At 37.9% G+C, this 72,089-nt stretch overlaps 1 long non-coding RNA gene across 1 annotated transcript; it reads left to right on the top strand.

Moving 5' to 3' along the window:
* The first annotated feature begins 22,981 nt into the window (after nt 1-22,981).
* On the top strand, nt 22,982-46,125 carry LOC113925041. Its single transcript, XR_003520896.1, has 3 exons — nt 22,982-23,053; nt 26,468-26,597; nt 45,991-46,125. It is a non-coding gene; the product is annotated as an uncharacterized LOC113925041 (long non-coding RNA).
* Nucleotides 46,126-72,089: the final 25,964 nt, after the last annotated feature.

Here is a 72,089-nt window from a genome sequence, read left to right on the forward strand (position 1 = left end):
ATTTTGTAAGATCCTACAATGGGTCCGTTACTATATTAGGTGTATTATATATGTTAATTCATTTAATCACCAAAACAACCCTGTGAGATAGATATTATTATTCTTTTTCTTAAGATTTATTTATTTATTTATTTTAGAAAAGAGAGAAAGTGTGAGTGGGGGGAGGGGCAAAAGGAGAGGGAGATAAGCAGACCCCCTGCTGAGCAGGGAACCTGATGCAGGGCCTGATCCCAGGACCCTGAGATCACGACCTGAGCCAAAATCAAAAGTCTGACGCATAACCGACTGAGCACCCAGGCACCACAGATATTATTATTCTTATGTTAAAAATGCAGAAATTTTATTAGTAAGTGCCAGGGGCTAGAGCCAAGTAAAACCTTTAAGGTTAAGCTTTTTTCATTCTACTATACTGTCTATCAAATTCATTTTTATAGTCACTTAACCAAAGATATTACCACTGATAAGGAATCATTTCAACAACCAAATCTATATCAAACCCATCAGACTCCCATTCATTCATTTGACAATATTGATATGTACTAATTGAGCACCTACCATGTGCCAAGTACTACTTCAGGCACTGTTACAGGCTCAGTGAACAAACCAAGCAAAAATCCTTGCCTTTGTGATGCTAAATTCTATTGTTATACTAAATAAAAAACATGATAAATAAGTAAATAGTCGGAGGGTGAAAATGTTTTGCCAAAATAAAACAGTGTGGAGGAAGGAAATTTCAAATATCAATAGGGTAGTAAGAGTAGACCATATTAAGAAGGTCATTTTGAGCAAAGACTTGAAGGAAGTAAGCATTCAGCTCTCAGGAGGAAGAGCATTCTAGGCAAGGAGAACAACCAGGACAAAGGCTCTAAGATGCAAGCAAGCCCGAAGTAATGGAGCAGAAGCCAGGAGGCCAGTGCGCCAAGAATGGAGTGGGGGGTTCATGGGGGAAGCAAGAGAGAAATTCAGAGACACAATGGGAACCAGATCATGGAAAGTCTTCTGAGGCCATTATAAGGACGTTAGCTTTTACTCTGAGTGGACTGGGGAGTTCTAATAGTTTTCATCGGGTAAATTAACCAAATTTTTAAAATGCTGTCTTAAGAATAGACTTAAGAAAAGTGAGGGAGGAAGCTGAGAGATCAGTTAGGAGGCTACTTCATTAAATCGTGTAAGAACTAAGTGTACCTAAGGGTACCTGATTGGCTCAGTCAGTAGAGCATGTGACTCTTGACCTCAGGGTCATGTATTCAAGCCCCACATTAGGCAGTACTTTAAAACAAAAAAAGTACCTTAAATCATAGTGGTTGAAATCAAAGTGGTGAGATTCCACATGTATTTTGAAGGTAAAGTCAAAAGTCCTTGATGGAAGAGGATGTGGGGTGTGAAAGAGAAGAGTCGAGGATGACTTCAAAGGTTTTGTCCTGAGCAACCAGAAGGGTGATGGAGTTGCTGTCAAATGAGAAGGGAAGAGTATGAATGCAAAGGTCAGGGGGTGAGATAAAGCAGGAACATGTTAAGTTTGAGAAATGGTACAAAAAAATCCAAGGACACGTGAGAGCATTGTCTAATGAAATCTTTTGAGTTCCTTGTAGCATAGAAATATTGTTTACATATTTTCTCAAAACAATTGCCCAGCTCTAAGTTTTTATTGCTGTGCTAAGCCCAAAGGTTAAAGTTTCTTGAGTTTGTTTCTATGCTTCACATAATTCTCTTATCTTTATTATCAAGTCATCATTATTATCACAAAAAATAGTTATAAACTGGTCTTGAAACTTAGGGCTTATCTTGTAATTTTACAGAGGTAAAAACAGACACAATTTCTGCCCTTTAGATCTAGCAATCTAGTAATCACAGCACTGACAAACAGTAAAAGAAGCCATGATCAATTACTCATTCCTAACACAGAATCTGTAGTTGCCAAGAGTTAGGTCGGTAAGATTGTGCTGTCCAGCAACCCCATGGCCCACCATCACAGTTATGCCTGAGATGTGACAGGTAACCTCCAACATGGACAGCAGACTCAATTTAATGAAGTATCTGATGCTTTGTCTCGGCTCCCACTTCCAGGGCTCTGGCCAGCTCAGCATGTCCAGAGAAGAACATGCAAGAGAGCCACCTCAATCCATCCAGACTCCACCACGCCCAACAATCACACAACACACACTCTGCAAGGCCAAGGAGTACCAAATAGGAAACTCTCTTTAATTTTAAATAGAAACTTTGGAATGTAAATGCAATGTAAATGTAGAAACTGTGCAATGTAAAACTTTGCAACGTGTGATTCACAGGTGACATAAATATGTCTGCCTTAAAATGGCAACAAGTATGGGCAAAACAAACTAGGATAGCTCCTGCCAAGTTTTAGGGAGCCCAAAGACTGGAGATATACCAGACATCACCTGGAATTCAAGATGCTGGAATTATGGTTATCATGTACTAAATGTCTTTCTTCTATTTTAACAAATATCTATCGTGACCAAAATGATAAAATATCTAATTCAACCAAAATGATAGAAAATACTCAGCAGCATCTAAACAGAGCCAACAATATTGCCATAAAATAAGATACAAAACATTTGCTTATATGTTACGCAAAATTCATCTAAACTCTCTCAGGTTGAAAAGCATTGGAGTTACTCAGTTGTGGGTGGATTTATGTGATTCCACACTGCCTAGAAGAGTGAAACACTTTGAGGAACAAGCAAAGATGAAAATCTAAAGATACCTGCATTCATGCTCTCCTGGGGTGAAAATAGACTTCAAATGGCCCTGAATTAAAAAGACTTTAGAGATCTATTATTTTTCAATCACAAAAGGATTCTGTTTTTGATTAAAGGATGAATATCTAACTAAAGAAAAAAGAATAAAGAAAAAATGGAAGTTAATATTCTTAGCATGAACTTGAGTTAAAGACAGCATACACACACACACACACACACACACACACGCACGCACACATATACTTAGAAGGCAGAAGGGGGAAAAAAAAAACCCTTAGGAAATCTACACCTTAGAGAATGCAAATTTGGTGATGCTCCTTTCAGCAATAAAAAGCCACTGCCTAAAAAATTCTCTGAGAATAGCAAAATGAAAACACAGACCCTTCCATGATTTTTTTCCTATTTTACTTTGTTTTTCAAAATTCCCCAACAAATATAATATTTATAGTCACTAAAAAATCAATAAATGTTATTTTTAAATCACCCTTTAGAAACCTAAGATATGATATTAAAGAAACTAAAAACCAATATATATATCAAGAGGGATGAGAATAGTCTCTTTAAAATAAGTATGTAGCTGGGATGCCTGGATGGCTCAGTCAGTTAAGAGGCTGCCTTTGGCTCAGGTCATGATCCCAGGGTCCTGGGATTGAGTCCCACATTGGGCTCCTTACTCAGCAGGGAGCCTGCTTCTCCCTCTGCCTGCCACTCCCACTGCTTGTGTTCTCTCTCTCTCTCTGACAAATAAATAAAATCTTTTTTAAAAAATTAAAATAAGTATGTAGCTAAAACCTGAGAATTTCTGAAGATGGACCAAATAGAGACACAGATTAAAATGAAGGGATTTATTTTTTACAAAGAACAGATCTGCAGAGTCAAATTAAACTTAGAAATTCAGGAAGGGTGTTGGGGCACCTGGGTGGCTCAATCAGTTAAGTGGCTTACTCTTGATCTCAGCTCAGGTCATGATCTCAGGGTCATAGAATCAAGCCCCATGTGGGGGTCCTTGCTCAGTGTGGTGTCTACTTGAGGATTCTTTCTCACTCTCTGCCCCGCCTTCCACCCTCCCCACCCTGTGCTCACTTTCCCATGCACATGCGTGCATGCTCTCTCGCTCTCTCTCAAATAAATAAATCTTTGAAAAGAAATTTTTCAAGAAGGGGGATAAACTTCAATGACTAATTTACTGAACACCCACCAAAGGTAAGGCACTGCTCAAGGTACTTTATCTTATATGATTCCTCCTAAAACTCCAAAACAATGGTCTCTCTAAACATTTAGATTAAGCAAATCCAATAACCACAGTATATTTGACTTGTTCTCATTGATCAGATAACCTTGTTCTCAGCAGTGTTTTCACCAAAGATTTAATGACTGGCATGGAAGACCCACTCACTGGCATAGGGGCATAAAGCTAAAAGAATTCACAAAGATGTGGGATGATAAGAGAGGGATCCAAAAAAGGTCTTAGGCAGGTGAGATAGATGGGCTAAATCTAATAATATGAAATCTAGTGGGTAAAAATATTAGGGACCAAACAACCAACTATAAAAGAATTCAATATAAGAACTATGATTTGACTATTCAGTAATACAGAGAAAAAAAGACATAGGGGATTTAGTCTGTCTGTAAGTATAATATTTTTTAAAATCAGGCCTGATTTGCAACCAGATCATCGGTGAAGGAGAACAGGTAAAAGGCAGTGCGCACAGCTACTGCTCTACGGGACCCTAAGCAACCTAATCAAAAGGATTGTCTTCAGCTTGGATACTTAACTTGAAAAGATTTGGAAACCAGGGAGAGAAATCACAAGGGAAAAGAGATGCAGAACTATGTCAGATGAGGAATGGTTTTTTTTTTAGAGAAAAGAAAGGACGTGCAAGTGACATGTTATAAATTCATTGTCTTCAAATATTTGAATAACCCTCACATGAAAGAGGAACCTACTAGTTCTGCATTTAAGAACTGAATTGTAATGGCTATGAGGAGAAAAATCAGCTCATCTAAAGAAAGAGTTTTCTAATGAGCAGAGAGCTAGCCAGAGGTTAAATGAGTTGCTTCCAAAGGTAGTGAGTGCCTGGTCACTAGAGGAATTCAGGCTTAGGCTGGGATCTCTTCTGCCAAAATAGTTTAGGGAGAATTCAGTCATTGTGTAGTATATAGGCAAGGTGATCTTTAATTTTCTTCCCAAACCTGAAATTTTATTTAAGGGAAAGTTCTCAAGAAGAAGATGGCTTTTTAGTCAAAATTTGAAGAGAAGATGACTTGAAATATGGGGTCCAAGAGAGGAGAGGTCAATATGGCAGGGAATCCAAAATAAAGACTGAGAAAATCAATCGAGGAGACATTTAGCAGGGTGAAATATGAAGTAGATACAACAGTATGGGAGCTGGGAACACATCTGTCCTTCAGCAAGTGCAACCAAGTGTATGAGTATCTTAGTCCGTTTGTACTGTGATAATAAAAATACCACGGACTAGGTGCCTTACACAACAAACACTTACTACTTTACAGTTCTAGAGGCTAGTAAGTCCAAGATCAAGACACCGGCAGATCCCATGTCCAGTGAGGTCCTGCTTCCTGGTTCATAGGCAACTGTCTCCTCACTGCGTCCTCACATGGCAGAAATGGGGAGGGAGTGCTCTGGGGTCTCCTTTTTAAGGTCACTAATCCCATTCATGAGGGCTCCACCCTCATGACCTAATCACGTCTCAAAGATTCCACCTCCAGATAATATCCCATGGGGGGTTAGGATTTCAACATTCGGATTCTGAGGGGACACAGACATTCAGCCCATAACAATGAGCCAATGGGGGCACGGGGGTGGCTCAGTCGTTAATCGTCTGCCTTCAGCTCAGGTCATGGTCCCAGGGTCCTGGGACCGAGCCCCGCATCGGGTTCCCTGCTCAGTGGGGAGCCTGCTTCTCCCTCTCCCTCTGCCCCTGCTTGTGTTCCCTCTCTCACTGTGTCTCTCTCTGCCAAGTAAATGAATAAAATCTTTAAAAAAAAAAAGTTAAAAAAAAAAAAACAACAATGAGCCCACAAAGTAAAGAGATAATTCAGTAGCATATACTACAGAGACAGGTATGGTGGTGTTTCAGAAATGGGAAAGATTACAGTTGACGGCCTTGTTTCAAGGCCATGACAGAAACTTATATATAAACATCTTCACTCCTACAAACAGAACAAAAAGAGGTGCAAGTAGTTTCAGACCATTTAAATAAGGTAATTGTTCCATGCAGCAGCTGAGTGTTGTCCAGACTTTTTAAAAGCGACGGAGATACTTTGTCTCAAAAACAGAAAGGACAGACAACTCCAGCAGGCAAGGGGAATGGCCTGGGTGTTGGGTTAGTGGCCAGAGCCCATGCTTTAAAGGGAGACTGTGTGAATATCTGTAACTAGTACAGCTTTCAGACTTTTCCCCCAGGGCCTCTGAAAACAAGAGGAGGAACGACAGAACATCGTAGAATTTTGTTCAGCCTATAGCTTTCTGATAGTGTGGCTTTAAGAATTCAAAATACTGGGATGCCTGGGTGGCTCCCAGGGTCCTGGGATCAAGCCCCGCATTGGGTTCCCTGCTCAGCCAGGAGCCTGCTTCTGCCTCTGCCGGCCGCTCCCCCTGCTTGCGCTCTCTCTCTCTTTGACAAATAAATAAGTAAAATTAAAAAAAAAAAAGAATTCAAAATACTAGGGGCGCCTGAGTGGCTCAGTCCATTAAGCAGCCGACTCTTGGTTTCAGCTCAGGTCATGATCTCATGGGTCCTGGGATGGAGCCCTGTGTCCAGTGTTGGGCTCCATGCTCAGCGGGGAGTCTGCTTGAGAGTCTCTCTCCCTCTGCCCCTTCCCCTCCTTGCGTGCACACTCTCTCTCTCAAATAAACAACTAAATCTTAAAAAAAAAAATACTAAAAAAGTCCTTCGTACCTAGAAAAGTATATTTAGTTACTGTGAATGAGCCTTTATGTTGACTCTGGCCGGCTTTTCTTCAGATGAAGGCAGTCATTTTACCCATTCCCTTCGGCTCTCGGAGCAAACATGTGGCGTTCACGTGAGGAAGGTGATTGAACAAAAGGAGCATGTCCTACACGGTCCCCAAGCAATCAGAACAGCACTCCAGGGTTTATTCCAACATCCCTGGAATAAATGGGTGGAGCACCAAAAGAGCAGTGTGCACAGCAAGCCACTGCCAGAGAGAAAATAAAACAACAAAGCACCAGAAACATCCCCGTCTCACCAGCAATAATGGCAGCAAGAAAAACCATCCATCCCAACCTGGCTGCCCATTTTATGGAAGCCTTAAGACCATTTTCAAAGCACACTTCTTGTCCTCTGGGTGGGATCTGCTCAAGTAATAGAGCACTTACAATCACCCAGATTTCCGAATGTATCTATAACCCAGATTTTCCCACAGCTATGGAATGTGGATCTCTGCATCAACTTGTTGGTTGATGTGCTTGGTTTGTCCACTCGTTTATACATGTACATGCATTCCATGAATATTTCTAGAAATATTTATGGTATACCAGCCATTTTTTCGGAGCTCTACGGGTACAGACATAAACAATTAGAGGGGCCTGCTTGCATAGGGCTTTATTTCATGGAGACAGACAAATAAACGAAAAATGCAATGGGTAAGAAGAACTACAATGAAAATAAAACAGGACAATGAACAGTGCTCAGAGCCTGCTTTAGATGGGAGGCAAGAAAGTCGGGGAGGGAGGGAGTGCTTGAACTGAAGAGGGAACGATGCCCAAGAACCAGATCCAGGGAAATGTGGAGGAACATTCCGGGCAGGGGAAGAGCTGTGTGGGCTCCGCTGGGTGCACCCAGTATGACCAGGAACACAAACAAGGTCAGCGTGCTGGTGCATGGAAAGTACCAGAGGCACCACCATCACAGAGGATGTGGGCCGGTGACCCAGGGCCTGGCAGGGAAGGGCTGGGAATTAAGATTCTATTCCGAGGGGAGCTGTTTGCAAGTTAAGCAAAAGAGCAGCACCGTCTGATTTGGTCTAATTTACGTTTACAAAGATCATTCTAGTTGCTGAAGCACAGCAGGTGTGTAGGATGGTGGGATAAGTTTAGTCTAATGACCCGGTTCCCTCCCCATATACAGAAGATAATGTGTGAGTTTAATTGGTTTCTGGAGAGCGGGCACCTGGGTGGCTCAGTGTTAAGCGTCTGTCTGCCTTCGGCTCAGGTCATGGTCCCAGGGTCCTGGGATCGAGCCCTGCATCAGGCTCCCTGCTCAGCGGGAAGCCTGCTTCTCCCTCTCCCACTCCCCCTGCTTGTGTTCCCTCTCTCGCTGTGTCTCTTTCTCTGTCAAATAAATAAATAAAATCTTTAATTTGTTTCTGGGGATCCTCTAAATAGTAATGACAGATCGAGGGGACCATGCTTTATCAGTAAATGATTGTCACTTAAGCTTCAATAAGCTTAGATGTGATGTGATACTTGGTATGATGAAAGGAGTAAGATTTATTTTTTTCTTATGTAAAAATGAATATGATTTATCTACAGTCTGCTACTAAATACTAAGTGCAGTTAGTCCTACACTGTGAGAAGCTACAGGGGAAAGTGATTTGTCTATACATCAGGGAAACTGGGATGGACAAAAGTGTCCAGAGATCAAACTATCGGCGCACAACCCCGGGAAGAAATTCAGGTTGTAAAATCAATTGGTTTTTAGATGCCCCCACAATAATACTCCAGAGTGGGGAGAGCAGAGATAACTTCATCCTCTAAAGCCATCATTTTTGCAATAAACTTTTGACTGGTTTTGAGACCCAGAAGATGGCCATGAATAAACTTTTTTTTTTAAGATTTTATGTATTTGACAGAGAGAGACATAGCGAGAGAGGGAACACAAGCAGGGGGAGTGGGAGAGGGAGAAGCAGGCTTCCCACCAAGCAGGGAGCCCGATGTGGGGCTGGATACCAGGACCCCGAGATCATGACCTGAGCCGAAGGAAGATGCTTAACCTTCGGAGCCACCCAGGCACCCTGGCCATGAATAAACTTTTGACTGGTTTTGAGACCCAGAAGATGGCCGTGAAACGAACTTTTTCTGGAATTAAGGGCACTGTGGGAGAGAGTTTCTGATTAAGGGCTCTCTGTTCTTAGCACTCAACAAGGAGATGATCAGGTTCCATTTTATCTTTTTTTTTTATTTTATTTATGTAGAGAGAGAGAGAGAGAGCACAAAGCAGGGGGAGGGGCAGAGGCCGAGGGAGAAAATCTTAAGCAGGTTCCATGCTCAGCATGGAGCCCCACGCAGGGCTGGATCTCAAGACCCTGAGATTGTGACCTGAGCCGAAATCAAGAGTTCGATGCTTAACCAACTGAACCACCCAGGTGTCCCAGTTTCCATTTTCGATAGCCATAAATTGCTATCTGACAATATTCATTATCCCATGACGTCATTTGACGACATTATCCCAGTACATTTGGCAATAAATGTTATCCCACTACATTTTTTCACCCCAGCTTTCAATTTCTACTGACAATCCTTAGGTCATTACTTTGTGGTTTTTATGCCTAAAATAACAACATGCAGTATGTTGAGCTAGAAATAACTTGTTGCCTGTGACCTATATGTACAGGAAACATTAATGGATTCTTCCTACTAGTCACAGATACCTGAAAAGCAGTGAATGTTCTGAACATGAGACAAAACTGAAGAATATAGGAAATTGTTTTGCATAGGTGTGTGATACCATACCAATATGAAATATCTATCACAGAGAGCTTGGGCTATTCCTCCTCATTTCAACCTGTAGCACTTACTCACCACAAGATGGCACCATTTCTTTTTCTTTTCTGTTTTTACTTTGCTTTCTTCTACTTTTCCAAGAGGAAACAGTCCTCATAAAGATGTTGGCAATAAAAATGATTTTTTGTTCACTGAGCTGCTTTAACAAACTTAACAGTCTTCATATTCTCTGAAAAGGCACAGCATGATCGATCTAATTTCCAAATATTGAAGGACTGCAGAATGTACAACAACATATTCTACATCTCTACTGACCATGAGGAACTTTGAAGAATTCATATTCTCTACTGCTGAATGCATACATGAGTCTGTGGATTTTTTTTTCCCCCAGTGATCTTCATCTCCCCTCTTCCTCCTTGTACTGCATTTTAACTGGCATTGGAGCACCCTCTTCACCCCATATAACCAGCCAACTTCCAAGATCCTTCTGCCCTGCCTTTGTAGTTCTCAGCTTCATTCCTTCTCTATTCCTATTGTCAGAACCTAATACAGAGCTAAAAATCTCACTCCAAGTTTATTGCAGTTAGAGTTTTTTTCCCTCAATCCGTTCCTCACTTGGAGATGCAATTAATATTCTCAAAACACTACTTCATCATGACATTGTACGATTTTTTTAAGTAATCCCTTATGCCTAACATGGGACTCAAACTCACAACTCCAGGATCAAGAGTTGCATGATCTACCGACTAAGCCAGTCAGGCACCCCATGACACTGTACTATTAATGACATTATATTTATCCTCCAACAGCATTTAGGTCTAAGCTGTCACCATGACATTAAATTCTTTCAGTTGTCCTTTGCCTAATCAATATTATCTTCTCCCACTACCTAACATAAAAACTTTCCAGTTGGGGCGCCTGGGGGTGGCTCAGTCATTAAGCGTCTGCCTTCGGCTCGGGTCATAATCCCAGGGTCCTGGGATCGAGCCCCGCATCGGGCTCCCTGCTCCGCAGGAAACCTGCTTCTCCCTCTCCCACTCCCCCTGCTGTGTTCTCTCTCTCGTTATCTCTCTCTGTCAAATAAACAAATAAAATCTTAAAAAAAAAAAAAAACTTTCCAGTTAATCCACATAATGCTTTGCAAAACACGATTCTAACTATGAGGATAGGTTTTGGTTTGTTTGCTTGCCTGCTTGCTTAGTGGTTGGCTCATGGCCAATATAGTATATTGATTAGGAGTGAGGATTTCTGGAACCAGGCTACCAGAGTTGATATTCTAGCTTTGTCATATACTAGTTTTACTTTTTTCTATTTTTTAAAGTGCTCTCTATCCCCAATGTTGGGCTCAAACTTCATGACCCCAAGATTAAGAGCTGCATGCACTACCTACCAACTGAGCCAGCCAGGAGCCCCCCACACACTAGTTTTATAGTTTAAGGTAAGTTAGCTCATGTCTCAGTGCTTCCGTGGCCTTGTTTATGAAATGGAGATTAAAAACAGTATCTACTGGGACACCTGGATGGCTCAGTCGGTTAAGCATCTGGCTTCAGCTCAGGTCATGATCCCAGGGTCTTGGGATCCAGCCTTGAGTCATCCCCCCTGCTCAGCAGGGAGTCTTGTTTCTCCCTCTCCCTCTGCCCCTCCCCTTGCTTGTTCTCTTTCTCTCTCTAAAATAAATAAAATCTTAAAAAAAAAAAAAACTAGAGATAGTAAGGAGTTTAGTGGTTGCCAGGGAGTGGGAAAGAGAGAGGACAGGGATGAATAAGTGAAGCATAAGAAAAACTATTCTGTATGATACTGTAATGGGGTTGACATGAGTTTGCCAAAGCCAACATAGCTGTACAATACAAAGAGTGAACCTTAATGTAAATTATGGATTTCAGGTCATAACATATCAGTATTGGTTCATTAATTATAACAAACGAACCATGCTGATACAAGATGCTAATAATAGGAGAAATGGCAGGGAAGGAGGGAGAATATATGGAATTCTCTGTACTGTCTGCCCAATATTTCTGTAAATCTAAAACTGTAGTAAAAAAAAAAAAACCCTAAGACTATTTCTTATTTTAAGAAATTAAAATTATGTAGAGAGAAGAAAGCATATGTGACTTTGGAAACAGCCAATAATGTGTTGACTTACTACAAAGATCACACAACATTCCTTTACTTATTACAAAGAATCATGCCTTTGAATAAATCATTAAATTCTGCTTATTTATGCAAGGTGACTTACTATCAGCCAGTTCCTATAATATTGCCCAGATTGTTAATGTCAACATGATTTAGCAGATTCTGTCTGTACTCACAGACACACACCTTGGGTTTTGGAAACACAACAGTGGCAAAACAAAACAAAACAAAAAACTATAATACATTCTTAGAGAAACAAACAGAATTCAGCCACTGGACATACCATAAAATAATATATTCACTTTTCCCTACATTCTGATTTCCCCAAACCATCCAGAACACCCACTTCTGTTTTCCTTAATTACTGTGTTGGACAGCTCCTTCCTGTGCCTTCTCAATCTGAGAATGGAACTGTGAGTCTGGGTTTCAGTGTGGCAGGGATGACAGGAAGCAATGGGGAGGCAGTATGGATGGTTTTGCTAATTCTTTAACAATGCAGTGGTGGTCACAGGCAATAACTAACTTCAAATCCCTACCCCAGAGATGGCAAGACCCCAGAGAGAACTAGGAATGGAACCAGAGGTGGGCAAGGGCTTTTCAGTCAAGGTGGATTTCACTTCATAAAAATAAATTTATTAAAAATAATCTGAATAACAAAAGATAACCAGAAACAAAGACAAAAGATAGATTGAAGATAACAGAATATAAATATCCAAAATACATAATGAGTGTCTACAAATCAGTGAGAAAATTACCAATGCCCAGTTTAAAACTGGACAAAGGTAGGAACATGGCTTTCACAGAGCAAACTATATAAATAATCAACATATGAAAAAATATTCAACTTCACTTAAAATTAGGGAAAAGCCAATTTAAACAGAGATAATATTTTCAACTTCACACTGGTGGAAAAAAACACTAGAGAGCGTTGGGAAAGGATTGGGGAAACAGTCCTTTACATATGGTATAGGTTGGTTGCAAATTCCAGGGAAATTTACGAAGAAATAATATTTCAAAGTTTTATAGTTTCAGTAATTCTACCTCTATAAATCTTTCCTAGAGAAATCCGAACCTGTCTGCAAAGTGACATTTACAAAAAATTATTTTTCTGCCACATTGTTGGTAATGATAAAAAAAATTAGAAAGAGCCCAAATTTCCATCAATTCAAGAGTCATACTCTGGAAAGCTGGGCTCCCATTAACCAGAATAAACTAGATCAACATGCACTGGTAATAAAAGGTTTTAAGATACATTTTAACCTCCACTGGCAGTATCCTTTATATTTTATATTTTAAAACATGCATTCCAAAGCACCTGGGTGGCTCAGTCGGTTAAGCATCCGAATCTTATTTTCAGCTCAGGTCATGATCTCAGAGTCTTGAGATCAAGCCCCAAGTTGGGCTCTGTGCTGGGCATGGATTAAGATTCTCTCTTTCCTTCAGCCCCTCCCCCACCTCCACCTCCACGGGAGTTCAAGCACTGTCTCTCTCGCTAAAAAAAAACAAAAACAAAAACCATGCAGACATTCTGTCCTACAAGATTCTGTCCTAAAAAAACACAAAAAGCACAGACTTCTGATCGATAGTTCCCAAACTACTTTCAAATATAAAAAAATATGTCCAAAAGAAAAGAAATCTGTCAAAACCAGCAGATTTTTAAGAACTCATGATTCCCTCACCCACCTCTGTTCTGCAGAGGACAAACCTAACTTTGGCCTCAAATGTTGTCTCTCAACTACAGTGTCTGATGAGGTCATTTTAAAAATACATTCAAAGGAAACTGAACCCTTAGGTGAAAGACCTCAGTAAGTCACTTCCACAAAATAGACATTAATGAAGAACTTGGGATGAGTTACAGTGGACAGATGTGAAATCTCATTCTCTGGGTGTTCTTAAAATTATAACATTCCTACATATATCTGGAGTCATTTAAATATTTGGCATTTGTGTAGTAAACACTGAAAGACAGAAAGACAAAAAGAGGGAGGTTACTTCCAACTAGATAATGCTATAATTTTCCCACAAAGGAGCTACTATTTCCTTTCTAAATACAAGCTCTTCTTGTTTGAGTCTGAAACTGGAAGTTCCCTGGTTGAATTGTTAACACATTTGTCTTTAGTTAGGCTAGGTTTGATCCAGCTACTCTGAGGTCTATGGTTTGTTTTTTTTTTTTTTCACTAAAATTGGCTTCAAATTGTATATTTATCACCTGGCTAGCAGATGCCAGGTAATTTCAGGCACATGAACCAAAGAGATTTTACTCTGAAGCTGGATATAGTTGTGTCAGATAGATATCCACATTACTACTTATTCCTTCATGAAATGAAATACACCTTATTTTTACTCCCGGAGTGGTATCCAAAAACTCACAAATGTATATAAGCATAAACTGGCTCTGCCATTCATTCTTGTTCTCTTCTAATCTGCACGGTAAAAGCATAAATTCAGTTATACCAATAGTTATGCCAAATTTCAAAAAATCAGAGCACACTTGCCAAATGTATTCCAGGTGCACAAAAGTATCTTAACAATTTTCAGTAAATCTCACAAGGTTTAACTCTAAAATAAATAATTGTCGAACAAGCTGTCTCTGGATTAGAGTATTAAGCCAATGTTTGGTCTCTGTTACAGGTGAAGAAGTTTGTGGAGGCTCATGGAGCTTCCATTCACCAGGCTGGAAATGGCATTCATTTTATTGGCTTTTGTTATCTTTTCCTTATTTACTCTGGCTTCCATCTACACTAACCCAGACGAGAGGAATGAAGGTAAGAAGAGAAAGCTCTTTGAGGCTAGTCTCTATTTCTTTTGCTTTCCAATCACCTTTTTGTATGGTTTGATTGGTTTGGTTTCTATTCTGTGTGTGAGGATGAGTTTGTTTTGGGGTGTGGTGTGTGCATGTGAGAAAAAAAGAGAGAGAGAGAATTTCTTATTAAGTAGCATAAAAAAACCTGTGGTACTTTACCACTATTAAAAGAGTTAAATGGAAAATGGAAATGGAAAAAATCATCACATGACTTCTGATCCCAGAATTTGGCAGATCTTATGCTTTGAACCTAATATACATATAATGTAAAACTAATATATATACTATAAAATTAGATATTTATATATTTATCTAATTTTAACTTTGGCCATCCTCCCATCCCTGCCCCAAATCAGAAATCTAAAATGCACAAAAAGCTCAATGTTTTAAAAAGTTTTTAAAGGTAATTTTTTTACAAGGCAAACATAAATGAGTTTATGAGAAACAAATTCCAGTATAATATAGTATGGAGTGTGTGCACACATGTGCGTGTGCGTGTGTGGGTGTGTATTCAACTATCCGTGAGAAGGAAAAGGATTCGAGTTTTTTCTAATGATTTCTTGTCAAAGCCCAAACATTTGAAAAATAGAAGTATTTTAAAAATTCAACACCGCATGTTTACCTATTGCCAATAATAACAATTGTTAGCAACAGAGTATATAATTTAAATGGTTGTGCTTAGTATTTCACTGTAGTTCAAGTCTCAATACAAAATTGATGGTAAATGGCCATTTTTAAGGCCAAAAATTTTACATATATATATATATATATATATATATATATATATATATAATATGCCAAGGAAATTTACACATTTGTAGAGATTAAGATAAAACTCATAAAAAGAAAATGGTGTTTCCTACAATTGTGATACCTCTCCCTCAATTTTTGATTCTAAAAGAAGTTCTCTCAGTGAAACAAAATATTATTCTTTGTCTTGACATACAACACTGATAGAAGGAGAAAACAAAAGTCACAGTGAATAGACCGTCCAATTCATACTGACATGCAGATTAGGAAACAAAACTAGAGTCCATAAGTCTTTTCCTGCTCCACCCTTAAACCTAAGAGATGGAGCCCTCTGTTTTCAACCTCCTACTTGAGAGTGAAGTTTTCAACCTCTAATTTGCATCCAAATCACCTAGAGATTTTATGAAAAAGTATACTTTTATTCAGTAGGTCCGGGTGGGGGCCAGGTAATGACAACACTCCAGAAGATAAGTCAAGCCACTAAGGTACACATTCCTAGACCCTGGTTGTCTAGGTCATCTATGTGCAGCAGGTGAGGAGAGAGCTTGGGTATGTGGCTGGGCTGCCCACGTGCCTGCAAACAAGGCCCTCCATAGTACAGGACAGGGAGAGAAGAGACCACAGACTGCACTCTACTCTTGCCTCAGATCCTACAAATGTCAGGAATGGGTGGGCTTATATTCAAGAAAATATTTTTATATTTATATTTAGAAGATTCATTAGTCATTCCTTAAAAATCAAAGTATTTTAGTGTTACAAGATTCCTGCAACTCTTAATAGTTTATGAATCCACTATCTCATTTGTAATTTGCATTCTCAATTCTCTTTCTCTATGCCTTTTTTTTTAATTTTTTTATTGTTATGTTAATCACCATATATTACATCATTAGTTTTTGGTGCAGTGTTCCATGATTCATTGTTTGTTCATAACACCCAGTGCTCCATGCAGAATGTGCCCTCCTCAATACCCATCACCAGGCTAACCCATCCCCCTACCCCCCTCCCCTCTAGAACCCTCAGTTTGTTTTTCAGAGTCCATCATCTCTCATGGTTCGTCTCCCCCTCTGACATACTCCCCTTTTCTTCCTCTCTCTATGCCTTTTTATAAGGAAACAGTTAAGACAACTTGCTTTGTTAAAAGAAGGTGTAAAGTATGACAAAGCCCTTAGATATTTCAGGAAAATTTATTTGTTGAGAAACTGACCAATAACCCACGTTTCTGTTCTTGTTACCATAAGGAGTCTTCATGTAAAACTTTTCAAACACTGTCAGTTCAACAATCTTCCCACTGGAAGGAAAGGTCTGGCTATTTTGGTCTCTAACTGAATTTACATAGATTATCTACCTTTGACTGCTTAGAGGTATTTAGGAATGTTGCTTTCATTCTGGACCATAACGTATGTTTTAAATTGTAAACTGAAAACTTAAAATAGCTCTTACTTGTACATTGAATACAAAAAAGAACAGAATTTAATCACTGTAGAAAATCATGAAGCCCCAAAGAAATATTCTTGCTTGTTCAAGGAAGCTTCACCTAACGCCACCATGATCAAAAGTCCCCTGTGGACTTCAAAACCACACTAACATATTCTAGCATCATACACACATCAAAATTCGTCATCCCAAGACCATTACTGTTTTCCTTTGAGATTCATAAGTACCTACTTCACTGCTATATTGTCTTTAAAATAATAAAATAAAATATGTGTAGCTTCATGATTATAGAATTAATTTACAAGGTGCATTTCCAAAGATATTTTAAGAATCCACTCAACCTGAAAAAAAAATTGTTCTCATTTTGATGACTTAAAAATTGAGAAAAATAAAAGTTACATCATAAGATTGGAATTTAGAATGAGTTAGAGCTGTTTTTTCCCAGTCCAGGACACTGTTTACCAGACTATCGGGTCTCAATGTCAGCATAAAAAACAATGATGATGGGGCGCCTGGGTGGCTCAGTCATTAAGCGTCTGCCTTCGGCTCAGGTGATGATCCCAGAGTCCTGGGATGGAGCCCCGCATCGGGCTCCCTGCTCTGCGGGAAGCCTGCTTCTCCCTTTCCCACACCCCCTGTTTGTGTTCCCTCTCTCCCTGTCTCCCTCTGTCAAATAAATAAATAAAATCGTTAAAAAAAAAACTTAAAAGTAAAAAACAATGATGATGACAATGTTTACTAGGCGCTTTCCATGTAAAAGGCAGGATGCTAAGCGCTTTAGGTGTATTATTTCCCTTAATCTTAAAACACTCTATGAGATAGGTAATAATAACCTCACTATTTTACAAGTGAGGACACTGACGTTTAAACGTTAATCTTAGATCACTCAGCTAATAAGCGACAGAGCCAAAGTGGAACTCTGTTTATAGGACTTGAAAACCTGTATCTGTAACCAGCATACTTCCTTTCCAGATTACCTTGAAAAAGATACTTGCTTTAAAAAAAAAAAAGAAGAAGAGGGGTGCCTGGGTGGCTCGGTCGGTTAAGCAGCTGCCTTCGGCTCAGGTCATGATCCTGGGATCCTGGGATTGAGCCCCACGTCCGGCTCCCTGCTCAGTGGAGAGCCTGCTTCTCCCTCTCCCTCTGCCTGCCACTCTGCCTACTTGTGCTCTCTCTTTTGCTCTCTGTCAAATAAATAAATAAAACCTTTAAAAAAAAAAAGAAAGAAAGAAAAAAAATATAAGTATACCTCCCCTTATTTCTCCAAAGGAGTTTAATTGGCTAAAAATATGTAACAAGATAAAACTACATTTCCAATAAGTAAAGAAGGGAACCTAGACAAAGAGAAAAGTAAGGGTGGGAAGCAGAAATGGGTGAGGTGGTGAGAAGAAGCCTGGCATACCATTTCAGCAGAGAGTACAAACTGCGTTCTTAAACATTCCTTCATGGCTCTGCCATTTGGTGACTCTGTGACTGAGGGCAAATGACACAAATTCTCAAAGCCCCCATTTTGTCATCTGGGTACTGGGGATGGTAATAACCGGCCTCGTAGAGTTGGAGTGAGAACTTCATAAAATAAAGCATATAAAACACAGAGGGGTGCCTGTTATTGGAGTTTTCTCATTTGATGTCTTCATAATTAGGAATTTAGATACAGCAATGGGGATCTTTATAAAGCAAATGAAAATATTTACTACAGAACCCAAACAATGTTTTTTTTTAAAGATTTTATTTGCTTATTTGACAGAGAGAGAGAGAGACAGCGAGAGAGAGAGCACAAGCAGGGAGAGTGGGAGAGGGAGAAGCAGACTTCCCACCCAGCAGGGAGCCCGATGCGGGGCTCAATCCCAGGACCCCGGGATCATGACCTGAGCTGAAGTCAGTAGCTTAATGACTAAGCTACCCATGCGCCCCAACAATTTGTATTCATATAAACCATCCACCTCCTGGGTAAATATCTTTCTTTTAAATATCTGACCATACAATATATCCAATATAAATCAACTACCTACCAAAGATACAAACCTGATGTAAGGGAAGGGTAAGCGCCACTGGAATTGCTCAGGCAAAGTCATTGACAAATGAACATTTGAATTAGATCTAGCAAATGAAAAAGGGGAGGGTACACAGGCATTTCAAAAAAGAATAAAAGGAATATGAAAGAACCAAAAGACATTTCAGAAAATTGATGAAGCCTTGAATATTTTTTCACAAATGATACCCTCTATAAAATTGTCCTATGAAAATGGCAGAGAAGAGTATTGTATGGAGCGATGGTGCCAGGGTGTCAGAAAAGTAATGCCCCCAAATCAACATCTCATCCATTCTTTGTTCTAAAATTAGCTGGAATACAAATTGCATTCTATTAAATGAGACAATAAATTTATTTTTAAATAATTTTAAGTTTTATTTTACAAGGTAGAGGTCCATTCAAACTTTTTTTAAAGTTTATCTTCTATTAAATTTTGTCCTGAGGAATTCCTGGGTGGCTCAGACGGTTAAGCATCTGCCTTTGGCTCAGGTCATGATCCCAGGGTCCTGGGATCGAGCCCCGCGTCTGGCTCCCCGCTCAGAGGGAAGCCTGCTTCTCCCTCTCCCTCTGCCCCTCCCCCACCATATTCCGTTTCTGGCTCTGCTCTCTCTCTCTCTCAAACAAATAAATAAAAATCATTTTAAAAATATTTTTGCCCTGAAAGTAGATTCACTTTAAATGAACTTTTCCAGTACCCATTATTCTCCAATTAAAAAGAAGTTTCCTGTTACAGTGGTATATGCTCAATGATGTTAGCCACCATCGGTTACCATCCAAGAAATTAGCTGGATACATGCTGTCAAGTTACCCACTTATAGGGAGTGGGTCGGACTTTGGGTCCTATGCTTTCTCTAAAGCCAACCCAAAAGAGAAAATTGACAATGTCAATGTTTACCTGAGCTCTGTGTTTCTGGAAAACAGCTCTAGTTAAGAAATCTCCCCAACTTTTGTTTTCCAATCCCCCGACTCTTGTGTTCTGGGAAATGGCTTACCACAAAGAATGACCTTTCCCTATATGACATAGATAAGACTGTCCACTCTTTCTCATGACTTCCATAAGACTCTCCATGACTCCTTTGTTTACCTGTGACAGAGCCAAACATAGACCTTTCCCCTTTTGCCTGAATCTGCTGACAAGGACAGACACAGACCCTCCAACTCCCTATTCTTTGTCTTACGAATGATTTAGCTGAGATTAGAACTGTTTGTCTTCCTGAAGCTAGCTAGGCATAGAGATCAACATTTCCTGCACAGCTAACTGACAGACTCTCTTTGATTACAAAACAATTCCAACTGTAAAGCACTCACTTGTGACTTTTCTACTCCTCCCTCTAGTTGTCTAAGGTAAAACCATCTTGCTAAGACTGTCAACTTCAGATCTGGGGTGTTCTCTTTACTTCCATAGCCTGAATAACATCTATATCTTTATTTTTTTTGAGTTTTGTCTTTGAGAAAACACAATTTAGGCCCTATATATGATAATCCAATATGTATGTGATAAAAATAAATTATACAGTGGCTAGCAGAAATACAACTATTTCTGGGGTGGAGAAAGAAACAAAAAGTCATGCTCACTAGTAAGAATCTCATTGGGGTCTCTAACTCAATGGTTTTGAACTTTTTTTTTAAGATTTTATTTATTTATTTGACAGAGATAGACAGAGACAGAGAGAGAAAACACAAGCAGGGGGAGTGGGAGAGGGAGAAGCAGGCTTCCCGCTGAGCAGGGAGCCCGATGCTGGGCTCGATCCCAGGACCCTGAGATCATGACCTGAGCAGAAGGCAGATGCTGAACTAACGTTCAGGAGCCCTGAATTGTTTTGACTGAAATCCACTTCCAGATCCGTTCCTACCCAGACACACACACTCGTCCACATGCTTACAACTGAAATGAGAGTTTCATAAGATAATACTTCCCCTCACCCCAGGTGACAAATTTTAATGCTTTGTGTTATTTCTCTTTGTCTTCTTTTCTTTTTAATACTGATGGCAGTCCACCTTTGTGGGTTTTTTTTTAAGATTTTTATTTATTTATTCGACAGAGAGAGAGTGAGAGCAGGAACACAAGCAGGGGGGAGTGGGAGAGGGAGAAGCAGGCTCCCGGCTGAGCAAGTAGACTGATGTGGGGCTCCATCCCAGGACCCTGGGATCATGACCTGAGCCGAAGGCAGATGGTTAACAACTGAGCCACCCAGGTGCCCCAACTGATGGCAGTCCTCCTAATAGACTACATGACCCATTAAATTTCATTAGGTTCTAGTCATTTCTAAATTCTAAATTCAGGCAATAGCCTCAAATAGAGCTGGGAAGACAATTTTCACAAACTACACGTTAATCCCCCAGGCAAAAACCTTCACTAATTTACCACTGTCTAGAAAAAGTAAAAATTCCCAAAGCTCCTGGATTCTTCCGAGTGGGATATTTCCACTTACCTACTAATAATGCACTCCTCTTCTACCTGAATCTTATTTATTCTTTAAGGCCAAATTCATTTCCTCTCTTCTATAATCACTCTAACCCAAAATGAGTGCCTTTAGCACCTCTGTTATAGATCACTAATTTAGCATTTGTCTCTATCACCTTGTATTATTAATTATCTTTGCTGTGTAGGAAGTGCAACTACAACGTAATGAGACAGAGCTCCATAATTTGTTACTGGAATCGACTAGTCATTCAACACATATACTTTTATTTCATACTGTTTACAAGAAGACACTTTGCTAGGCACAGGGTGAGAACGACAAATTACCCAATCACCAGTTTTGCCCTTAAACTCCAGAGTTTTATAGGAGAGATGAAGTAGGTAGATAAAAGTACAAAATAATTTTGTTCACATCAAAATAAAATTCTTCATCTCTATATGAAGGCTTTCCTAAAAAAGTCAAAAAAAAAAAAAATAAGACAGTAAACCACCAAAAGAAGTGTTTTAAAGAAAATAAGAGAGGCCACTTTGCGTGTCCCCTGGAATATAAATTCCGTAACACAGAGATTTGGTCTGTCTTAGTCATTGCTTCATCCCAGCTCTTACAACACTGCCTGGGACAGAAGAGGCTCTCAGTAACTCATTGCTGAATGAGTTAATAAATAATACCTGCATCTTGGGGCACCTGGGTGGCTCAGTCGGTTAAGCGTCTGCCTTCGGCTTAGGTCACCATCTCAAGGTCCTGGGATCAAGTCCCGCAACAGGCTCCCTGCTCAGCGGGGAGTCTGCTTATCTCTCTGCCCCACACCCCCACTCATGTTCTTTCTCTCTCTCAAAAAAATAAATAAATGTTTAAATAACAACAACAATAATAATAATGCCTGCAGCTTATTTACATAAGCTCAACATGAGTTCCAAATATTATTAGCAGAGGACATTGTTTTTCTTGCTCATTCTATAACTCCTTCTATTGCTGCTACCACTACTAATAGCTCAGACTGTTGCATGTATATTCATGATTTAATCCTCACATTCAATTTATGAGGCAGATCCTTCTACTATATTGTATCTAAAAATCCTCAAAGACTGGGCGCCTGGGTGGCTCAGTTGGTTAAGCGACTGCCTTTGGCTCAGGTCATGATCCTGGAGTCCCGGGATTGAGTCCCGCATCAGGCTCCCTGCTCAGCGGGGAGTCTGTTTCTCCCTCTGACCCTCCCCCCCTCATGTGCTCTCTCTCTCATTCTCTCTCTCAAGTAAATAAATAAAATCTTTTAAATAAATTAAATAAATAAATAAATAAATAAATAAAAATAAAAATCCTCAAAGACTGCCCACTGGAATCCAGTCTATAAAATCCAATGGATTTGTAAATGGGCAGAATGGCCATGACGTGTGCAAAGTTAATACCCACACTATTTATAAACCTCCTTCTGGAAACCCAGTGACAGGCAGCACAAACGACTTCAGAATAACACAACTCACTATAGAGAGGCTTTTCATGACAGTACTCAAGGTACATTTGATCACTGTTTGTAATAGTCAGGCTTGATAGCCATGAATTGAAACCAAATTTTAACCTCAGTCAAATAAAACCTGGCAAGGATCAGTATAACACCTGGACAGAAGAAACCGTGTGATGCGTACCACAGCCAGATAGAAATGCTTTTGTGGATTTCCCTTTTTTGTATCATCCAGACCACTGCTTCCTTTTAGTTCCTTGAATTATGAAGAATTGTTTTCCATCCAAGTCATTGTTCTTCACTTTTTAAGCTGGAAACCATGAAGCTACAGTATCAGTTTAGAAGAGGCTAGTGTCCTGGCCTCTTTGTATCCTTAGAGACTTTGTATCTTTAGAGACTTTATATCTTTAGAGACTTTGTATCTTTAGAGGAGACTAGCACATTGTGACGCAGCCAGGCTGTTTCCTGCCTGAATGACATTGTTGCCCACCTGCTCACCAGGCCCTGTCTTTGAAAGCTCTCAGGTCTAATGACCCTTAGGAAGTGATAAAATGTAAGTGACCCATCAGGGAATTATAACGATATGCTGGGTAAGTAATGATCCTTCATCAAAGGTGTGTTCAGCCTCCTGACAAACAGGAGACTTTCCGACATCCCCATGCCAGACATTGCCTTCCAGAACGGCCGTGGGACTGCCGTGGAGCAGCCCTGGTGACTCTGTGCATGGTGCACCAAGCTTGAGGGAGAGAAATGAGGCTCCAGGTTGATGAACCCCCACTCTGATGAAGATAAATTTCAAATTATCTTGGAATTCCTTAGCTTCCGGAACTTGTTTTCTGTTGAGTTTGATAATGTTAGCCAATTGTGCTGATGTGATTAAAAAAAAAAAAAAACCTGCACTCTTTTCCACCCTTCCTACCTGAAGAGACCCAGTAGAGAATAATGGTTAGAATATTTTTTAGCATCAGCTAGAAATGGCTCAGATCCTGTCCTTACTACTTGCAGTGTGACTCGAGCAAGTGGTATAAATGCTCCGAGGCTCACTTCATTTATATAATACTAATTACCCACGCAAGTCTGTTGTGAAAATTAAAACATGGTAATATATTTAAAACAAAACTTATTGTAAGAATTAAATCATAGATGCTGCCTTCATTATTTTACTGTTTTTTGTTGGGGTAGTCCAGGCTGTTCTTTGGTTTGTGTGTATAACCTGCTATTCACAGGATCATATTGTTTGTGACTGTAACACTAACAGCCTGCTGTAGTCAGAGTGTCTTCTAGGTTGATCCATTTGCTATTGTGAATAGAATACTTTTGGCATTTCTCTTATGCATACTGTTTATTCGCTCCAAATCAGCAGAGTTATATAGAAGTAAGTCTCACTTCTATAGTGGTTTACAAGCTAGTTCTAATTTTGTTTTCGCTTGTGGTTTGTTGTTTGGTTTTTGGTTTGGGCTTTCATTTTCTTGGTAACACTGGGTGCCAATTGATAGTAAAAAGTATTTGTTGGGGTGCCTGGCTGGCTCAGTTGGAAGACCATATGGCTCTTGATCTCGGGGTCATGAGTTCGAGCCCCACATTCAGCGTGAAGATTACTTAAATAAAAAATTATTTAAAAACTTAAAAAAAAGAAGTATTTGTTAAGTACCTGATCCTCAGCTCTGTAGCAGACATTACAACCCTTTAAAAGAAGAAAGATACCGCCTTTGTTCTGGAAAGCCCTTCTGACTGGCAAAAAAAAAAAAAATTGTTGCGGGCACCAGTTTGAATCCGGGAATTTGGGTGGCTGTGTCCTTAAAGGAACATTGAACAAATATAAAACAGTGTCAACAAATAAAAACTGTTAAAACACAGCCAGGGCTTTAGCCTAATCATCTCTTAGGAGGCCTATAAATGCCTCCATAGTTACTTGGCTCAACAGCTCGTCTCCATGTAGGTAACTGTTGACTCTTAACTGCTTCACGGCTGTGACCACAGTCGTTGAAATATTCATAAGGCAAAATTCTGGCCCATTCCAGTAAACACACAATATTTCGATACTGATCTGATGTTAAGGAATTCCTCTTAATTCTTACAAAGAAAGGTTTTATCCCACTTTAACCATATCATACCACCTCGAATACAGCACTGTGGGTACTCAGCAGTAGCAAAAGCAATGTTTTATATAGTGAGCAAAATTTGGCAGTGGAGCTCTGAAGGGTAGGCTAGGGCACACCTGTTAGCCGTTGTTAACTTAGATTGTGACACGGATGCCTGGGCGGCTCAGTCAGTTAAGCGTCTGCCTTTGGCTCAGGTCATGATCCCAGGGTCCTGGGATGGAGCCCTGTGTCAGGCTTCCTGCTCAGCAGGGAGTCTCCTTCCTCTCACTCTGCCTGCCACTCCCCCTGCTTGTGCTCTCTCTCTCTCTGTCAAATAAATAAATAAAATCTTTAAAAAAAAAACTTACACTGTGACAACTCATAAACAAGGAATAACTAAAGAAATCTTACAAAGTACTTATATCCACATTTGTTTCTAGTGTAGTGAGATGGACACCGTAACAATTCAGTAAATGCTTGCTTTAAAAAAAAATAACTAGAATATTGATGGCATCAAAAAATTGTTGGTGAATTAGCCTATGCAGACTCTTTTAGGAAGAGATGGATTTTTAGAAATTTATAAAAAGAGAGAGTTAAAGGAACATGTTTAACCACTGGATTTGTAAAGGTGAAAAGATAAAATGAAAAAGTCCCATGTGGAGAACAAGCCTCCTTTGCCAGAGCAGGGAAGCTACACTAGAAACAATTTTGAAACTTCCCTGAAGCCAGAAGTTATATGATAAAGACAACTTCAGTTTCAGTGCTACTCGGTGAGCACCGGACTTGGGCCACGTGGCATGAGACGCTAAGTGCAGAGGGTAAAGATAGGAAGCTATTGAAGGATTTTAATCAGGGAAGAGAATTCAACTTATCTGTTCCCTGAAGCACTGCTTACAGTAGTAAAAAATGGAAACAAGCTCTATAGCCATCAATATGGAAATCAGATAAACCACAGCAGATGCACACAATAGAAAACTATGCAGTAGCTAAAAGAACTCTATATGTGCTGTCATTAAAATATCCAAGACACGGTAAGTAGAAAAATATATTGCTGAACTGTATTACGATCTGATTTGTGGTTTTGTGTTTGCTTATATATTTGTGTTTGTGTGTTTATAAACATACATATACACATTATACACACACACACATACATCAACCAATCTACTGATCATATCTAGAAGGACAATAACACAGAGAAACTGGCAAAAGTGAGTAACTCTGGAGAGAAGCGCTGGGAGAGGGGACTTCATGCCCTTCCGAACTGATCAACTATTTTACCAGCAACCTATTAAATAGGTTAAATAATCATACATCTGTAACTGTTTACAGCTTACAAAGTACTTTCCATTTTTCGTGGGACTCTCATAAACCTGTGATGTTGGTTGGGGAGGTAGGAAGATTCCCCATGTCCTTCCTGATCTGGGAGATACGTGACCCTCTGAAGGTACACAGCCAACCAGTGACAGAACCATATATCCTGACACAAGTGCAATGCCCTCCAAACCCCTTAAGTAAGAAAACTGGAGGAACCCTAGACAAAAAACTCTAGTGAGCTGATAATCATCCAAACAGTCCATTACATTTTCTCCCTGGGTTTGCATCATCCTCAGAGGGTCTTCTCACTGTGATTCACTACAACCCACTCCCCGCTGCTGTAGCACGCCTTTTCTTTCTGAATAGATAACATTTTCATTTAGTCATCAAGCAAATACTACTGAGCATCTGCTATATTTGAGACATTGACAACATAGTAATGAACATGTCATTCAATCATGTATTTGACAAATATCAGTCAAAAGCTTAGCATGCATTCACTGTGGTAGCTATTGACTATTTCGATAAATAAAATTTCCCTCATAAAGCTTACATACATAATGTTGGGGAAATTGAATATCTAATCACATAACTATCTTCTTACAGCGGTGATAAGTGTTAGGAAGAAATACAGAGTGCCAAGAGATATACAATATGAGAATCAGACCCCACGTAAGAGACCAAGAAAAACGACTCTGAGAAATGACTTTTAAGCTGAGCATTGAAGCAGATGAGGGTAAGGCAATGGGGGAAGGGGAAGAAAGATGGAAGACCAAATGGGCAGGCCATTCAGTGGAAAGGGGCAGAAAAAACTAACATGATGCCACATAAGGTTTGGTCACAAAGGGTCAAGCAGAGTGGCTGCAATGAGGTAGGTCAGTGGGCTGGAAGCCAAGGTCTGGATTTCTGATTTTATCCCATGAGCAAAGGGACAACAAGTAATGATTTTAAGCAGGCAGTGACACCATTAGATACATATTTTTAAAAGATCATTCAGATTAGATTGGAAAGATAATGCTGAACAGGGCAGGAAGATAAGCAAGAAGATGGCAGGGAGGCCACCCAGGCAAGAAGTAGCCTCAATGAGGGAGAGACCATGAATGTGTCTCCACTCAGCACCATAGAAATTTTGAAAGACATTTCATTAAAAAATAAAAATTAAAGAAAAGATTTCAAAAACCATGAAATCAGATGGGCATAAAGTGAATACAATTCTGACCTTAAAACAAATTTCTCTGCTTTGTACGTTTTATGGGTCTGCCAATCATGAAAGTTTGATTTAAAGGTATCTGTTCATAAAAGAAATCACCACTGCAGTGATTCCATGTTAATCAGACAGCACCAAACACATTTGTCATTTAAGGAAATTCCTATTTTTTCTAGATCAGTCTCACAAATTAGAGTCAACAAGTAACCATAAGACATAAACCATGCTGCAGTCAGGAGTAGTGATGTAAAACCAAAGGAAGGAGGATGTAGATTTTATGCATGTAAATGAGGGGAAGGATTCTTTTCTGCAGTACCAATACACCTTTTTCCAAACAACAATAACAACAGATAAGCCCCAAGCAAAAAAATAAATAAACGCCTCTAATAACACTAAATTAATTCAATAGTACCAGCACACACTGAGGGGGTTATAGTTGATGACTTGATATAAGATTATTTTCTTTTGTACACAATTTGAGTTGTCTACAAAACAACGTATTTTCAAGAGTTGATGCTATCCATAGAGCAAATAATAATCATATTTTGAGTTTTTACTGCATGCCAAGCATTTACTCCTCATTTGATCCTTATGACCACATTATAAAGTAGGGATGTATTATTATCTCTACTTGAGAGATGAGGAAAAGGAAGCTCCCAGCAGCAATGTGCCCAAGGTCCTAGCTAGGAAGACGTAGGTCTAGATCTGAGTGCATGATCATGATTCATGTTTTTAATCAGCACAACTGAGTCAGATGCAAGCATGGAAAGCAGAATTGATTCAGAAGTAGCTGTGTGACTGAGTGGCCAAATTAACCCTCACATCTAAATTCAAGTGTCCTTGAGCAAAAATAATCCACCATTGTTTACTACGGCAGTGAACTTTTTGTGAAGAAAAAAAAAAAGTGACCTCCTACCCTGAGGAAAATGTAAAATAATATTGAGAAAGGAAGGAACAAATGTAAATCCAGAGCCTTGACTATATCATTTTCAAATGAGGGCGTCATTAACTCCCTTAAAGTGGTGTTTGCAATTACCCGAGTTTGAACATAAATTAGCTAAAATGAAACAGAAATTAAATGTCTTTTGATCCCAGAGAAGTTCACATTGGGATATGTATAACTGAAACAGTGTGGTCTTATAAAGCACGCGGATGAAGACTGTGTGTGTTCATTTCCAATTCTCAAATAATTAGGGTTGGGTTTGGATTTTGGTCACCCCAGGCTATTTCTGTACTGTGTGGGTGAACTACCCAGCATGCTGAATTAATACTCCACAACGTAGTGCTCTGGGTGCTAAAGGCTGCAGGCACCAAGGTTTCCAGTTAAATTGTTGGGAATCAAATGCCAAAATGTCTGGATCCCAAATTGTGAGGAAAGCCCGTCAGCAAAAAGACCAAATTGAGATAGCTGCCCAGTCTGTAAATGTATCTCATTACACATAGTTTTAAGATTAATTTTCTGCAATCTTTCTGTTCTCACTGGGTGCCATGAGCCTTCTGGCCTTACAAATCAAATTGTCGAATCAAAGTAAGGAAGCCACGGCCATTAGTGGGACCGAGGTCCTCCGATCTATCCTCTCTCCTGGAAGCCTTCAACATGACTGGAATGATAGAGGGCCACAGTTAGTTCTTTCTGATGGCAAGTTTCAAGTTTGCTGTAAATGAAATCATAACATCCTCTCAGCATCAATACTCCTGACACACCTAATCTAGGGAAATAGGGGGATCAATAAAGTTATATTTAAAAAGAAGGAAAAGATGCAAGAAACCATTTAATAAGGGTTTCTAGAGGTGGGAATACAGCAAATTGTGAGAGTAAGTAACTAGTTCCTTATATGAATCTCAGAAGTAATTTCAGCAGCCAGCCAGTAAAGGAAAACGTTTTACAAACACTTGAATCTAAGAAAAAATAATTTTACTCTGTTGTGCTCAAGAGCTGCTGCTGTGGGATTCACTTCATGCCAAGGACCGTGCTAGACAATGAGAACATCAAGGTTTTGTCCCTTTCCCCAGTGAACTATGAGAAGTGCATGCAACTCTTACAAATAATCCTTTAATTATATTTAAAATGGGGATGGCTTCTCCTCCTCCACCTTTTCTCAAAGTCCATGTAGCCTGGGCCAGGCATGTGCAGAAGATCTTTGTAGATCAGTGAATCCTAACACTGGTAAACTGGGTTCTCTTAAGATAGAAACTGTAAAAGGATCAGTAGTTCCTATACTGAGGAAGAACAGAATGAAAGTCTACAAAGACATTCATAACTTTGTGCCAGTTATTACATACTTTATTTATGTAATACTATTTTTTTGAAATCTCAGAAAATGTACATTAAATTCTAAAATTCTAAAAATTAACCCAAATGGACAAACTTAAAACCACAATGAGATATTACCACATACACATTAGAATGACTAAATTACAAAAAAAAAAGCAATACCCAATACTCAGTGCTGCCAAAGACACAGAGTAACTGGAACCATATATGTCGCTGGTGGGAATGCAAAATAAAATATTATAGCCCCTCTGAGAAACAGTTCGGATTTTTTATGAAGTTAAACATACACTTACCATATGATCAGGCAATCCTCCTCCCAGTACTGTGTTCACTCAAAAACTTTCAGAAGTGCCCAAAACTAGGAACAACCCAAATGTCCTTTAGTGGGTATGTGGATAAAGACTATGATACATCCATACAATGGAGCACTACTCAGCAATAAAAAGAATGAACTACTGATTGATCTATGCAACAATATGAACAAATCTCAAATGCATTATGCTAAGTTAGTGTTTCTCCACCTTTGCACCATTGACATTTTAAGCCAGAGAATTCTTTGATGTGGGAGGCTGTCCTGTGCATCACAGGATATTTAATTGCATCCCTGGCCTCTTCCCACTAGATCCACGTAGCACTCTCCCAGTGCTCCCAGTTCTGACAACCAAATATGTCTCCAAATATGCCAGATGTCCTCTGTGGAGGCCAAGAATGCTCTCAATTGAGAACCACTGTGCTAAGTGAAAGAAGCCAAACCCAAAATGTTGTATACAGTAGGATTCCATTTGTTTGACATTCTGGACAGAAAACAATAGTGATTGTCGGCTGGTAAGGATAGGAGAAGATTTGACTACAAGAAATAGCACAAGGGAAATTGAATAAAGGGTCTTGTTCTATTTCCTGATTATGGTGAAGCTTTCGTCTTGGCAAAATTCAGGTAACCCTCCACCAAAAAAAGTGAGTTGTCCTTTATGTAAATTAAAAAATAAAATTTAAAAACCACATGAAACACTACTTTATCTCCAAAGCAATATAAATACTTTAGTTGAAATATGTAAATTTAAAAAGAATAATATTTAATGCAGCATTAAATGACAGAGTTCTGTATTTTCGTGTCAAATATCAAAGAATGTAATATACAAATGACAATAAAGCATATAAATAGTACTGTGAAGTTTAAAGGTCTTTATCTATGAATAAGTGTGTATATCTGTACCTAAAGGATAATTTTAAAAGACATTATAAGAGTTTCTTTACAGCAGTCATTTCAATAAAATGAAGGTATTGGATATCTTAAATTCATTTCTGAATGCAAAGTTGTCCGCCAATATAGAAAAGTATATTCTTCAGATTTTTATATAAAAAGTTATAACACATCTTGCTGAAATAAAATAATTTTTTCACCTATACAGACATTTTTACTTCACTTATATACACTTCTCTGTAGTTACTTGTACAGAAAAACCTCAGAAAATGTAAAATACAGGAGCCATTTGTTTTATGACATAACATTTTTTTTTTTAAATTAACTATCAGAGCATTGCTTTAGTAACTTGGAAATGACAAGGATTCCAGGCATGATTTCCCCTCACCAGGGCATAATAAATTCTGCGTTCACACACCATCTGCTGAAAAGCAAAGTAAGAATGGTGGCCTAAAAATAAAAATTAGAAGTAACATAGCAGTAACTAGGAAGAAAGAAAGTTGGAAGCAGAGGCCCAGCTGCAAGATGAGACTAATAGTGTGGGAGCTGTAAGGAGACATCAGACTTTCTCACCACTCCCTAGGGAGATGTAAAATATATGATTTGAGTACAAAAGACATCCCAAGCTTGACTCCCAAGACTGCCCGTAAGTTATAGACTAATGACTACAACTTAGCTACCTTCTTTATTTGAACTCTGAAACAAACCACTGTTTAATATGTGGTTGGTAAATGTAATATTCAAATGCCATTGGTTCTTGATATTAGAAAATGCCCCAGGGGCACCTGGCTAGCCGAGTCGGAGGAGCATGTAACTCTTGATCTAAGGGTTGTGAGTTTGAGTCCCACATTGGGTATAGAGATTACTTAAGAATAAAAAAAAAAAAAAAAGTTTAAAAAAAAAGAAAAGAAAATGCCACATATCCAGATAAAGGTTTTTTTAATGCAGAAAAGGCCATTTGCTGGGCATAAGAAATCTTTTAAAAGATGGCAAAATAACCCACAAATGGGTGGAATTAGATAACAACATAATGAATTTCATATGAATGGAAATCCAGCAGTAAACCAGTAAACTCAAGAATATGGTTTGTTGACTCCTATTTAACAGACTACAAAAGATCTTGGGAGAAATAAGGCCCACAGTTTACTTCCTCGGGTGTTGAGATGCAAACAAGAGAAAGCTAGTTTGGGAATCCTACATCCTATTTACACACCTGGGAATCTTAAAAGGAATCAATACGAAACCATCCGAAAGGAATGTGCCATAGTTGGGCTCATTCCACTGATTACATAGAGTGCCATAGGTACTTCTGGGATACTGTGTCTTTGGACAAAAAGGAGCTTTGCTTTTAAGTTGTTGCTGAGGGTTCCCAACCCGCCCCCCCCTCCCCCCCCTCCCCCCCCCCCCCCCCCCCCCCGTCACCGCATGGTGGGGAGGATCTTTTTTTTTTTTTTAATTCCGTGAATAGTTCAAACAATCTTGAAACATTTACTAAAGGAAGAAGGAAGATTCCTTCAGGACAAAAACATTTTAAAATCACTCCAAAATGGGTTTCTTTAGCTATTTTTGTTGGTTTCTGCTGTTTTATTTCTCAAAAAGATCAGTCATCAAACATCTGTAAGCCTCAATCTCCTACTCTGTAAAATGGGGATAGCACCACCTACCCTGCCTGGTGGGAGGATCCAATGAAATGATGCATTCAAGTAAACCTTGGAAACTACAATATACTAATCATATTCAAGGAATTATTTATATAGGCTAATACTTTGTTTATTAATGAGATAGATTCTAAATACTTTATTAATGAGATAGACTCTTCTTTTTTTAAGATTTATTTATTTATTTGACAGAGAGAGACACAGCGAGAGAGGGAACACAAGCAGGGGGAGTGGGAGACGGAGAAGCAGGCTTCCCGCGGAGCGGGGAGCCCGCAGGGCTTGATCCCAGGACCCTGGGATCATGACCTGAGCCAAAGGAAGATGCTTATCAGCTGAGCCACCCAGGCGTCCCAGTGAGAGAGATTCTTGAAATAGAGATCCAACTGTCAATTATGCAATGTATATTTTACATAAGCTTGTTAAATATGTCTCTTTAACGAATGGAAACCTATGTTTCAAGAATTGTAAAATCAGGTCTCCTGGATGGTTCAGTCAGTTAAACGACTGCCTTTGGCTCAGGTCATGATCCCTGGGTCCTGGATGGAGTCCCACATTGGGCTTCTTGCTCAGCAGGGAGCCTGCTTCTCCCTCTGCCCCGCTGCTCCCCTGGCTTGTGTGCACTCTCTCTCTCTGAAAAATAAATAAAATCTTAAAAAAAAAAGAAAGAATCATATAAATAAATAAATAAATAAATATTTAAAAATAAAAATTATAACCTTAAGGAAAATCACCTTTACAGATTTGAGGAAAGTAGTAGAATTTATTTTTATTTTTATGACACAATTTCCCAGGAACTTAATCCTAGTTGAAGGATGTTTCCTAAATTATTTACCCAGTAACCCAACCTCCACCCACCAGCAGTGATAGCCTTGTGGCTCCAGTTTTAAGTAGTGGGTTATATTTAGACTGTCCTAGGAGATACTGAAAATTCCATTCAAGAGCTACCTGAAAGCTGTTCCCAGGCCTGGTCTATACCACAGGTGAAAGAGTGCATCGATGACATCTTTCTAGAAACCATGATAACTACATTTTTTATAGGTAATTAATATTCTCTCAGTGGTCAGAATTATAGACAGAAACCCTAGGATTCAGAAATACAAAGAGAAAGAAAGAGAGGGAAGAGAGAGAGGGAAAAAGATTAATACTTGCTCACTTGAATATGTATTTTATTTTTTTAATTTTTTATTTTAATTTCAAATATGTCTTTTAGCTTATATGTATATTTCCTTCTAGAACTCTAGGGCTTTATTCTGGCATTCTTGGGCCAAAGACTGATTACCTGGAAAACGTACTCATACTTTAACTACTGAAGTTTTTCTTCTTTTGTGCCTAAATGCTAGTGGCAAGGTTCTCTAGGTAGAACATCCAAACCAGTAAAGCTTGATTGAATTTTGCCCGAAGTGCTTTGTCATTGCCTTGTTTGAATACTCTGACACTCTAGTTTGGGTTTAGAGGCTTAGAGCCTGCTTGACTTCACCCAGATGTAAAGTGCAAATGGGGATGTATAGGATGCAAAGATATTTATGAAAAAAAAAATGTTGGACCTTAGATTAGCACCCATAAACCATAGGAATCATAGCTCAAACTTCGTTCTTGGAATCTCTAGTGAAACCATGAAGTTACAATTAACACCAATAATTCGTTGCAGAAACTAAAGAATATTTTCCAGAAATGTTCGAGGACAGAAAATTAAGGGAAAGACAAGTGACATTAAGTCCTACCCTCAGGGGTAGATGGTTATATTTTAATAATTTTCAGTGCTCTTTGTTTACATCTTAGAATTTTCATTAAGTAATTCTTAAAACTCTTTTTTAAAAAATAAGATCATGGTACTTGTGGTAAACTGAAATTCATGTTGTTATTCCCTAGACAATACTGGGGGGGGGCGGGGTTTGCTAAATGGTGTGCCAAGATTTTCATAACTACTAGGAGTTGTTTAGAGAAAGAAATGCATATTTTCACAGGATAAACATAGCCTTTCTCTGGTATTTTCCCCCCGCCCCTCCCTCCTTCCTTCCTCTCTTGTTTCCCTTTCTCTATACCTTTCTTTTTGTTTCAAGTTAAAAATAAGCATTTGGACCTTTTTTTTTTAACAAAGCTAAAACTAGTGGATAAAATCAGGGTAAGCCTAGTGTTCTCTGTGCTCTTTCTTCTCTGACAATTGAATCTCCAATGTCATGAACTCCCTTCACTTGGATAATGGCAATTCTACATTTCTTAATCCTGACCTCCAAATCTCTCCCTCTTTAGAAAATGCACTTTATATAAACATATGCATGCTATCAGCTGCCCTAGGATATAGGTCTGTTTTGTATCCTGTTCTGTTCTAGTCTCTTCAGTGCTTTAAGAAGGCCACCATTCAAGAGAAAGTCTTTGAATATAGCCTCAAGTTCTCATTTAGACTTATACTTGTGCTTTTAACATCTATGGCAATGTATTTGGTACATATGTGCCACCTTGGGGTATGTGTTATCATCAGTTTTTCAGGGCTATAATACCATTCCCAATCCAAGCTCATTGCTCAGCTTTTTAATTCAATCCTTTTCAAAGACATTCCTACCATCCTCACTCTTGTATTATTAGGAACATTTCTGTCTGCACAAATGTTTTCCAGGTGTCTTTTCAAACCTTTGCTTTTCTTGGGAAGTGATACAGATATCCCCAGTGTTCATTGAACCTTGGTCCTGATTGGGAAGAACTTTTTTAATACGATGTAGTATTTATGTTTCAGAAAAGTAGTTGACTGTAGTTGATAATATGATATGGTATATTTAGAAGTTATGAAAATATGGTATTGCATATTTGAAAATTGCTTAAAAAGTTTAAGTAGAAAAAAATAAAAGTTAAAAAATTAAAAAGTTTAAGTAGAGCAGCACCTGGGTGGCTCAGTCAATTAAGTGTCTGCCTTTGGCTCAGGTCATGATCCCAGGGTCCTGGGATGGAGTCCCCCACACACACCCCCACCCCGCCCCGCATTGGACTTCCTGCTCAGCAGGGAACCTGCTTCTCCCTCTCCCTCTGCCCCTCCCACTGCTTACACTCTCTCTCTCTCTCTCTGACAAATAAATAAATAAAATCTTTAAAAAAAAAAGTTTAAGTAGAGCTTAAAAGTTCTCATTACAAGAAAAAAACTGTAAAATTATGAGTAGTGAGATTTACTAGACTTATTATGACAATCATTTTACGATGAGCAAAATATTACATCGGGCATCTAAAACTAATATACGTCAATTATATCTCAATTTAAAAAACTGGAAAAAAAGAATTTGAAAGCTAGTTAGGTTCATTAAAGCTAATTCTTCTGATAAATAATAGTATTTACAAAGATAAATTGTATGTTCACTAAATATCTTATATACATTCTTTGTTTTTCCATGTGGTAAATCCATGGAAAATATTAGAATTTCCATTTTATAAAAGGAGAAACAGAGTCTCAGAAATTAGTGCCCTAGCCATAGTACAGATGAAAAAACATTTCAAGTCAACTAACTTCTAGTGTCCAATCCTAATCTATAAAATTCATTTTCTCCCCATTTTTAAGACTGTTTCTTGAGCTCATTTAAAGAAACTTATCCAATATTTTATATGCCATTTTCAGAAATTTCAAAGAATTTCACAGAGCATTATATACTATTTCAGGCATAAAATCCATCAGTTCAGAAAGTAAAATGCATTTGATTTTATGTCTTACCAGAAAATTTGGAGAGTTTTGTGACATTAATGCAACTTGAGAGTTAGGGAGCAATTGAAACAAAGCACTTACCTGTGTGTGATGCTGATGTTCTTACTTTAAAAGTTCTATGTGATCTGGGGGAAAAAAAAGTCTCAAAACGGACCATTTCTGGAATTTTTTTCCTTATATACCACAAGAATTCAAGAATAATTTAATTATCAAGGAGTTTTTCAATCGGCTTCAGTGCTAGTCTGAATGTTTGCGGATTCCAAGGATCTGCAAATAATTAGCTGACAGCCTTGGAATGCAGAAACAAATTTGTCAACAGCATCGGTGTTGAGGGTGTTGAAGGAGAATCAAAGATAACAGAGGTATAAATGAGTTCAGTCAGGTGAGGGCCTGGAGTCCCTCCCTTATCTATACTGACATTCTAGATGTAATATCAAAAATTTGGTCAAATATCTATATGGAATGGATTAAGGACTAACTTAATAATTTGCTACTTACATGAAAGCCATGTTGTCATTTAACATGAACTGTTAAAATAATTGCACTTTCATTCATGTCTACCAATATATTTGTCAACTCTAAGAGAAACTTCACTGTGCAGAGACGTGATATTCTCAATGCATAATTGTTAGTTATTTAACCTTTTGAGTTTTATTCTTACCTACATATAGGATTTATATCTAGAAAGGAATTAGAGCAAATCAATTTGACCTCACAGTAATTACCAGAAACGTAAGAGTTTAGCTGAATCTTTATTAATCTGACGCTTCTTCACCAATGTGTTTGCATCACCACATTTCTGCAACTCAGAGAAAAGCAGTGTGGAAAGGTGGTTCTCATTCTTGAGAAAAAGTTCTTTCTGTAATCTTTTATCCTTCTCTTGACAAAAACTGAGGTTAATGTTTCCCTCTCTCAGATTCCCTATTCTCTGACACCTTTTAGTTATTTTCATGATATGTCAACCCAGTCTAACACTTTTATGCAGGATGTTCCTTCCAAAGTAGCACAGGACTAGAAACCTAGCTTTGCGGAGAGGACTTTCTTGAAATACCCATTTATTCATCAGGAGACCACGCGCAGCTTCCCCTTCTTTAGGTGATGCCTACTTTTCTCTCACAGTAAATAAAAGATAATCAGACAAGCAGTGAAAACATGGTCTTTGGCAGACTGCCACAGCATCAGAATTCTTCAAGACTTCTTTTGCTTACTTTTAAAAACATACATGAAATGCTATGATGACTAAAACACCTAATCAGGAAATTTGAAGGACTTACAAGCTAAACAATTTCTTTACAGCATCACTCACTTGAATGATACTGTATTTAAAAGATCTTTTCAAATGGGGGCACCTGGGTGGCTCAGTGGGTTAAGCATCTGACTCTTGATATCCACTCAGGTCTTGATCTCAGGGTTGTGAGTTCAACCCCGGCAGTGGGCTCCACACTGGGTGCAGAGCCTACTTAAAAAAAAAAAAAAAAAAATCTGGGGCGCCTGGGTGGCTCAGTCATTAAGCGTCTGCCTTTGGTTCAGGTCATGATCCCAGGGTCCTGGGATGGAGTCCTACATCAAGCCCCTCATCAGGCTCCCCGCTCAGCAGGGACTCTGTTTCTCCTTCTCCTCCCCACTAGTGCTCCCTCCCCTCCCTGCTTGTGCTCTCTCTTGCTATCTCTGTCGCTGTCTCTCTCTCTTAAATAAATAAATTAATCTTTTTTTAAAAAGTACCTTTCAAATCAGGTATGCATTGATAGCACTTCTTAAAACCTTACTGTGTATTTGATTCACTAGAGGATCTTGTTAGAATGCAAACTGTCATTTAGTGGGGTTTGATCTGGGTGGGGTTTGAGAGTCTACATTTTCAACAAATACCCAACTGATATAATGGTGCTGGGCCACAGACTACACTTTGAGAGGCACATTTTTAGGTTATCATTAATCTATTCCAAAGCAGTTTGTTGAAAGCTGTCTAAAAAGAAGGAGGTAATTGAAAATCCTCTTTGTTAAAAAAAAAAAAATGGGGGGAGCAACTCATTAATTTTTTTTAAAAAGGGGGGGAGAGATTTTGAAATAACATAATATGCAGGCAGCATTTTGCCATATTTCTCCCCCTTTCAGGAAACTAGTTTAGTTTGATGCAAATGTTATCAATGAATTATTTTCAACAGTTATTTTTTATAGCTAATTTATTCAGAACTTTTTACATGAAAGTTAAAGAAAAGAACAACATGAAGACAAAGACTTCAATTCCTAAAATTTAAAGAAATTTGCTAAAATTTGTCTAAATTTTATGGACATTTCAAAGTACTGAAGTTTATTTTATTTTATTTTTTTAAGTAATCTCTATACCCAGCCTGGGGTTCAAACTCACAATCCTGAGATAAGAGTGGCATGTTCCACCAACTGAGCCAGCCAGGTGCCTTCAAAGTACTGAATATTTTTACTTAGCATTTTTAATTGGTTAATTTATCATCGGAACTGTGACTACTACTGAGAAAGACCACTTGATTTTACACAAAAATCTTCCCAACACCCCCCCAAAGACTACCCGAAGTGATCTACAAATTCAACCTATCCTTATTAAAATCTCATTGGCATTTTTTTGTGGAAATGGAAAAATTCATCCTAAAATTCATATGGAATCTTAAGAGACTCCAAACAGCCAAAACAATTTTGAAAAGAACAAAGTCGGAAGACTCACACTTCCTGATTTTATTAGATATTACAAAGCTACAGTAACCAAAACAATGTGGTACTGGCATAAAGATATATTAGACCAATGGAATAGAATAGAGAGCCCTGAAATAAACCTCACGTATATGTTCAGATGATCTTTGACAAGGTTGCCAAGATCACTTAATGAGGAAAGGATAATATCTTCAGCAAAGCAAAAAATGAACATCCAAATGCAAAAGAATAAAGTTGAACCCTTGTCTTACACCATGTAATAGTCTGCTCAGGCTGCCACAGTAAAATACCACAGACTGGGTGGCTTAATCAGCAAAAATTCATAGTTCTGGAAGCTGGATAGTCCCAGATCAAGGTGTTAGCAAGATATGTTTCATTCTAAGACCCTCTTCTCTTGACTTGTAGGTGACTGCCATCTTGTTATGTCCCTCTTCTCTGTGTGTGTTCAGAGAGAGAGAAAGAATGAACTCCCTGGTGTCTGTTCTTATAAGGACAGTAACCCTATCAGTTTGGGGGCCCACCCTCATGATTTCATTTAACCTTAATTACATCCTTAGGGCCCTCATCTTCAAACACAGCTCACTGAAGGTCAGAATTTCAACATATGAATTTTGGAAAGACACAAACATTCAGTCTATATTACACCATCTACAAAAATTATTTGAAAATAGATTAAAGACCTAAATATAAGAACCAAAGCAATAATACTCTTAGAAGAAAACATAGAGGAAAAGCATCATGACATCAGACTTGGCAATGATCTCTTGGCTATGATACCCAAAACAAATAAGCAACAAAAGCAAAAATAGACAAATTAGACTACACCAAACTTCAAAACTTTTGTGTATCAAAGGATTCAATCAACGGGATAAAAGAGCAACTTATGGAATGGGAGAAAATATTTGCAAATCATGTGTCTGATAAGATGTTAATATCCAGAATACATAAGAACTCTTACAGCTCAACAATAAAAAGTCAAATAAACCCATTTAAAAAATAGACAAAGGGTTTGAATAGACATTTATCCAAAAAGATAAATAGCTGAGAAGCATGTGAAAGGGTACTTAATATCATTAATCATCAGGGAAATGCAAATCAAAACCATACTGAGATGTCACCTCACACCCACTGGGATGGCTATTATCAAAACAAGAGAAAATAACAAGTGTTGACAAAGGTATAGAAAAATTGGAACCCTTGGACACTATTGTTGGGAATGTAAAATGGTACAGCCACCATGGAAAATAGTAGGGAGATTCCTCAAATAATTAGAACTATAACTACCATATGATTCCATAATATCATGTCTGGATATATATCCAAAAGAATTAAAAGCAGAATTTAGAAGAGATATTTGCACATCCGTGTTTATAAGAACCACTATTCACAATAGCCAAGAGGTGGAAGCAACCCAAATTCAACAGCAGATGAATTGATAAACAAAATGTAGTATATCCATACAATGAAGTATTATTTAGCCTTTAAAAGGAAGGAAATGGATTGACCTCCAAAATATATAAAAAAACTCATAAAACTCAATATCCAAGAAAATAAACAATCTGATTTAAAAAATAGGCAAAAGACCTAAACAGATATTTTTCCAAAGAAGATAACCAACAGGCTCATGAAAAGATGCTCAACATCACTAACCATCAGACAAATACAAATCAAAACCACAATGAGGGGTGCCTGGCTGGCTCAGTCAGTAGAGTATATGACTCTTGATTTCAGGGTCCTGAGTTCAAGCCCCATGTTGGGCAGAGAGCCTACTTAAAAAATTAATTAGTTAAAATTTTTAAAAAGTTTTAAAAAACACAATGAGATATCACCTCATACCAGTCAGAATGGCTAGTATCAAAAAGACAAAAAAAAATACTTGTGTGAATGTAGAGAAAAGGGAACCTTATGCACCGTTGGTAGGAATATAAATTGGTTCAGCCACATGGAAAACAGTAGGGAGGTTCCTCAAAAAATTACAAATCAGGGCGCCTGGGTGGCTCAGCTGGTTAAGCGACTGCCTTCGGCTGAGGTCATGATCCTGGAGTCCCGGGATCGAGTCCCACCCACATCGGGCTCCCTGCTCAACAGGGAGTCTGCTTCTCCCTCTGACCCTCTTCCCTCTCGTGCTGTCTCTCATTCTCTCTCTCTCAAATAAATAATAAATAAAATCTTTTAAAAAAAATTACAAATCAATCTACTATATGAACCAGCATTTCTACTTCTTGATATCTATCCAAAGAAAACAAAACACCAATTCAAAAAGATATATGCACCCCTATGTTCTTTGCAGCATTATTTGCAATAGCCCAGAAATGGAAGCAACCTAAGTGTCCATCTGTAGGTGAATGGATAAAGAAGATTAGTGTACACATACAATGTAATATTACTCAGCCATAAAAAGAATAAAATTTTGCAATCTGTGACAAACTGGATGGGCCTAGAGGGTATTATACTAGTGAAATAAATCAGTCAAAGAAAGGTAAATATTGTATGATTTCACTTATATGTGAAACCTAAGAAACAAAACAAAAAAACAAACCAAAACAAAATGGAAAAAGACTCATATATATAGAGAACAAACTGATGGTTGTGTGAAGGGGAGGTAGATGAAATAGGTAAAGGAGGTTAAAAGGTGCAAATTTTCAGTTATAAAATAATTAAGACACAGGGATGCAGTACATAGCATAAGGAATATAGTCAATAATATTGTAATAACTTTGTATGGTGACAGATGGTAACTAGAATTATTGTGATGACCATTTCATAATGTATATAAATATTGGATCACTATTTGGTACACCTGAAACTAAAACAATATCTGTGTCAATTACTCTTAGAATAAAAAAAAAAAAAAAGTGGGGCACCTGGCTGGCTGGCTCAGTTGGTAGAACCTGTGATTCTTGATCTTGGGGCTGTAAATTTGAGCCGCAAGTTGGGTGTAGGGATTACTTAAAAAAAAAAAAGTAAAAAGGAAGGAAATCCCGTCACATGTTACAATAAAGATGAACCTTAGGGACATTATGCTAAGTAACATAAGCCAGTCACAAAAAGACAAATGCTGTTATGATTATGCTCATGTGAAATATTTAAGCGTCAAATTCACAGAAACAGAAAGTAGAGTGCTGGTTACCAGGGACTGGGGTGACAGAGAAAAGGGGAGTTGTTTTCTAATGGAGACAGTGTTTCAAAGTTGCAAGATGAAAAAACTCCAGGGATGCCTGGGTGGCTCAGTCGTCTGCCTTCAGCTCGGGTCATGATCCCGGGGCTCTGGGATCGAGCCCCGCATTGCGCTCCCTGCTCTGCAGGAAGCTTGCTTCAGCCTGCTTCTCCCTCTCCCACTCCCCCTGCTTGTATTCCCTCTCTTGCTGTCTCTCTCTCTCTGTCAAATAAATAAATAAAATCTTTAAAAAAAAAAGTAAGAAAGAAAAACTCCAGAGATCTATTTGACAACAATATGAATACACTTAATACTACTGAACTGCACACTTCAGAATGGTTAAGGTGGTACATTTTTTTATATGTTTTTTAATCACAATTTTAAAAAATCCTCCAACAATTATGAAGCACTTCTACATAACTCATCCCATACATCTACATAATGAAAAAAGTAAAAAGTGCTTAAAGGTGGAAGAGTGAAGGAAGGAAAATTTATATACTCCAAGTCACTTCAATCAGTAGCAGAGGTTAGAATACCACTTTTCCAAATCTTCAGGTAGCCTACTGCAAAGGCTTACTCCACTTCCACCAGAAGGAACATATTTAATCGACATTGGAGAACAAAAGGAAGAGAGAAACAGAGGCAGAGAAAGAGACAGAGAGAGCAGGGAGGGAGGGAGGGAACACGGAAAGAAGGAAGGAACCAAATGAATCAGAAAGATCTAGAAATTTGCTTTCTGACTCTTTGGATAAAATGCTTAATATCACTAAGCTTCACTTTTTTTTTTAATCTATAAAAAGGGTTTAGGGACACCTGGGTGGCTCAGTTGGTACAGCATGTAACTCTTGATCTTGGGGTTGTGAGTTCGAGCCCCACATTGGGTATAGAGATCACTTAAAAATAAAATCTTAAAAAAAAAAAGAGGGTGTTTAATAATATCTATCTCATAGGATTGTTGAGAAGAGCAAATGATTAATAAATAAATTAAGATTGTATTGTAATCACCTTTATGTTCCCATGCCCTGACATGTCATAAGCAATCAATAATTATTATTAATTATAAGAAGTTAATAATGCATGTAATAACTATGTACTGATTGATTGCAACATGCTGGGGTTGTGTGATGTAAAGGTGACAAAAACAGTCTCCGCACTCATAGAAGTACAATCTAGTGATGTGTAACATCTCAGTTTTCTTCATTTAGCTTCTGATCACCCTCCCTCAGACATGCTACAGAGAAATCCCCACCTGAATTCCTTGTGGATCAGTGACACCCTCAATGCGTTCTGAGAGGGTGGCAATATTCTCCTAAATTTGTAGAAATGCCCAGCTTGTAGGCTCCTACTCAGTACGTTTAGAACTAACTGCTGGAGCACCTGGGGGGCTCAGTCGTCTGACTTTGGCTGAGGCCCTGATCTTGGCGTCCTGGGATCCAGCCGCCCTGTGTCCGCTTCTCCCTCTACCTCTCCCCCCCACTCATGCGCTCTCTTGCTCTCACTCTCTCTCAAATAAATAAATCTTAAAAAAAAAAAAAAAACGAACTGCTACAATACCTGAACTGGCCTACCCAAAATATAAATGAATTTGAATCATTCCTTCTGAGTAAACCTGGAAAAATCCAACAGTAAATGTATATTTCTGTTGTTACTGTTATCGTCAATGCACCATGTGAAAATTAAATCCTGTAATATCACTTTTCATTCTTTTCTTTTTCTTCGATTTGTGCAATTTCTTTTTATTAAGATTTTATTTATTTTATTTTAGAGAGAGAGAAAGAGAGAGCAAGCAAGGGAAATGGCAGAGGGAGAGGGAGAGAATCCCAAGCAGATTGCCTGCTGAGCGCTCTCAGAGAACCCCACTGGGGGCTCAATCCCACGACCCTGAGATCATGACCTGAGCTGAAACCAAGAGTTGGATACTCCGCTGACTGAGCCAACCAGGCCCCCCAATCTGTGAAATTTCTAATTCATTCTCAGCTGCCAAAAGTTTTACTGTAGTAAATTTGATTATAAATATGAATTCCTTCAAGAACAAGAAATATATAAATATGAATTTATTTGGTTTCCCCTTACCTCCTCTGTCATTCTTCATCTCCTTTGGAGTTTCATCCTCACGTTGGAGGGACCAGGACCCTATCCTTGGACCTCTTCTCTCCTCTGTCTGCATACACTCCCTTGGTGATCTCTTTCATCCAGTCTTTTGGCTTTAAACATCAACTGTCAATGGATGACTCACAGGTATATATCCCCAGCCAGATCTCATTTCTGCTCAGCATCTCTACTTCAAACTCAAATACCCAAACCTAATTCCTGATATCCCTCCCCAAATCTCTTCCACCGGTCATCTTCCCTCCAGAGTCGCCGACAGCTTGATCTTTCCAGTAGCTCAAGACAAATCTCTCTTTCTCTCATATCCCATATCTAAACTGTCAGTACATCCTGTTAACTCTAGCTTCAAAATAGAACCAGAATTTGATCACATCTTGTTAAACTTGCACTGACACCACCACCACCCCTGACACCACTTGCACCGATGGTCCACCGCCATCATTTCTCATCTGGAATGCTGCAATAAATGATTGTATCACCCCTTGGCTCAAAGCTTGTCATAGTTTCCTGTTTCATTGAGAGTAAAAGCCCAAATCCCTACCATGGCCCACAGAGCCAAATGTCTTTCCCCTAGCCTTATTGACATCCTTCTCTATCTCTCTCCCCCAGATCCTCCTGTGCACATGGCCATCCTTGCTGTTTCTGGAACATTCAGACTTGCTCCTGCCTTAGGGCCTTTCCCACTGGTCATTCTCTCTGCTTGTAGTACTCCTACAGCTCATATCCATACAACTCACTTCTTCACCTTCTCCAGGTCTTTACTCAATGTCTTCTTCTCAGTAAGGTTTATCCTAACTACCTCATTTAAATTTCAGTCTCCTCCTCACCTCAGTACTCCTGATCCTCCTTGTCATGTTTTATTTTTTTATTATAGCACTTACTATTATAATATACATTTTCTTCTTAATTTTTTGGTTTGTTTATTGCCTATTTCTGTCTGCAAGAATGTGGGCTTGGGAGATGTGGGGACAAAAAGACAGGAATCTTTCTCAGTTTTACTCACTGATGTATTCCAAGCATTTAGCACAGAGACTGATGCATGGTGGGTGATCAGTAGTAATTGCTGAATGAATGAATAAGTGAAGATTAGTAATAATAATTGACATCAGCACTAAATAACACAAATGGACAGTACGAATGATCACAGTTGATAGAAGTAGAATCCCAAAACCATAAGGTGCTTTAAAGCTCACCTGAGGCAACTCATCTAAAAAATTTAGAAAATGGGGCACCTGGGTGGCTCAGTCTTTAAGTGGCTGCCTTCAGCTCACGTCGTGGTCCCAGGGTCCTGGGATGGAGCCTCGAATTGGGCTCCCTGCTCAGCGGGAAGCCTGCTTCTCCCTCTCCCACTCCCCCTGCTTGTGTTCCCTCTCTCACTGTGTCTCTCTTTGTCAAATAAATAAATAAAATCTTTTTTAAAAATTTAGAAAATGGAACCAGAGAAATAAAAAGATTCATCAAAGATCATACTGTTAGTTCATGGCAAAGGAAAGAAAATCTGGATCTTTTGTTTTAGTGGTTTTCCCCAGTCTTTACTGGTTCTCTTGCCCTTCCGCTAGGTACAACCAAGCTTCCTAGCTTGAGGCTCTGGAAGACAGTTATAAATATGGCTGAGTGGTGATTGACTTATTTCTCTCTAGAAATGTAAACTAGTGCCTAAAGAAATGATATCTTGGTAGCTCCTACACTAGGTCCAAGGACCCTGTAACAGACTGAGATCAGCCACCAGACCCATAATAATGACCCTAGGACCTGAGGATCTGAGCACAGCTGGCTCCCAGAATCTATCACCCAGCCCTCTACAGCCCCCTCTGTCTTCATAGGTGACGTGTTTCTCACATGCAGTTAACTTTAACATCAATCTGAATGCTCAAATACTGCAGAGGCAGTTCATGTCCTATAAAGGAGGTTATTAGCCTTTGTGGTATTGAACAAAAACATTACCTGGGAAGAAATGAATGTTCAGCAGTCCCTTCTCAGTGGTCAGATTTCTGCTTGCTCTTTGCTTTGTCCTCTTTCCCAAGGTCTACTTCCTTTCCTTAGCCGACAGGAAAAGCGCCAATAGTGAGTACCCAAGTCCTTTTATAAGCAAAGCTAATTTCTACTTTTCCAAATGGTTGATTCTCAATCCTTTTTTCTAAATTCTTTTTTATCATAGAGGAAGAACACCAAATAAAGGAAGAGAAGAAGAAAAGAAAAGAGTCTAAAAAGAAGAAAAATTGCCCAAAGGAAGGGGAAGAGCACAAAACTGAAGCTGTTTATGTTCAGAGAGGTCACCTATGATGTCACAGCCACAGATATTTCCCGCTAAGGACATGGATGAAGTGAGCCACAGGAGCCACCTACCCACAGGAAATAAGAGGAAGAGATGATCAAGAAAGTTAAAATATGCATTTACTGATCAGACATGATGGTAACAACCGTTAATGAAGGAAATACAGGGGAGAGGGCTTCCTAACATTTTTGCGACTCAGCTTTATTTAAAAATATGCATTATGCCTATTAATAGCAATATGCCATGCTGGGTACAACGGTTTATACAAAGGAATATGGCCAAAGTGATAACAATAATAAGATAGTAGGAAGAGCAAGAAGAGCCCAAATTAGGTGTGTTATAATTTTCTGAGAGAAAAAAAAGTGCATTTTAATCACTTGTTTAAACTTAAGACTCATATGGTAATGTATAAGAGACTTAATTGTCCTGATACATGATGGTGCAAACTACAATTAACTGTGTTACTGCTTCTTAATTGAAATAAACATGAAATAGAAAGAACACTACATATTTTCACTGACTTAAGGTAGAAATTTTGAATTGTTTACACTAAATGAAAATACTATCATTGTTTCAGTGGGTCATAGAACATAAATTTTTAAGTTCTGCAACTCGGTATTGTTTACAATGACATGAGTCTATAAACTGCACTATGTGAATTCATAAGGTATAAGCATCTAAGAAAAAGTGTCATTCTGTGTCCATTTTTTTCCCTAAAAGTGAGATTTCCTGTATTTGTCTTATAAATAGATATGAAATCATCACAATCAATACTGATAGCATTACAATGACAGAAAGGAATCCACAATACTGCCAAAGATACCTGACACGCATTTAGTAAGAATCACAGCTTAGGTCTATACTGCTTCTGGTTATTGATTCCAGTATGTAAAAGATTCAATTCATCTATACTTGTCCCTGGCCTCACCTTTGGCTTTCAAGCAAGAGTTAGTAAAAGCAGTTCCCTGGCATAGGTAGATATGCATATTACTGTCAGCATATTGTTTAGCAAAGTCAACCGTGCAGTCACCCAGGTCATAGGTCAAAATACCAAAAATTCAAACGGACACATTAAGTTAGAAAGGGACAGGGCATGCCCTTTAAGGACAAATAGATCTGAGTTTGAATCTACTCCAATTTTTCTTTATGTCCTTGGGCAAATTACTTCATTTCTCTGATCCTTGATGTTCTCTGGGGAAAAAATGAAGATAAAAAAGACCTTCTTTGCTGGATTGATGAAAGGATAAGACACAATGTATACAAAATGTATAATACAGTGCCTAAGATAGTTGCTCAGAAAAGCTAGTTGTTATTATTAGAAAGCACTGATATTCCTTTAGACCTTCAGGTTTACTTGATGTGGTGTTTTGGGAAAGCAGAAAAGTCTACAACATGGTTCAAAATACTTGGATGCTGCCCAATGAATCCCTTAATTCATCTTAACACTATATTGCACTGAGTAAGAAGCATTTAGCAATTAATTAAGAATATTTCAGTCCAGGGACACCTGGGTGGCTCAGTCGGTTAAGCGGCTGCCTTCGGCTCAGGTCATGATCCCAGGGTCCTGGGATTGATCCCTGCATCGGGCTCCCTGCTCAGTGGGGAGTTAACTTCTCCCTCTGCCGCACCCCTGCTCACGTTCTCTTTCTCTCGCTCACTCTCAAATAAATAAATAAAATCAAACAAACAAACAAACAAAGAATATTTCAGTTCTGATGGTAAAGAAGAGACATGACACAAAATCTCCCTAACATGTTTAACAGAATTATTGCCAAATCCCTAGGTTATGATTTTGTTGCCTGGAGTATAACCCAATCTATCAAATCTGTCAATTCAAGTTGCTTCTGAAGCAACTGTACTATTCATTCCTGTCATTGTTTAACAGTCATGACACTGAAAATAGGAATGCCGCCATTTCATGATTGCATATAAGCTGTAAATAAACTGTCTCAGATATATATCGTATTCCTAAACTTTATCCCCATCAAGCACAAAATTATTTTTTTAAGTTTATTTAAGTAATCTACACCCAACATGGGGCTCACAACTCCAAGATCAAATTTCCAACGGAGCCAGCCAGGGCCCCAAAATTAATTTTTAAAATATTTTAACAAACTCCATCGTTTAATTTATCTAAATGTTCTAGCATTTCTGGTTTACAGCCAGAGTAACAGTAAATTGAATGAAAAACTGAATCTTCCAGAGACTGGAAGGTATTGGTATTCTCTCAAAAAATCCTGTTCTCATAGCTTCCTATCCTGGATTCTTGATAAAAGAGCTTGGATAGGGACGCCTGGGTGTCCCAATCAGTTAAGCATCGCCTTGGGCTCGGGTCATGATCCAAGGGTCCTGGGATTGAGCCCCACATTGGGCTCCTTGCTCAGCCGGGAACCTGCTTCTCCTTCTGCCTGCCACTCTCCCTGCTTGTACTCTCTTCTCTCTCTGACAAATAAATAAATAAAATCTTTAAAAAAAAAAAAAAAAGAGCTTGGATAAGTACACAAAATGTACCCATCACACACACCTCCTGTTTTGATGTGTGCAATTAACAAAAGTTTAAATATATGCATGCCCTCTGAAAGTTACTATAAATATATAGATTTGGACCCCTTATTTTTATTCCCTAATGAGAATGTTAGGCTTTGTTCAAACTCTAATCACACTTGACAAAAATGTCCTCTTGCTAACAGCAACTTTGAAGCAGCCACATACTAAAGAAAGGTACCCTGCTTCCCGTCATAGCTTTTCCTTGCGCATCTCTAAAAGAATTAGCTGTTTTTATTCAAACAGGTTTTCCATTTTGCAAAGTGTTTAAAAGGAAGTAAAGGAGAGCTAAGAATTGGAGAAATATGGTGGATAAGAATTATATGTATTTCAAACTCCTACTCTTAAAATAGACCCATGTTGGAGTTAATGGGTCGCTTTCCTGTCCACTCAGAGAATAAGAGCCAAACAAAGAAAAACGTTTGCTCCCGATAAGAGAAAAATTCCCCAAGAAAAAAGAAGATAGGAGAAAGAGGGAGAGAGAGACTCAAAGAAGATATAGTGTTTCCAACAAGTAAACATGTTATTTTGCTTTACAATAGGCAGGAAAACAAGCTACTGTTTGTTATTTTCCCAACTATCAGTATTTTAACTGATTAAAGACTAAAGTATTTTATTTCTCTTTGGTCTGATTTGGGAAGAAAGGCCAAGGACAGGAAATCTGAGTCACTCTATTCCTAAGAAAACCTTTGTATAGTAAGCACTCGTGACGGTGATAAAATACACAGATGGGCTCAAAATGTTACCACTGCATTTATCCACCCAAATAAAATAATCATTGTGTAATCACTTGGAAATCAGAGGAAATCTTTCTAGAAGTAAAATTAACAATCCATTATTTGTACTACCTGGAAATAGAGAAAGAATAACAAAAGTTTACAAATAATGCAAAAGCCAACTTTACTCAATGGTTTTCAGCTTTTCTCTAACTTAATCTATTATTTGAAGAGCTAATCAGAAACTAGACCAACTAGATTAAGTTTTAACTTTTTCCTCTTTCAATTCTAAATCCTTCTGGAAAAAAGATATAAAAGTACAAGGAAAAGTCTAGAAGGCTTGCAGAAAATAAAAAATAGTAAGGAAAATGTAGACAGACAGGTGAGCTGTGTTTTTTCCCAATCTCAGAACAGACTAATCCTGTCCTTCATAATTCAGAAGTGACTCTTCAGTGCCCAACCTATGTGCTCAGACTGGACCCCACATGCATTGTCCCGTGTATGGGTCATTAATCTTCCAGGCACTGGTTTTCTCCCAGAAATCACATGTCACCTCCCCTAGAAAGAGAACTATCTCCAGTGCTCCATCCCTTAGTTTTCCACCCACTGGACAAAGCTTATAAAAACTACTAGTGGGGCTATATTTATTTAAAATACTGTTGGCATCAATTAAGTTAGGACAACATAAAACCATGGCTGAACTAGGGAATTAGAAAGAGAACACAAGAGGCGGAAACATGTGCCTTCAACCAGTCTTCAGGACCTGGGGCAAGGTGGGATTAAAGGAGCCACAGACTAAAGATGCTAAATAGGGATGAAAAAAGAGGGCTTCATGGACCACTGCCTGCAATTCTCAAAGGCACAGCTTTCAGGTTTCAAAGGAACCAGCTGACATCAATTACAAGATGGTTTTCTAGATTCACATCTATGGTTTGCAAAAGAATTAGCCATACAGAAAATGAGTTTCATGGCTATTTTCTGATTTCTCACAAGGGTGATAGATAGCTAGAGCCATTTCATTGCATGGAAGAGAAGCTCATTCATTACATTAGTTGATGTCTTAGGGAAGATGCTGACAAACTACAGCCACAGGGGGAAAATCCAGTTGCCCACCTGTTTTTGTAAATGAAGTTTGATTGGCACACAGCCATGCTTATTCATTTATGTATCATCTATGACTGCTTGTGAGCTACAATGGGAGACTTGAGTAGTTATGCCAAATACCACATGGCCTTCAAGGCCAAAAATATTTACACCCTGGTCCTTTATAGAAAAGTTCATTAACCTCCATCTTGGGTAACGAGAGCTTAATTCTCCCATAGAATGCCCATTGAGAACAGCTGCTGGTGTGACTGAAGCAGTAAATCCAAGAAAGACACTGGTGATTCTCTCAAACCCTACCTCAAATGTGGGGGTGGGGGATGAAAACTAAAACTAAATGAAAACTAAACTAATAACTGGACCTAGGGAAAATGACCTGTCTCTCTGAATGAAGTGTTAACGCTAAGTAAAAATAAAATGTCTGCCTATTCCTTCCATTCCTACCTGCATGAAATTTATGTTGGAAAACAGCCAGTAATGCTGCTACTGTCATTTTTTTATTGAATTATCAGCTTCTTCAGATTTGTTTTTTATCTGATGTGTCATGTTTGTCCTTACTCCACTCATTTCACCTTCTTAGAAAGTTAATTAGGAAAATGTTATTTCTCTATATGTCCCTTGGAGTTCATTCAACTTTTGAGAATAAGGTAATCTTAGGAAAGAAGTCACGTGACATGAATATGGGCTGTTTAACACATGTTATTTAAGATGTGGAGAAATAGACACCCATCTATGATTGATCAGATTATATGCCGATATAATCTCTGTGGGAGACAATTTAGCAATAGCTACTAAAGTCACAAAAGCAAATTATTTTGACCTAGTATTCTTGCTCTTAGGAAATTATCCCTCAGATATGCATCATTCAAATATTTAGAAAATGAGGTATGTAAAAGATTATTCTTTGCAGCATTGTCTTTTTACCAAAACATTGAGAACAACCTAAATATCCCTCAGTTGGGGACTAGTTAAATATATTAAGGTAGATGCACCAATGGAATATTACATAACCATTAAAAAAGAATAGGATACACGTTTACACACTAATATGGCAACTCACTTGGTTTTTTGTTTAGTAAAAACCTATTGAGCACCTACTATATTCTAAACAAAGAGGATACAAATTGGAAAAAACAAAGTTCCTTTTCACATGGGATACCAACAATAAACAAATAAAAATGTATAAATGTCAAATGGGATAAAACCAACCAAGGTAAGTGGGAGAGGTAGTGGCCCAGATTGTTGCTCTTTTATTTAGGATTGTCAGGGAAGTTCTCTATGCTAACGTGGCGTTTGAGCAGAGACGGGAAAGAAGTGAGGAAATTAGCCACACAACTATCTAGAGAAAGAGCCATCCAGAGAGAGAGCTCCCATAGAAAGTTCCTGAGATGGCACATTTAAGGTCCAGCCAAGAGGCTGGTTTGGCAGCTACATAAAGGATGAGGGGAGACATATATCAACAGCTAGAGATGAGAGGTGTGAGATGAGACCCAACAGGTAGTGCAAGGAGTACCATCAGGACCCTGTGTACGCCAAAATAAAGAATGGACTTTTACTCTCAGTGTCATGGGAAGCCATCAAAGGGTCCAGAACAGATAAATGACATGATGTGACTTTTTTGTAAGGATCACTCTGGTTGACCCATTTGTTAGTCAGAAACTGATTGCTTTAATGGAGTCAAGAGATGACACTAGCTTGAACCATGATGGTAATAGAGGAAGTAGCAAGATATATTTGCATTCTGGATATATTTTAAATGATATCCAAAAATTATTGCTTAATTAAGTGTTAAGAATAATACATGGTATCATTTGTGTTTAAAATAGATGAAGATGACAGCCATCAAGAAGAATGAAATCTTGCAATGACGTGGATGGAACTGGAGGGTATTATGCTAAGCGCAGTAAGTCAGTCGGAGAAAGAAAAATACATGATTTCACTCACATGTGGCATTTAATAAGCAAAGCAGATGAACATAGGACAAGGGAAGGAAAAATCAGATGAAAACAGAGAGGGAGGCAAACCATAAGAGGCTCTTAACTATAGGAAACAAATTGAGGGTTGCTGGAGGGGAGGTGGGGGGGTGGATGGGGTAACCGGGTGATAGGCACTAAGGAGGGCACTTGATGTGATGATCACTGGATGTTATCTGCAACTGATGAATCACTAAATTCTACCTCTGAAACTAATAACACACTGTACATTAATTAAAGTGAATTTAAATTAAAAAAATAAATGAGATTATATATAAATATCATTGTTTGTGAATATATAAAATCCCTAAAAGAACAAATAAGAAATTGGTAGCTTTACTTGCTCCTGATAAGGAGAACAGTCTGGGGAACAAGGGCGGGAAAGAGACTTTTCAATGTACAGCCTTTTGTGTCTTTTTGAACTTTGGACCACATGATGTACAAATGATTTTTTTAATTAATTATTTAAATTCAAGTTTTTAAGCTTAACAAAGAAAAGCATGATCTATAATTTGTATGGACTGTATCTTCATTTACTAGCATTTTAAAAATAACTAAAGGAAAGAAAAATAGGAAAAAACCTTTGAATCAAACCCCCCAAAGCACCCTTTGATTGTTCTCCCTTTGAGTTATATGAAGCTGATGTCCTACTAACATAAAAAGAAATCGAATTTGATTTAACAAATATAATATAATCTTTTACTCCCTAAGAAATTACCTTAAAATTTGCTTTCTTTTGTAATTTTCTTCAAACCTTTGGAAATTCTTAGTCTATTTTCAGATAACTTTTAACTACCTACAGTTGTCACCTAATATTCAATAATTCAAAAAGCTCTTCACAGTACATGGAAAATAAAGTATACAGCCAAATTTGATAAGGACTCACGAAGACTTTAAGGTCTGGGAAAATATTACTTCAACATGAAGGCAATTCAAAATATATGCTAATGCTGAGTGACGGAAGGACAACATTTATGTATCCTTAGCATTAGACTGAATTACTCAGGGTAAGCTATGCTATACTCATCTATTATAACAAAAATACAAAAAGAAAAAAGAAAAATCTCAGTGGAAACAATATATTAGCTCTCCTATAATAGTTGACTGTGATTGGCAGTTTGTTCTGGGGGTGGCAGAGACAAAGGCTACTCCCATCTTGTGCATGCCACTTCATCCATGAAAAGAAAGGAGAAGAGCTGTGAGTGAGATTTTTATGGACCAGATCTGAAAATGCATATACCACTTCCACCAGTTTTCCATTGGCCAAAACTGGTGATATGATATACTACCCAACTGCAAAGGAGCTGGGAAATACATCTTCCAGGGTGCTCCAGACAAAAATAAAATGGTTTGGTGAACACATCACAATATCTTTGTCCCCCTGAGGAATCAAGAAAATACACAACTTAAAACAACTAAATTTCAATAATGTTTATTGAATTTTAATGTTAATGTTTTATACTCAATCCTGCCACATTCAAAATGATCTTCCATGGACTATTACTATTATCAGAATACCCTCATGTAGCTTATATGGGTATTCTGGAATTCTATGTGAAGAAGTCATTTTAAGTTACATCTTTCTCTAAGAATTTATCTTCTAAAGAAAATACTTACTCAAGTGGATCCTCAAAACCCCTCAGATTCCAAAACCTACCTTCCCACATTACAACAGCCAAATATGGACTCCAGAAATAGATAAGCAAGTATAAACTGTTTTAAAATGTAGTAAAATCTGAGGCACCTGGCTGGCTCAGCCAATAAAGCATGTGACTCTTCAAGCCCCACATTGGGTGTAGAGATTACTTAAAAATAAAATGGTTAAAAAAATTAGTAAGGGGGCGCCTGGGTGGCTTAGTCGTTAAGCGTCTGCTTTTGGCTCAGGTCATGATCCCAGGATCCTGGGATCAAGCCCCGCATCGGGCTCCCTGCTCAGCAGGAAGCCTGCTTCTCCCTCTCCCACTCCCCCTGCTTGTGTTCCCTCTCCTGCTGCATCTATCTCTGTCAAATGAATAAATAAAATCTTTAAAAAAAAATTTAGTAAAATCTTTGTCAATTTGATAAAGTATAATTATGAAAAAGAGTCTATAATGTTTCTATATTCACATGCAAATTTCCATATACTATTATGAATTGTTAACTTGTGTATATATACATTATTTCCTTAATGAAATTGTAAGCATCCTATGCAAACACTTTTTTTCTGCAACAGTGCTTTACATATAATCAGCATTCAGTTAAAATGAGCTACTTGATACAAATATATTACTTTATCTGCTTCAAAAGACCTTTCCTCTTACAAGTTATACCTCAGTATTTACTTTTATAACATAAAATATGAGTTAAACACAATAAGTGATATTTGTTTCAGTTATACATTTATTTATGAAACATCTTTATTATGTACCTACAATGTGCCAGATAGTGTGGAGAGTGATAGGAACAAATTAAGAGACAGATATTGTCCTGCCCTCATGGAATTTGCAGTTTTTAAGGGTCATGAATAAATATTTACAATATATTGTAATAGTGTATATGCTGTTAAAAGTACAGTGAATTTGAAAGTACTTAGGAGAGGAAAAAAGGGAGAATAGGAAGAACTTCCTGCGAAAGTTCTGCCTGAAATAATTAACAACATCCCAGAACATGATACTGGGTCCCAAGAAGTTATCATTACAAAGTCAGTCTTACTTCTTTTCAAGGAACCTTACATCTCATGCTAAGAAATACATTGTTATCTCAGCTTCCACTAAGATTATATTCTGCTGACAAAGTGAGAACTTCTGTATTTATTTATTCATAGCACTGTGAAATGGCTTTTTTCCTTGGCTGTATCAAGAATTAGAACACCCTACACTTTTAAATCTTATAATCAGTGAGGATTACTGGTGAATTTATATAGTTATGCCTTTAATAGGATGAATCTGAATTCATCAAGCCACAATTAATTGTTTAGCTTTCATGGTCAATCATTAAAAGTGGGTTTGTAATTTAATTTCTCAAATTTAAGGTCAAAACTCATTATAGACAGGTTTCCACACATGTTTTTAAAATGTTTAATCCCATTCTATTATAAAGGGATACCTGGGAACTCAAAAGGAATAGATTTAATTCCAGATAGATTTTTTTAATTTTTGAAATTAACCTTGTGCCTAACACAAAAATTAAAGACTCTATTTTCCCTAGTACATGGCTCTTCTCAATGGCACATCACATCTGCTGTAGTTTGCTAGGGCTGCCATAACAAAATATCTCAGACTATGTGTCTCTAATAACAGAAATTTATTTTCTCTCAGTTCTGGAGGCTAGAAGTCCAAGATCGTGGTGTTCTGAGCTTGGTTTGGAGGGCCATTCTCCAGCACCCCAGTGTCTCTTCCTCTTCTTGTTCAGATACCAGTCATTCCGAATTAGGGCTTCTCTCTAACAGCCTCCTAGTATCTCCAAATATGATTACATTCTAAGGTATCAGAGGTTAAGACTTCACCCTATGAGTTTCAAGGGGGACACAATGCAGCCCATTATAACATCCTAAAGTGGTTTCACTTCCAAAGATAAAGGATTTCCAAATAAATTAATTCTGCCCAAGAAAATGCTTACAGGACACCCAAAGGCAATCCATAAATGAGTGAATGGTTACCTCAAAATCACCTGGGAAGCATCTTAGAAATGAAAACTCTTCGGGCACATGCTGGCTCAGTCAGTAAAGCATAGGACCCTTGATCTCGTGAGTTCAAGCCCCATGCTGGGCACAGACCCTACTTCAAAAAAAAAAAAAAAGCAAACTCTAAAGCCTCCTCCCACCACCCTTAACTCCAGTAGTTTCATTTAGTAAGTCTAGAGTGGAAACTAGGAATTTGCATTTTTGAAAAGTTCAGGAGACTCTGCTATGTTGCCACATATAAGAAGTTCTGCTTTGGGGCACCTGGATGGCTCAATCAGTAGAGCATGTGACTCTTGACCTCAGAGCATGATGTCGGGCATGGAGCCTACTTAATAAAATAAAAAATAAAATAAAATAAAGTAATAAACCCTCTGCTTTATAGAGCTTCTCCCTCCTGAAACATCAAGGGAAGAAAACATTTATATGAACATGTCCCTGCCCATGTAAGAGTTCAAAATGGAAAAGCAAATTAGGGGCCACATTACATAAGACTGTAAAAATCAAATTCAGAAACTTAAAAAATTTTAACAACTAAATTAGTACAGTAATCAAACCATTAGTGAAATAAGAGTAATCTTTCTACTCACACCTAAGATTTCAAATTACCTTTCAGTGAGGGAAAAGACATTCTCCAAAGGAGAGGTGGAAACTGGCTCAGAAGATCTTAAATAAGATAAATTTGTAGGTATAGATTTCAGTCCATAATAACTCAGATCACAAATTATGTTTATAAGAGAACTGATGAAAAGTTTAGCCTCAGAGGTTTAATCTTGGGTATTCTATACCCCCTCATCCAGTCCCTTGGACATGTTCCATTCATGACTTGTACAGTTGTATGTGTTGGGGGTGGGGTGGTAGGAGGTGCTTGAATGAATATCTCATAATATTATCCAAGATCTTTGAAAGAATTAATAACTGCTAATATTTGGCAAAGGAGATTCAAACTACTCCTTGGGAAAAGAAAAGCAAAGGTTTTCTGGATCACAATTCCAGACTTCAAGTTATATTACAAAGTTGTACTCATCATGACAGCATGGTAGTGGCACAAAAATAGAGACATATATCAATAGAACAGAATAGAAAATTCAGAAATAAACCCACAATTATATGGTCAATTAATCTTCAACAAATTAAGCAGGAAAGAAAATTCAATGGGAAAAAGACAATCTCTTCAACAAATGGTGTTGGGAAAACTGGTCAGCTATACACAAAAGAATGACACTGAACCACTTTCTTACACCATACACAAAAATAAACTCAAAATGGATTAGAGACCTAAATATGAGACTTGAAACCATAAAAATCCTAGAAGAGAGGACAGGCAGTAATTTCTCTGACATTGGCCATAGCAACATCTTTCTAGATATGTCTCCCGAGGCAAGAAAAATAAAAGCAAAAATAAACTATTAGGACTAAATAAAAAGCTTCTGTATAATGAAGGAAACAATCAACAAAACTAAAAGACAACCAAAGGAATGGGAGAAGATATTTGCAAATGTGACATATCTGATAAAGGGTTAGTATACAAAATATATAAAGAACTTATACATCTCAAAAACCCAAAAGAACAAACAATCCCATTAAAAAGTGGGCAGAAGATATGAACAGACATTTCTTCAAAGAGGACATCCAGATGGCCAATAGACACATGAAAAGATGCTCAACATCACTCATCACAAGGAAATGCAAATCAAAACTTCAATGAGATACCACCTCACACATGTCAGAAAGGCTAAAATCAAAAACACAAGAAACAACAAGTGTTGGTGAGAATGTGGAGAAGAAGAGACACTCATGCACTGTTGGTGGAAATGCAAACTGGTGCAGCCACTGTGGAAAACAGTGAGGAATTTCCTTAAAAAGTTAAAAATAGAACTACCCTATGATCCAGTAATTGCACTAGTGGGTAGTTATCCAAAAAATACAAAAACACTAATTCAAGGGGATACATGCAACCCTATGTTTATTGCAGCATTATTTACAATGGCCACATTATGGAAGCAGCCCAAGTGTCCATCAGTTGAAGACTGTATAAAGAAGAGTAGCTATACATGTGCATATATGTATACATAAAATGGAATATTATTTAGCCATAAAAAAGAATGAAATCTTGCCATTTGCAATGACATGGTTAGATCTAGAAAACATAATGCTAAGCAAAGTAAGTCAGTCAGAGAAAAACAAATACCATATGATTTCACTCATGTGGAAGAATTTAATAAAATTTCTTAATTTAAGAAATAAAACTAACAAACAAAGGAAAAAAATAAGAGAAAGACAAAGCAAGAAACAGACTCAACTATGAAGAACAAACTGATGGTTCCCAAAGGGCAGGTGGATGGGGGATGGGTTAAATAGGTGATGGGGATTAAGGAGGGCACTTGTGATGAGCACTGGGTGAGTAGGGAACTGTCAAATCACTATATTGTACACTGAAACTAATATAACAATGTATGTTAACTGTACTGGAATTAAAATTAAAAACAAAATTACTTCTTGGGGTCACAGACAAAGCAGGGGAGCTCTGACTATAGAGACCCCTAATGTGGCGACTGTGGAAGACCAGCTAACATCTTTTGAACAAAGAACTACAGATTGTTCCTGCCACTGTCTTACAGATCCTCTGGCTTGAAGCATGAGTGTGATTTTCTGCAATGAATGGGGGAGGGGAGAGGAGGAGGAAATTATGTACATTTTAACAGTAAAAACAGGAGAGAATAACAAAAAGCTTCATTTTCAACAGGTATATTTTAAATAAAAGTCTGAGAACGAGGGATGCCTGGGCAGCTCAGTCAGTTAAGTGTCTGCCTTCAGCTCAGGTCATGATCCCAGGGTCCTGGGATCGAGTCCCTCATCAGGCTCCTTGCTCAGTGGGGAGTCTGTTTCTCCCTCTGCCTGCCGTTCCCCACTGCTCGTGCTCTCTCTCTCTCTCTATCTCTCACAAATAAATAAATAAAATATTTTTTTTTTAAAAGTCTGAAAAAGAGAGGATGACCTCGGAATTTTCTGGAAAGAAATAGAACATGCTTCCTTTTGCCCTTAAGGGTCCAAGTCCTAGAATCAGTTCCATGTAGGCAAGAAACTCCAAGTTCTTCTTAGAGGCACAATGTCTGAACTAGGTGATAATCGAAAATTGATTAAGACTTGTCAGCCAGAGCAAATGCTTTCTATCAAGAGAAAAATTCCTTTGCACTTAGGAAAAAGCCCACAAAACACAAGTACTTTGTTGTTGCTACTATTCTTGCTGTGGTTTAAATAAAGTAATCCTAAACAACTTAGACCATATGGTGAACACATGTCGGTACCCTGTAGACCAAATTATACAGGCTTCTCAACTTTGAATTTTCATTAATGCTATGGGTCAAATAGGAGTGATTTCACTAATTTTATCATTGCATCATGTTGTAAGCAAAGAATTCAGGGAAAAAAATCTGTAATTTTGATTAAGCATTCCAATTAAATCTATTGCTATAAATACCAAAATTTATCTTCCTTGGTCTAATCATATAAAGAACTTAAAATTAACTGTCTACAAAGAAAGCCTCCATTAATCTTAATTTCTCAGTGTAATATGATGTTGGATATAAACTGGTTTGAGTTGGATAGTTCTTTTTTCCAGGTTTCCTAAAACAAATTGTACCATTTTACCCCTTGTGCATTAGAGATTAGAAACTTCATATTAAAAACCAAACTTCATTCCACATATCAAAAAAAATCATAATTATTCCCACTTTATCTTTAGCATTTTTTCCATTACTCATCAAATTACTCTCCTTCATCTTTTCGTAAACTTTTGAAACTACAAAGAACCTTAGCAATCTAATCCATCACTTCCCTTCCTTCTAACACCACCACCTAAGTCCCAGCTACAATCATTCCTCATCAAGACAACTGAGAAAAGACCCCGACTGCCCTGGCTCTTTCCCATTTATCCCCCACCATGCAACCAGAGCCATCCATTCAAGAGCTTGTCAGCAGTCATCCCATGTCCAGTCATCCTATCCAACCTCCAACAGCCTCCATCCCACAACAGACACACCTTAAATTCTTTCTTTCCACTGTCTTTATGATAAAGCTAAAACTCCTTAATCCAGCCAGGCCCTGCAAAAGCTGGTACCTCCACCCTCATCTCAGACCACGCTAGCTCACTCCCAGTCTTGGCCCCAATGGGCATCTATCTTTAGATGTCCTGACACTCCCTAAACTGTGTTGACTTTCTGCTTACAATTCATTCTGCCTGAAATGCTCTTTCCTCCGGAGTTCTGTGCCTGACTGACTTATTGTTTAAGCTAGCTACTTTTTCAGAGATGCCAGTGCCCTGTGTTTTGAATAAATCCTCAGGGTATTCTATTCGAAGTTCCTCGTGATAGGCTTGTCTTAATGAGTCCCTTACTTTGGCCCAACTAACTAAAATGGTACTTTCTACATAGTTGGTATGAAACATGATTGTGTTCAAAATACTTTTTTGGTTCTGTGTTTGGAGGCATCCAGTAAGACCCCATTTGATAAAAGTAAAGCTAATACTGCCATGCAGCATGTTTTTAACTTGTAATCCACCTGAACCTCTTTATTCTATGGAGGAGCAGAAGCATGAATGCAAACAATGTGATCCTCGGGGGAAATGTCTACCAGACTTGTGTGCTGGAACAAAGAAGTATGGATATCCACACTAGTGGATAACTAGTCTGTGAGGGCTCATCTGGGCCTAGTCCTGTACAATTTGTTATTATCCTATCCCACAGTTAAATAAGCCTCAATTAGGAAATGGACCTCATGTTATTTGATCTATTGAATTGGAAGTACATCTAAAGAAACCAACCTACTGTCAACCAAACCGTGAAAATCGGGTGCACGAATGGATATCAAAGAGTACAGGAAGAAGGAGGAGGGGCAGAGTTTTCTTTCTCTTCTACCGAATCTGAAGAATCAGGTCCTAAAGTTTTTCCAAGAGCTAAGGCTTTTGTAAAAGGCTCTCTGATGTCTTATCAGTGTGATCTCTCCTAGGTAACAATGGTGGCAGGAGAGAACAGTTAAACAAACCTCGTATCATTGTTTTAGTGTCTCTTAAATGAGCTGCAAAAGGTCTGGGAATGTAGGTCAATATACTCTATATTTTTCCTCAGTAATTTAATGAAGTTGTTTAAAGTGTCTATGGAGACTAGCAGGAAATTGACTTGTAAGTTTCTTAAGTACTTCTGAGTACTGTGCTTTGGGATCATGTCTTAAAGGAATATATCAAATAATAAACTTGGTGGTGAAATATTCATTCATTTGTTTGATTTGTACGGAAGAACTGTGAGGATTTATTTCTTCTTTGAAAGCATAATGATAAGTATTATCTGAACAAAACTGGATTTATCTGAACCTAGGAACACATCCTATTTTAATTTCTGTATAAAATGAGTGTTTGTTAGGATTAGAGGATGCACAATAATATTACTTGATTATACCAATATCATAAAGCTTACTAATGGAAATCTAATTTTTAAAAATTTTAATATATTTAATTTCTTTCTAATCTTCAGACTTTGATAATTTATCAAATAAACCATTGTGCTTTTTTACAATTTGCCAAATGTTTGTTTTAAACTAGATTTGTGCGGACTCATGAGCAAAAATAAAAGGCTTCAAAGTCAAGTTTGAGAACGAATAACCTGATAAAATCAGCAGCTCTTGAAATAAAAATGTCAAATAGCTAATGAAAGCTAAATAAGAGCATTCAGTTGTAACAAGTGAAACTCCCATGTGGTTAGGCCTTTCCCTAGAGCTACAACTCAGCTTGTAATCACTTGTTGTTTTTCAAGTCATCCGTAGGTATAGCATGAAACTAAAAATTAAATGGGTTTTCAATAATATAAAGGAAGGATCTCTTAAAATGTGGTTATTACCATCATAAATGGTAATGACAGAGTAATTCCAAAGACATTTTTTGTGATGACTTTGAGGTACGGAGCAGTTAAAAATTTGTCTAATATCAACAAATTAGTCATTTCTAATAAGACCTAGATTAGCTATTATACCTACCATTGCAAACTACTATATGCTAAACCACATGACACTTTTTTTATTTAATCTTGCAAGGCCTTACAGTGAGAGACAGGAAATCTCATATGTGATGTGAAAATGTGTTAGGTAAGGTTCAATGACATCAGAGGACTTCAAATGATTTATATAAGATACATTTGGGGAGAAAAAATAAAACAGTATATACAATATTTTAGTTAGCTGTTCAATATTTTCTTTTTTTAAGTAATCTCTATACCCAACCTGGAGCTCAAACTTACAACTTCGAGATCAAGAGCCGCATGCTCCACTGACTAAGTCAGCCAGGTGCCCCTCTTACTTCATTTTTAATATTCATTTTTATTTTTTTATTATTTTTTAAAGATGTTATTTATTTATTAGAAAGAGAGCAAGCAAGCAGGAGGGAGAGGGAGAGAGACTCTATAGCAGACTCTGCATTAAGCCCAGAGCCCAACACAGGGCTCAATTCCATGACCCGAGATCATGACCTGAGCTGAAACCAAGAGTCGGAAGCTTAACTGACCCACCCAGGTGCCCCAATATTCCTTTTTATTAAAAAAAAAAAAAACGACATTGAACAGGTGGGGTGCACTGGGCATGAAGCCTGCTTGGGATTCTCTCTCTCTGCCCATCACCTACCCCTGCATGTGTGTGTGTGTGTGCATGCGCTCTCTCTCTCTCTCTCTCTCTCAAAAAAAAAAAAAAAAGGTAAATGAGTACATACTAACATCAACTAGGAAGAGTTTTGTATACAGAGAACATAGAAACAAATAAAACCATAATTCCTGAATTCCAGTGTGTCCTAACAATGCTAATCATTTTCTAATCACTTTATTCCATCTTATGATGGTTGCCTCAAAATCACATAACCATTGCATATACATATTGTACCTTAATATATATAGTGCCCTAAACTTATAGAGGACATAATTCATGTCTAAAGCACATTCAGAAAAATTAGTTCTCTGACTTAAAAATAGGCAATTTCCCAGTATTTGTGCAGGCCAGCAAAGCTCCATAAAATATTGACTAAAAGATATCTGGTTTCCCAAAAGAGAGTTCAGATGTGGAAATCTTCATTAGACTTTAATAGATGAGCAAACTTGTTAGGGTTAGCTGTGGGGTCAGGGGATAATATTAAAGCATGTAAAATAACTAAGAGGGTAAGGTGAAATTTCCCAGCTTAAATTTAAATTAGATTGAATATTTTCAAAAGAGGAAATGATGCTTTTTGGAAGAACCACCTCCAGAGTAGAGTTAAAATTGATTCCAAGTGTGCCTGGCTGGCTCAGTCCCTAGAGCATGCAACTCTTGATCTCATGATCGTGAGTTCAAGCCCCACATTGGTCAGAGCTTACTTTAAAAAAAAGAAAAAAAAAACTAAAAACGAATTCCAGAAGATTATTCACTGATTAATATATATGAAAACTCAAAATGTCTCCTCAAAAAAAACCTAAGAAAGCAAGAAAGAAACTGATGCATTTAAAGCCCTGATTTCTGGCCAGGTGAAGACATTACATGGACTATGAACTAAAGACACAAAACACTTTTTATATAAAAGTGTCTATTTTGGGGTGCCTGGGTGGATCAGTTGGTTAAGTGACTGCCTTTGGCTCAGGTCATGATCCTGGAGTCCTGGGAATGGGTTCCGCATTGGGCTACCTGCTCAGCAGGGAGTCTGCTTCTCCCTCTAACCCTCCCACCCACTCATGTGCTTTCTCTCTCTCTCTCATTCTCTCTCTCTCAAATAAATAAATAAATAAAATCTTTTAAAAATTAAAATAAAAAAATAAATGTGTCTGTTCCCCCTAAATGTAAGCTTTCACAGGGGGCCTCAGAGATTGCTTTTCCCTTCCTGGAAAGCACATTCCTTCCCAAAATGTTCACACTCTCAAAACCACCTTTTTAATAGTATTTTATTATTTACAATAATTTTTATAATTTCGTGTTTTATATTTATATTTTACAAATAAATAAATTATTAAATAGTTCTATCTTTAAGACTGTGAACAAGTTATTGAATCTCTCCCAGCCTAGCCTTATTTCATCATGGGAAAGATAAAGATGATAATTCATAGCTAGATTCTATGACTGTAGGGAAGTTTAAAAGCTGTACTGTATATGAAACACAGCAACTGGCCCCATATAGGAAAAGACCAGTAAACAGTAGCTATTATTAGTATCTGTCCTATAAAATATCTTCATAGTTTTTCTATGACCTATGGTTTAAATTCAGTTTCCATGTCTATACTGTTTTTATTTAAATACTTTATTACTTCTCTATGACAAAAACCAGACAAATAAAATTCTTCTTTAGAACTATTTCTTTTTTCCACTATTGTTCCAATAAAATGCCATTAGCCATACATAGCAGACACACAATTGACCTCTAAGATCTTTCAAATGCCAGAGAACTTAAGCTCCTTTCCCCAATCCCATACATAATGAGCCCTGTTGAAAGCTTTTCTTTTCTTTTTTTGTTAAGTGATATTACATCTAAGACCTGGGAAATATGAGGGCAGCTGAAAAGCACAATGGAAATAAATCATTCAGGCAGCAACCTTGACCACCAATACTAATATCAGCTGCCTTCATTCTTGTTTAGTGGGCATGAAGACGAGGCAGAACTGCTGACAGGAAGCTTCACTTTATTTGAAACAAGGGAGCACTATTCACAGGACTAAGGTGCTAGAACTATATATATATCTTCCTCAAGACAGCTATACTGTAGATTATGTGACAGGAAGAGAAAGGAGTAATGTGCTTTTTCAGCTAGTTTGCAAGCTTCCCAGCCTAAACTATGGGACTGCAATTTTATTAGCGCTGTGATCATTCCACTGGAGATGGCCATGGGTCTATTTACTTTGGCATACTTTCACGCCGTCCCTGCACTATTCTTATCATCACGGATGCTGTTATTCACATTAAAAATAAGCACGCCTCAAAGAAAAAAATTATGCCAAAGAGGTTTAGAAGAAAATGAAAAAAGGGTATCTACAACACACAAGAGCCAGAAAACAAATGAAGCAGTACCTACTCAAAAGAATCTTACCAATTACATGATGTAACCATTCTATTCCTGCGGTCATACGGGACTATTGTATACATTCTATGGATACAGGAGAATCATTCAGGAATCGTCACTGTCACAAGCCAAGGAAGAAACTTGTAGTAATATCCTACAATTCTTGTTGTCATCATTCTTTGTTTTTATGAGCTTCGATTTGGTTTAAAAAAAAAAAATGTGCTCTAATCCCAACATCTACCTGGGAAGTTATTAGCATGCTTTACCAAATCAAACTATAGCCAATGGTTAGGCTGATGGACCAAAGCACCCTTTCATATTTATTCACATGAGAAAGAGATACTGATAATGTACACAACTTAAGTCAAACAAAACTACAGCCCTGTAAATGTTCTCTGTGCATCCCCTCCTGCTTAATTAAACACCACCCATGACTGAGTTTTGTTGGAAGCCACTCAACTTGCTAAAGGGTCATGGGGATGAGACTTCATGGACTGGAACCAAAAGAAAAGTCTGAGAAGTTACAAGTGCAAACAAAAAAGGCTTCAGCTATATTCAAGTTTATTTCAAGTTGTAACTAGCATTTCAGGTCCCCACTTCCCCCCAGATCTATGCACAACCAAGTCCTAATTCATATTGCCTGGAGAAGAAGATAACTTTAATGTTTACCAATTTTCTGATTTCTTCAACTCTCTAACAATTCCCTTTTAACCACATTCACCTTGCAGAGTGAACACACTCTGACTTTAACTTTTTTGCTCTCAAAACAATTAGAAGCAGAGATCATAAATTTTTGAGCAAAGTCCATTGGTTTTGCTTTATGAGAACAAAAGTCACATGCATTTCAGCAAAAATAAGAGGAAAACAGGGAGGTCTTAACTTCTCATTTAAGCATTTGAGATATCCTTTGTAGCAATATTCCACGAGGTTAGGAAATGATCAGTGAAAATTACTCTTTTTCCTTTTTCTTTGTATTTCTTTTCTCCAGCTGCTCTAATATTCACTTAATTAAGACTTTGTTTGCTCATGGCCACATGCCTATCTTTGTTCTCCAAAATTTGGAGACTTCATTTGGAATTTCGCTATCAAATAAATATGCATGTTCTTAAATTAAAATTGCCACTGTGTGCTTTGGGTTGTAACTAAGCGGACTGTACTGGGCAGCTCTAGGATGCATTTGAGTTTAAATAAGGTTTAAATGTATTCTATTCTGCCCTGTTCCCCTTTCTTTTCAGAGACGCTTTACCCAGACCCTAGAATCAGGCTTTTCTTCTTCTAAGTGACAGCCCTATCTAAAAGTGCCAAATAAATGATCTGAGTTTCTCAAAATAAGTAGGGCAAATATGAATAGCGCAAAACTGTTCAGCGCGAACTAGCCATTTGTTTCCTATTCAGTTCTATCCTGCTTTCACAAAACCTTCCGAGGTAGGGTCCGAGGATGGAAGGTGGTGACAACAGTGAACTCGGGATTAGTTTACGTTCTCCTATGTTCATCTTTTCTTTTTTTATGGTCATCTTTTATCAGCCCTCCCAATGTGTCCTTGATAGATCTTCCCTATTGTGTATCTCTGTGTATCTTTAAGAACTAAAGAACTAATCTGCGTTTTACAAGCCCACTTTGTGTTCAGAGAAGTTAAAAAAGAAGTTTGTTTTTGTGATGTGATTAGCAACTTTTCATTATAATATGAATAGGAAAGGAATTTAGTATAGGTTCAAATTTACATCTCCTTTCACCTTCCCCTCTGTGATCCATTCACTTAAAGGAAAGAACTGAAGGGGGTATGTCTGGAAAAGCATCTTTCTTCCCCCATCGAACTTCTAATAGTTGCTTCTAAAGCCAAAGATTTCAATCAAGTCTTTCTGGGGACATATGCATTATTGAAAGTGATAACAATATTAATGCCAAGTTACCATAAGTCCTTGGCGCAAGGACCAGCATCAGTGGGACCCAGCAAGGGGGGGAAAGGATGCTCTATAAAGAGAGAAAACCATTTTCCCTCAGTTTCTGACTCATAACCCGGTTGGGGGAAGGAAGTAACCACTGTTTGTTGTTTTGTGTGGGTTGGTTTTCTGTTTTTGTTTTGTTTTTGTTTTGTGTTTCTTTTTCTTTTAAGGATATTTCTTTGGAAATACCCTCACCAACGTGCAAATATATATGTTCCAGAATGTTAATTATATGTTGTAGCAAAATTTGGGGGACTACACAGTGGTGTTCTGGTAAATGATATGTGTGTGGGTGGAGGTGGGAAAGGGGAGTCTTCATGTAGCAGTTACCAATTTTCAGGGTTGTAAATACTGTCACCATGGCTGATATCAAGCTACCAACATGATGTCAGCTGCCCATAGAATTAGGAAAAGATGTAACAATCAGCTCTTACGAGCTTGTATAAGCAACCTCCACCACAGCACTGAACTACAATCAATGGCCGTCAGATGAGTATTGTTTAAATAAACTAAGGTACATTTCTACAACATCACAGTACCACCTACCATATCGTGCAACCATTGAAATACCCATGGGGTGCCTGGGTGGCTCAGTCAGTTAAGCGTCTGACTTTTGATTTTGGCTAATGTCATGATATCAGGTCATGAGATCGAGCCAATTATTTCCCCTGGTATGTGCAAAAAAGATTACAGACAAGTTTATGTTCTGAGTCAACATTTCTGTAACACTTGAACATTTATTGAATGTGTTATTTTATTTATTTAATCAGAAAAAAAAAGTGAACTTTTGGGGCACCTGGCTGGTTCAGTTGGTAAAGCATGTGACTCTTGATCTCAGGGTTGTAAGTTCAAGCCCCACATTGAGTGTAAAGATCACTTAAAAAAATAAAATCTTTTTTAAAAATTAAAATTAAATAAAGTAAAAAAAACTGTACATCTGTTCAATGGGCTTCTTCATAACAAAATAACTAATACATAAACAAATAAATAAACTTCTCATTGGAAAAGTTGAGGATGACCATCTCTTTGGATATTGTAAAAGAAATTCTTCCAGGGGGAGAAAAAGAGACTAAAAACTCCAAAGTACATACCAGCCCTATAATTCTATGAAAAGTTGTGACTTAAGTTTCATTAGACCCATCAGAAAGTTTCAATGATAGCAGAACAGGTCCACTATGACTCACTGTTTACCACCAGTTATTCCTTTTCCCATCTAACCTTTAAGTTTGTATATTGACTGGGAGAATCTTCAGGTTGACGGGGCCTAATAATATCTAATCTAGGAAACATCTCACCACTTCCCCCAAAAAGCTTTTTCTAGGATATCATGGGGCACCTGGCTGGTCCATTCAGTAGAGCATGAGACTCCTGATCTTGGGATTGTGGGTTCAAGCCCCACATTTGATATAGAAATTAGTTAGAAATAAAACCTTTTTTTTTAAAGATATTTATTTGACAGAGAAAGAGCACAAGCAGGTGGAGCAACAGAGGAAGAGGAAGGAACAAACTCCCTGCTGAGCAGCGAGTCCAACGTGGGGCTTGAACGCAGAACCCTGCGATCATGACCTGAGGCAAAGGCAGATGTTTAATCAACTGAGCAACCCAGGTGCCCAAAAATAAAATCTTAAAAAAAGCATTTTCTAGGACATTAGACCAACTCCTCAGTTCATGTTAAACAGAAAACTCATGACCTCCTGGAGCATCTTAATCTAAACTCCAAACTGAACTCAGAATCCATCTAACCCAAGGAATTGAAACTCACATTATGTCCTGAATTAAAGGAATTAAGTTAAAATCAAAGCAATTTAGGAGACACAAAATCCAGATGCCCCAATTTTTACCTCCCTTATAGTAAAATTGTCTAATTAACAAGTAGGCTGTCCCATTTCAAAAATATTACTCAGGTATCCTTGGTGGTTGTAAGGATAAAAGGGAAACAGTCAGATTTACTGCTGACTGATTTTTTTTTTAAGTTTCTATTATCTTTCAAACTATGCTAATCAATGCCCGGCCTTGTTTGACATTCTACATTTCAAGAGTTTTCTCTGAAAGCAGATGGAAATGACTATCTGTAAACCCTGGAGAAAATTTCAGTTACTCGACTCTTCTCTAAATCTTGAAATTACTGAGTAGAGGGTCAGACATTTCGCAGTGTGAGGGTCCTTTTCAACAATTTCAGAATGGAGAATTTAAGTTAGAGGAATAAACAGCTTCCGTGATGACTATTTATTTCCTCAGAAATGTGTGTTACTTTCTCTGAGAAAATTTTCTGAATGTAAAATAACCTCACCTTAGAACTTTCCACTGAGATCCAGCTTCCTCTGCCTGAGTAAAATTAACTTCTCTTTCCCCAAAGAAAAGTTCCTCAGATGGCTTTGATAGGCAACTAGGTACTTTCCACAAGCTCTTTGAAGGGTGTCTTATGGTGACAAGTCCTCTGGTCTTGGTTTCTATTTTATTTTTGCAATATTAAAAAGTTTACTGTTTTTTGTTTTGTTTTTTAAGATTTTATTTACTTATTTGAGAGAGAGAGAAAGAGCACAAGCAGGGTAAAGGGCAGAGGGAGAAGCAGACTCCCTGCTGAGCAGGGAGTGGGACTCTATCCTGGGACTCCAGGATCATGACCTGAGCTAAAGGCAGACACTTAACCGACTGAGCCACCCAGGCGCCCCTGAAGTCTACCGTGTTTATTGGAAGTTACTGTGGATATTTTCTCCAATCTTCTTTAGGCATTTTATGAACTAGACTATGTATTTAAGACCCCACGAATAAAATAAATTATGACCAATGAGATTAATTGGAAAATGGAAAATGGAACTGAACATTTGTTTTCCAGGACACCTGGGTGGTTCAGTCGGTGAAATGGCTGACTCTTGATTTTGGCTCAGGTCATGATCTCATGGTCGTGGGATCGAGCCTCAGTTCAGGCTCTGTGCTCAGCATGGAGCCTGCTTGAAGATACTCTCCCTCTTCTTCCTTTGCCCCTACACCCCACACCCGCTCTTGTGTGTTCTCTCTAAAAAAAAAAAAAAAAGAAAGAAAAAAAAAGAAAAGAAAATTTGTTTCCTAAATTAGTTCATTCTGTAAGAGTCCTCAGTTCTGCTTTTGATGATCTATTCCCATCAAAGTCAAGTATATGTCTTCAGCAGAGAGCCAGGCAGGTTTCATGATCACAGTTGTTACTAGATGAAAGATCTGGCAACTTATAGATGAAGCTTATTCTCCTCTATTAGACGTGTATGGGCTTAGAGGAGACAAACCTCTAACTCTGGATCTTCATCCATTTACCATAGAGTCTTCTGGGTGCACAGCTTAAGATTTGAAGAAGCACTGCATTTTCACACTCATTTTTTATATTCCTCCCATGACCCCATGTTACTGGTAAGAATATTTCTTTTGCCAGCTAGCTAGCACCCTATAGATAAAATCCTTACAGTTTTGAAAAAAAAAATTGCTTTGTAGCTTTCAAAATATGCAATACTCAAAATTCCACTTCTAGGAATTTATCCTGAAGAAATATAGCATGTACATAAAGAGGCTTTATAAGGATAATCATTATAGTCATGTTTATGAAAGTTAAAATTAGAAATATATAAAATGTACAAATATAGATATAATTTGAATAAGTCATGAAACATAAAAATGATGGAATGTTATAGAGCTTAAAAAAATTTCCTAAACCTATAATTTGTTAAGCATGAAAAAGCACATTCATACTTCATTAAGTAAATAAAAGATTATAAAGTATCATAGCCTTATTTTTAAAATACATGTTAATATACATAACAGAAAATCTGGGATAAAATTCACTAAAACGTTAATAATGATTATCTCTATGTGGTAGAATTTCTGTTGATTTTTTTCTGTATTTTCCATTTTTAATAAATATGTATAATTTTTAATCCAAGCTATTGCTTTGGAGAAAAATATATAGTTGTGTACTTTACTCCACAAAATAAGTGAGTGAAGATCACTGTTGACTTTGACAAGAGCAGTTGGTGGGATGATGAGTCTAAAAGCATGTTTAGAGTATGTTCACATATCTGTGACCAACTTTGAAATAATCTGGTGGAAGCCAGAAGATGGGCATATGGATGTTCATTTCACAATTATTTTTGTGTTTGTGTTAATTTTTTTTCATAATAAAGGTAAATAAAAAGAGAAAAAAATAGGTTCAAGAGAAAATAAGAGGAGAGAGATCAGAGACAATCATCAAGAAAATACAGGCAATTCTTTCAAAAAGTTTATTTTAAAGAAAAGGAAAGAAATGGGATGGTAGCTGGAGGGTATCTGAGATCCAGAGAGAATTTCTTTTAAGATGAAAGAAAGTGCAGTTGACCCTTGAACAATGCTGGGGTTGAAATGCCGGTCCTGCCCCCCCACCCACAGTCAAAAATCTGCATTTAACTTTTTTTTTTTTAAAAGAAAACTCTATGTCCAACGTGGGGCTCCAAGTCACAACCCTGAGATCAAGAGTTGCATGCTGTACTGACTGAGCCAGCCAGGCACCCCAACATGTAACTTTTGATTCCCACAAAACTTAAGTACTAATATCATATGTTGATAGGAAGCCTTACTGATAACAAGGCAGTCAATTAACACATATTTTGTCTGTTGTATGTATTACATACTGTATCCTCACAAAAATGTAAGCTACTGGAAAGTGTTATTAAGAAAAGCATAAGAAAGAGAAAGTACATTTATAATACTTTACTGTATTTATCACAAAAATCTGTGTGTAAGTGGACTCATGCAGTTCCAACCCGTGTTGTTCAAGGGTCAAATGTATAGCATTTGTAAATGATTCGGGAAAGGGGGGTGATAATAATGCAGAAGAGATTTGGGACCCATTGTTCTAAGAATGAGTTTAACTGGGTTAAGGAGGGAAAAGATTTATTTACACAAGTAGATTGGCAGGAAATAAGAGGAGGAAAGGTCCAGACTAAGATGACAGAGACTTTAATGCCTCTATAGAGGCATTTTTGGATTTTACT

This window comes from Zalophus californianus, chromosome 2 (genome assembly GCF_009762305.2).
Source record: "Zalophus californianus isolate mZalCal1 chromosome 2, mZalCal1.pri.v2, whole genome shotgun sequence".
Taxonomy (NCBI): Eukaryota; Metazoa; Chordata; class Mammalia; order Carnivora; family Otariidae; genus Zalophus; species Zalophus californianus.